A 72,089-nucleotide genomic window follows, 5' to 3' on the forward strand; every position below is an offset into this window, starting at 1 on the left:
TCCGTCACCCTCGGGTGCCTGTTTGGAACCGTCTGTCTCTTGCGGAAGAAAGCGCGTTTGTCAGCTTTACGATTAGGTGGCGCTTCAACCCCTTGCAAGGGAGCCGACAGGCAGCTGGGGGGCTGGAGCCACCCCGCTGGCCAGAGGGCGCCACCTGACAAATCATGCTCCGTTGGTGCCAGACACAAAATCAGCTTGAAAACAAGACGGAGCCTAGAGCAAGGCACCCATGGGAGCTGACTAGGACATCGCAATGAATTGATTTTGAGCAGCTGCAGCTGTGATTGGAGTATTTATAGCCACAGGACTCAGCTGGCTTCCAAAATCCGCTAGTAAGAGCCTCACTCTACCCGGCAAGTGAAACCAGCACAAAACGTTAGCTTGTGATTTGGCAGCAAGAGTCTGCCTGGCCGGGAGCTGGCGGAGGGGGCAAATCAGAGCAAGAGCATACTCCCCCCTGCAAGCTGAAGAGGCCTTCTCAGACCTGTCACTTTTGCAAGTCAACCTCCATTCCAGTCAGTGTCTTCTCCCCTAGCTCGTATTACCTGTGCTTTTTGGGTAAAACAAATCATTTCATCCCCCAAATTTTAAAACTAAGTAGACTGTAATGACAGTTCTAATAAGTCCCCCCCACACCCCCCCGGTGCCCACACACCGGTGTGCATCCTGGGAGGAGGTGTCTGAGGCTGTGGGTGGGCCGAGTCCATCTGACACGCGTAAGCAGCCACGCCGCGGACGCTGGGGCCCAGCTCGCTGGCAGCTTCCTCAGAGGCCGGAGCCACCCCAGGAGGGAGACAGGAGCTGACAGGGACGAGGGGGTGGGATACCGCCTCGGTTTTCTGGGCCATGCCTCATCAAGTGGAGGGGCCCTGCAGGTGGAAGAAGGGGCTTGGGGGCCAGGGGACAAGTGCCAAGCATGACAGAGTCCGGAGTACACAGGAAAAGCCAGTCCGTCTTTACTGTAGTGAGTGCAGGATACAAAGAGTTTACAACAACCTCTAGCATTTTCTTAACCATTTGATAAAAAGTTCACTATAGTATTTATTGTATCATGAAGAAAAAACAACACATTCAGGGAAAAATTGAGATTCACTTATTTTGTTTAAAAGGTTCATCTCAAGGATGGCAACAAAGTCCAGCTTGTGCCGCCAAACGGTTTTGCGTGATCAAACCGCGTACAGCTTCTTGTGTGAACTGTTGACTACAAACATTACCAAATACATAAATCTCTTTTAAAAAAGCCATTTTAAATATAGCAAAGCAGTGTCTTCTTGCACAGCAAAGTGAAGAAAGTTTCTACAGAGAAATAAAAGTTTTACATTTGTAAAATCTTGTTCACATTCTAATCATCTAAGCTGCTTATGATCCAATGCCAGGAGTTTTCTGGTTCCTTATTTACTATGTATTTCTTGTGCGCATGATGGTTAATACAGAAAATGTTAATGCTTCATCAGTTGTCCTTAGAGTTAAAGGAAATGCTAAACATATATTGTTCTTTAGAACAAACCCCTGATTTAGTCTCTAACACAATGGACAGAATTAGGGCTCAAAAGATGGAGTTTTGACCGGGACCATCTGTAGACACACCGACTCCCGCTGCAGCGTGACACCGGCGGAAGCACTGACGGGAGTGCGGCCGCTGGGCTGTGCACCTGAGCCAGGGTTTATACTCTGAGCTTTTTTTGTTTTTCTCTTTTAGTAATAAAATACTTCATCTGAAGGGATAAAGTTTCTGGCGATGGTGTCATACAAAACACTTAAGTCTAAAAGGGTAAGAAAAGTAGGTTGTAAAATGAACACCGTTAGTGTCTTCCCCACTGAGTCGGGTTCCACCAGGAGAGGTGTGTGTGTGCGTACGTGATGTCTGGGTGAGGCGTGTCTGTCAAGCTGACATGCTCCTAGTCACGCTGGGCATATGGGAAAAGGATTAACAGTCAAATATTCAGTTCCTGAAAATGGAATACATTGTTACTTGGTCAGTGTAATTGAAATACAAACTCCGAGCCTTGTGTAGTATTTTAGAAAACAGTAGTTGTACTGATTATAAACCTGCATAGAAAGAAAGACTATTGAGATACAGTCAGAAAAGCCATCTCATAAGGCACACAAGAAAATAGACAGTAAATGTGAATGTGGTAACTCCTATCCAATGCACAGCAGAAGAAGTTCATGAACATGCATAAATAACAAAGAATCACTCAACACTTTCAAAGCTATAAATGGTTTACGAAGTGGTAAGGATTATCTTCGAGATTCAGTGTCGGGAGACTGTCTTGTTTCAATTAGGTGAGACCTGAAGAAATGTGCCTGCAAGTAGTTCAGGGAAGTACATTTTAAAGAAAAGCAAATCCTTTCTGAATAAGCGCCAAATGTCTAGACTGAAAAGAGGAGAAAGCCTATCACCCTCTTTTTGTTTTTTTGGGGGGTGGGGGACCCTCTATCAGGATTTCCTACCCAAACTGTCATTAAAACAAAACTCCATTTTGCAGCTGTGAATGTCACAGGTAATCCTGTACCTAATACCCATGTGCCAGTCGGGAAATCTGGCTGATGATTTGTCACAAACAGCGTATGATAAAAATGTCAAAAGGAACGTCATTTGGGGGGAAAACAAATGTAAAAAATTATAGGTAGCTGCTCGATATTAGGTTTAAAATATAAAATAGCAGCAGGTTTTAAACCCTTATTTTCTCAGGAAAAGGAGTATTTAAAAATCTCTCCTCATAGATTTTTAGATATACGTGACTTTGAATTTTGTTCATGGCACAAGCCCAGGAGACGTAGGCCCTCGCTACCACCACGTGGTCATCCTTCCGGAAGAGTAAGGCCTTGTTCAGAATTTAGCTGAGGCGTGGCAACCCCCAGCAGGACGGCAAGAGTTGTGCCAGGGACTCGCATCACTTGAGTTTCTCTCCCCACACGGCTGCGTCGCTTCCACGCGGAGTGCGCGCTGCGCCAGAGGTTTGCTACCCAGCCGCATCGTGTTTTTAGAGGGGCAGGAAAAAGCAGCCCTTCTCCATGCTTCGTTTTCTCTAATCATTTACCACTTATAAAACCTTTGTGCTCATCTACTATTTTGCCATTTTCTCTAATATTAAATTAGGTCAGCTTTTTCTACTATACTTTTTTTCCTCACAAAAGGCAAGTTTTAGATAATGCCTTATAAAATCTTACAACACATTTTATATTTATGCAGGATGAACTTAACACCAATTTTTCTTGCCACTTTGCTATTTATGTACAGATATAAAATATATAATGATGCTCAACCCATACAGCACGAAGAGTACAATGTAACATCACACACTCACCACCAGTGAGGGGAGAAACCCCTGTATACAATCCTCTGGAAAACTGGGCTAATAATTAAAATCCAAAGTACAGTATATTTAACAAAATAGTAAATATTAAACAGTGAATACTCTACTTAATAAGGACCTCGCCTTTTCCTCCCAAATTGGCGGCAATCCACAAAAATATACTTTTTAATCTGGTGACCATACAATACATAGGTACTTACATCAAAGGTGATAATCTATTGAAGATGCTATATACACGTAAAGAGTTTGGCTCAACTTTTAATTTACATATAGAATAATAAGTGTTCATGGCTTTTTGTTTCCAAGGTTCTGCTTGCAAGATATTTTTTGTTTCCCCTCTTAAAATAAAACTAAAAAGTTAAAACAAGATAAAGCTATTCTCTTTAAAAAAAAGTTACAACATACAGCTTTGGCTTATATAAATAATTCATAGCAGAATGTGTTCAAAAGTAGTGAATATAATTTTATATATAGTCATCAATTCATAAGGGTGTTTTCTTTCATATAAAATATACATGAGCTAAAATCAGTTTAATTTTTAAGATATGAATGTAAAAAGAAACTTCTGACATATTCCAATTATAACTTAATATATTAATTTATTTTTTTAATGCTCTATATTTCTAGGCTAGTAGTTTCTGAATATCTCATGCGTGTTTTCTATTCTCTCTTTATTAGCTAAAGATCACTTCTTTGACCCGATACATTTTTGCACGTGCAAAACAGTTATGTGGGGTTTTTTGTGGGTTTTTTTTTTTGTTTTTATTGTTTTGTTTTTAGTATCAACAGCCCTTTCCCATGCACCCCTTTGCAATAGAGACCCATGCCAGGTTGGGTAATTAATATAAATGACTTTATGTACAGTATTGCTTTCTTGGTTCCTGCTCTTCTACTGCTCTGTTCTACAAAGCATTTTTCTTAAGTAACTACAGTCACCGCACAGTTAGGTAAAACAAGTAGGGGGCCCTCTAGATTCTGCAAGCTAATGTGGGAGAATTATATACGGGTACACGTTTCTCTGCAAAAACTGGTTATCTTATGAAACAAGTAGTCCGAGGAAGTGCCAGACTAGACTGCCTACAGGGTGCTTTGTTTGCCACGGGACGCACGTCTGCAGATCAACAAGGAGTTTGCAGGTAAGTGCCTGATTCTGTGTATGCAACACACACGCGCACACGCACACACACACACTCTCACACCCACATACATATATATGTAAAGGGATATATATGTATGTACATATAAATATGTTTAACTCATGTTCTTATTTACCAATTTAGATATGTAGGGCAGTTCACTGCAGTAACACAAATTACAGATACCGGCCTGGAAGCCTTAGGTCACCCATGCGTCCATCCTCATTCGCTTTACAGAAGGGCTTTCTCTGTCCTCGGTGGTCGGTGGTCGGCCAAGCACAATCGGAGAGTGGAAGTCACCCCTCGGATCCTCCCGGTCACTGCCATCATAGGAGCTGCTTGAGCTGCTCAGACTGTCCACAGGGGAGCGCCCCATTTCCTGCCGGGGCTGGGCCTGGGGCTGGGGGGGTTGTGACTGTTGCTGCTGCTGCTGCTGCGGTGGTGGTGGTTGCGGTGGTTGCTGCTGCTGCTGCTGGAAGCCTGATGGGGTCATTCGATCCCGGGGAGGTGAAATTGGTTCTGACTTAATGTTGATGTTCTGGTTGGTATTGATGGATAAATTCGAACCCTGAGATAACTGCCCTCCAGCACTGAAGGAAAAAGGGAGAGATGCTGAGTGGTTTGTGAATGCATCTGTGAAAGCCCACCTGGCGGCGAAAGCCCAGGGTCTGAAACTCTGGCACGATTCCCCTAGACTGCTTTCCTCCATTTCCTACCTGCTCGGCACAAAGCAAGGACGCTAGCACGGCGCAAACCTTTAGTGACCAGCTGTCCCTACAACCGTGTACTTCTGTGGCTGAAGGATCACAGCCTCGGTGTCTGAGGTTGTGCCTGCAGCAACACGGGAGGAGCAAGTTCACAGCCCCCGTTCTGCTTCCCCGACTTGGTTTCTTCTCTGGCTCGGCCCTGGGATAGGCACAACACCTCACCCATTCTCACAGCAACTCTCTTAAGAAGTCAGTCATAGCCCCCCACTTTCCAGATGAGGAGACCGCCTCTGAAAGGCTAATTTGCTGAGAACAGTGCACTAGGAAGGCTTTCCCCAGTCTGAGCTTCAAGCCACTGCCACCTGCTTTCACAGGGCTATTTTCAGTGTGTGTTTAGGATGCTCGGCACAGGCCCGAGGGGCAAAACCCATCTGTGTAGGCAGACGTTTCCCTGCCGTAACGTACAAGAAGACCAGTACAGCAGTAGGCACGGTGGCGTGACTTCGGAATGCAGGAGGGGAAAGTGCTGGGTGGACCGAGTGTGCTGAGTAGGGACAAGGCAGCCGCCTCTCATGGACCCCTCACAGGAGAGGGGGCTCATGTGCTGACCCTCTTCTGGGAGGCTCTCCTCCACCTGAGCGCCACTGTTAAAGCCCTCTCCACTGACATTCCCACGCTCAGTGCGTAAGTTCTTTGGTGGAGCCTTAGTGAGCGACACGTGAGTGGGGTCAGCACATGAACCCCAACCACTTCTCTAAGATTCAGGAGGAAAGTAAAAGCTCATTCTCCTGTTCCCTTTGTTGCTAGTCACCACAGTAAAAAAGGAGGTAAAGGTGAGCCTAAATGCTTAGGCATGAGGAGGTACAGACGAGTGACATCTGTGTCGTGGTACCTGCCAGGCACTACTGAGCCTCTACCTCGGTGTGTCAGACAGAGAAGACTTGCTCCCTGACGCTACTGAAGAAATGCCTACTTTGCTCAGTCTCCAAGCTACTATCTAGAGGTATGTAGAGAAAAGCTTTTCTACGAACACTTGTGCCTCATGAAAAGATCACTACAAGATAATACACATGACAATCCACAGAGCAAAAAACTTAGTTCTAACAGAGCGCACAGGCTGGCACTCGAGAGCCAGGGGAAATTTTTACTCACACCAGAGAGCTGAGGGCTGCTTGTCCTAAATGGTGCTGCTGCCAGGCTGACACTGGCCCCAGAGACAGCATTCCTGGGGAGTTGAAGCCCTGTAGGGCTGACAGGTCTGCACTAGTCAGTGAGTAATCTGAAAAGAAAAGAGAAATACTGTTCATGTGTAATGAACACAAAAACCAGTTTTCAAAAAGTAGCTTCAACAATTCCTAGGCTGAGGTAGGCTAGACAGTTCTTTACATAAAATAACATACTAACGGGTCTAGAAACCACAAAAATTTTTCTTTTGGGGTGTTTATAGGACCTAGCTATTTTAATTGTCTGGGTTTACTTTAATAAATTTAAATTTTATACTGAATTATTCGTTTATTTCACAAAAATTTTAAAATACTTTCCCTAGACTCGTAAATACAAATATCTAATAAGGCCATCACTGAAGACTGTGCCTATACAATTGTTATTTTAAATAAAATGCCCAGTACTACCCTCCTGAACAAAGAGAAGCACTTCAACTCACCCAGACTGAGCCCAGATCCACAGTTTTTAATATTCTTGAATTACAGGGAGCTCTAAAGACACAGCACACCCCTTCTCATGGGGTGCCATGCTGAGTGATGGACTGGAAATACCTCATCATACAATGAAGTAACTGCATTTGTTCAACTGTGACAGATCTTTGGTTGCACCCAAAATAATTTCAAGTTCATAAAAAACTATTAGAAAGGTGTACTATACATCACAGATTTCATTTTATGTGAATGCTTTAGTAACAATCACTCTGACCAAGACTTAGGACTTTAATTATGATCCACACACAGTTATTCCAGTTCATCATTAACACTTTTCCATTTAGTTCTAAAAAAGAGATGGCAAAACCCTTCTACTTTTAACTATTTTTCATGTCTCAAGAGAGGTGTTTAAAGAAGCTGGTATTCCTGGTGAATTATTTTTTCGAAAGGAACTGGGTTGAAAAGCACAGCTGGTGCTTAGGATCCTATACTTTCCTCATTCTACATGCTCTAAGGTCACCCGTTTTATCCACCCGCCCGTGACAGAAGTGGAGGCAAGAGTTCCACACCCAGTGATGCCTCCTCAGTGCCCCCACCCACCCACAATCCTCTTTCTACCTCTAGGTCCTTCCAACTACCTAACTGCTGTTCCCTTGGACGTCCAATGTTTGACATGACCCAACTGGACTCCTTTTCCTCCAAACCTGATCCTCTTTAAACGCTCCCTAGATAAGTAAACACACCGACACTTACCTCGTTACTCATAACAGAAACCTGTGGGTGTTGGACTTGCTGCTGCTTATTCCCACCACCAGCCCTCCAGTCTCACCAATGTTATCTACTGTCAAGCCTGCCCAAGTCTTACCATCTCTACTCCGGTCCAAACCATCTACATTCATTACATGGCCCACTACGGTAACCTCTTCAGTGGCGTCCTCGTATTCACCCATGCCTTATACACAGTGCAGTCAGTGAGCTGAGAACAACTACACAGTTCCTGACTCTCTCGCCCTAAAACCTTTTTATGGCTTCTCCACAGTGGTCCCAAGATAATGTCCAAAATGCCCAACATAGCTTATAAATCTCTATTTACCTCTCTAGTTTCAATTCTAACCCTCCCTCCCACCTCCAACACTGCCAGCCAGCCACGCTCCTGCTGTTTCCTCACCTTTAAACTCCGCTCTCTGGCACACTCTCCCTATTCTGCCTGGCTGAAAAATAAATGCTCCCTCCTTCAGCTATAAGCTTAAAAGTAGCCTTTAACAAATTCTCCCCAGAGTTGTCTGGTGTCTTTCTCCCCTGACAGACTTTAAGTTCCATTGTTAACCATGTATTATTCATGTGTTTCCAGTGCCAGGCACAGCACCTACACACAGTAGGTGTTCATAATAAATATCAGTTACAAGGATGCATGAGTGAGTTTGTGAAACTTGGAGTGATCTTACTGATGGGCATGAGGAAGTGTCTGTAGGATTCCTTCATACAGAGGTATTTTACTTTTTGAAAAATATTGCTCCTTTATCATGTCCAGTGATTATTGTGTTCAACTGTAAATACATGCAGAAAGGTAAGTTATATAGCAAAGGACATGTTTAAAAAAAAAAATCGATAAATGCATTAAAGATAATATGGTGAAACAGAATATGTATTCTAAGAAAGAGATTAAAGACTAAAGAAATAATGAAACTAAAAGCTAAGTAATTGATGGTTAGAAGAGCATCTGACACCATTTTTGTGTTGTGGTAATTCCTCTGGACTAAAAAAATGCAAAGCCAATGGCATTTTTTAAAAGGAGTGTGATGGAGTTGGTAAGTATACTGAAAAACCTGTCATGAAACGCCCAGTAAACTGTGACATGGACACCAAGTTCAAGTCCCATCTTCTCAGCCAACACTCCCCTGAACATTCCAGCGAATACAGTTCCCTCTTCCCGTACCTTCTCAAGTCTCAGAGCATAGACTGGAAACCTCAACGTGAAGGTGTCCTCGTCCTGCTGACCAGTTTGTCCCGCCTCCTTATCAGGAATAAATTGGGAGAAAAGCTCTGCCTCTGCACAGCGCCATTCACAGAGCAGAGACGGGCACGCTGAGACAATCAATGTCTGTGATGCATAATCCTCTGCGCTACTCCAGATTTGCAAGTAAGGGAATTGGATATTTTTTATATTGATTGTTGGAAAAAGGAGTGAGCATTTCCTAACAGAAAAAACAACTCAAAAGTTGTTCCTGTTTTAAAAGAACGACTTAGAATTACAACGACAATCAAATGTATCAAGGCTGTACACCCTCAGGGAGTGTCTGACAGCAGTTTGAAAACACCATCTAAAAGCTTTTGCCCTGGAGTCTAAAATTACATGATCTTTATTACATTCTCCTTATAAGAATCACGATTAAGTTCCCTGCATTGTGGTCTCTGCATAAATGGCAAGGTATAATTTAACTACTTCCCTGTTTTCCTCCTTTGAATCATCAGATATTTAGCTCAACTGTTGAGCGTGAGCTGCACGTGCTTTCTGTCACCCCTTGAATGGCAAAATTAAGGAACCCTGCGCGCCAGGATTCTCTACACAACCCACCTGGCTAAACAAACCCCTCCATCCCTGCTGCATATTTGAACTTTCCTAATATATCCCATGCCCCTTAGGGTATTTTAAGATGAAATATCCAAAGAAACACAGAGGAGTGAGAACAAGTGGGATGTGGTTTTGCCCCCTAAGCACAAATAATAGAAACCAAATGGGCAGTGGCAGGGAGAGAAAGCACATGACCAGCACAGCTAAACACGCGCTGCAGCCCACAGCATGAAGGGAAACACATCTTATTTCAAAAGCCTGCAAAAGAGTGAGATACTGTGTGACGAAAAGCTACATAGAAAATGCCACATCAACAGGTTACCATGCAGGCCCTAATTCTGGTAAGACCTAGTTGTTTCTTTGTTATGGGGAAAAAGTAAAAGGTCTTGATGGGGAATCAGCCCACCATCAGCCCACCATCCATCATTAAGGAAGTTTTTGTAAATATTTTTTTCACGGTTAGCTTTTTTTTTTTTTTTTTTTTTTTTGGTGGGACCCTCGCGGGCGGCCGGGGAACGAACCGGTGCTGCAGAGGCTGCGGGCAGCCTTGCAGCCCAGCGCTCAACCACTGCACCACCAGGGGAGGCCCACGGTTAGCATGTTTTTTAATGTATCTGAATCTAAAACACTGGAAATTATTTCAAATATGTATTTCAAAAGTCACAAAGGCACATGTAGATGACCAAAGAAAGAAAACCCGAGACAGGTGAGAGCAAACTTACCAGTGTTGTAGGCGGTCGGCATCGCCGAGTACACGAGTCCCTGCGGAGGCAAGCTTGGGGTTGTCACAGACACGACCGGGGTAGCTAGAGGTTGAGTGGCTTGAGAACTGCTTATCCTCTGGGTATTCTGTGAGAGAGCAGAAAAAAGAAAAACTTATCATGTGGGTATTTATGTCCAGACTTAATATTTTAAAAATAACAGTATTTCAAAAATAACATTAATTTAAAGGTGACATATTTCACAGTTTTAGGATGTGAATGTTATTTTCTGAAGCAGCCATCATGCGAAAACCTTAAAAATACTAATGGGAATAACTAAATAATTAACTTTACAGGACATATTATTCATTTCCCTTATCTTTTCCATACAGAGTTTATTGATGTCAGAGACACAGCCTTAAATAGAAACTTGCATTGTGAGCTTTAGCACTTGATGTGTTAGCATAAGTAAGGACTTGATGCCGGTACAAATAACAACAGGTTATCCTAAATAAAATTTGTGTAGGTTTTAAAAATCCAAGGATAGCAAAGGTGATTTGTATGTACTGTGTTTACAAGTACATGAGTATAGGAATCAAAATCACTTTTATTTACAGCATGTACATGTGAACATGGTTTAAGGCACTGGTACTGAAGCATCGCTTACCTTAGCTTTTCTGAACCTGCAGCTGATACTGGCTTTCCTCATTCACTCATATCTCTCTCTCTCTCTCTCTCTCTCTCTCTCTCTCTCTCTTTCTCTCTCTTTCTCACACACACACACACACACACACACACTTCTTTTAATTACAGCTTTTTTAAAGAACAGTTTTTGGTTCACAGAAAAGCTGATGGGAAGGTACAGAGATTTCCCATATATCCCCTACCCTTATCTGCACAGTATCATTACCAACGCTCCCACCAACCTATTTTTTGACAGCAGCTTCAGTCTCCTGACTTCTTAAAGGAGAGGCTCAGAGTAGAGAAGCTATTAAAGTATTTCTGAAGGTCTGTGAATGGGGCAATACACAGGATTATGGACTGACTGCACCTATACAGTATCCATTTCACACTGGGAATAGATTTTTAAAAAATCAACTTAATTCAGTTATAAGGATAGTCACTGACCTCTGTGTGTAGGCTTATGACAGATCAGTTTCCCACCATGCTGGCTCAAGGGAAAAACCTCAAAACCAAGGATCAAAGGAACAGAACTGACTCTCTGTTCCATGTGGTTAGTACATAAAATGGCCCAGATACAACTCCAGGGTTACCTTTTTCTAAAAGAAGTTATAGCCTGATAACTGGTGTTTGAGGGCCAAAGTCATATCAATGAAATAATTCAGTGCCCTTAAGATTACAGAGTCAGAATGTGGTTCAGTTTTCTCTATCAGCCTTTTCAGAGTAATAATCAGAAAAGCCTTTGGCTAGATCTAGGTATCTGAAAAGTGATCATTTAATGAGGATCCAGGTATCAACTTACTTTTTAGTTTGTATTTTCTAGCCAGTGTTAACAAGACCATGCAGTATATAGATGAACAGCTGGGGATTCTGTTCCAGATTTACCACTTCCTAAGATCTGGGAAAAATCATTAACATCTTCCCAATGTCTTTGTAAAGCAGGGAGGGTAGTATCTTCTGTGAGCCTCAAGTGAGGGTAACAGGTGGGGGATACTGTGAAACAAAGCAATTCCCAAAACTGAAAGAGTGTCTTTAAATTGTCCCAAGAAACCTTCTGGCCCAGTATTTCTACATAACTGGTGAAACTAAAAAGGGTCAATATATGTATTCTTCTCATTCATAGCTATAGCTGTCATGAAGTAAAGCTGCTCTAGAATTCTGAGGCTTCTAGAGAAACCTGTGGCCTAGCTCTCACCAGTAGAGCTTCAGCAGGCCCAGTGTTCTGTCTTTCCTCACTCTGGGTCAGAGTCATCCATGATTTTATTTTTGAGCTCAAACCAATCTGAACAACTTCCTAAATTCAAACATATTGTGTTTTGACTATATTCTGGTTCTGACACAAAGCTCTACATCTTAAATTCAGTTTTAGAGTCTGAATTAGCTTGAATTTTGACGAGTAAAAATGACTTTATAATTTTGGATATGTGTGTTTCTAATTACAAATACTTATTTTTATGAATTCCAGATTCTATAGTCTTCAAAGGTTTAGAAATTTATCTGAGATTTTGTAATCAAGGGTATAATTTAAGGAATATGGAAAGTCAAAAGTAATGACAACCAGAATTCATTTTAGTCACAGCATCAAGTTGATACTTTTAACGAAGTTTTGAGATAAAGACCTATTTCAATTTGTTAGAAAGTCAAGCACTAGGTGAAAGTATACAGTGTGGCCTAGTTTGGCCTGGGCTCTATCCGTGGTGAGCCCTCGTCTCCACGGCAGTCTCCTGGCATGACCTCAAAACGGGGTTTGGTGTTTTGCAGGGAGATGCCAAAAAGTGAATTCCGCACATTCAAGCTCCTCATCTCAATGGCGTGGAGTTCATAGGAGTAAGTGACTTTCAGAACCACTAGAGGGCAACATATTACTAGACAATTCACAAGGAAGTGTGTTCATGACATCTTATTAAAGGTAAACTGCAAGGTTTAACTTACAATGAATTATTTTATCTTGAATTATAAACCTACACTTGCTAATCATCACTATATCATTAAAGTATTTCCACAAACATATTCCAAATCTTCACAAAACATAATTCACCACCACACATAATCCATCCACTGACAGCTGCCTAGTATATTTTACTAAACTACATCCAAAACTGTGAGTGAGGGTGATCACAAAGTTACATGAAAGAACAACCTCTTTAAGAACACATCACAGACCCTTTTTGAAAAGAAAGCAAACTATGCAAATCACACCAACATGCACATGTAATAAAATATAATCAACAAATGCCTTTCCCACATGCATTCATGCAGTCTGAACCCGTCCATGCTAAAAACTAAACATTTTCAAGTTTTATTCCTTTAAGGTCGTTTGAATTAATATGATCACTTCTATGAGATTTGGGTGTTAGTTCCCAAAGAAGAAATCAACTGAAAGTCAAATTCATTTTCTAGAAATAAAACAACCAGAAATCTCTTGTTTTGGAAAAAAGGTTTTAGTTACTTTCAAGAACACAGTATCTTCTGAAAGCAAAAAAGTAAATCTGTGCTGTTGAATTACAGACATTCCTTTCAGTAAACAGGGAACCCCCTTGTGGTTCAGATCGTCTCATGCAGGATGAAATAACTCCAACTGTGAAAAAGGTGACCTCACCAAAAATGATGTAATCTTTTTGAAAGAAAGAGAAATAACACAAGACCGTGTGTTACAATCTGAGGAACTCTGGGGGGTGAAGTCATTTTCTAAAAATATGTTAATAATTTGGGGAGCTATATAAGGTATTTTGTATCTTTCCTAACAAAACAAAAAAAAAAAAAAAAAAAAAAAAAACCCCAAACCTTTAACAAGTGTCTTGTGATCAAGGACAGCTATTGTTTTCAAAGGCCCTATTCCAATATTCCTTGTAACAAATAAAATGAGTCAAGATAGACAATTATAAATGGAAAAACTAGACTCTGTAGTACCAGTAAATTGGTTCAGTTATTCAGAGTGTTGGGACAGAGTTTAATTACAAGGAAAAAAAAAATCGGTGTAACAAAAGGAACACTGGTTAAATAAAAGCATTTCAGAAAATTAGTACTTTCTATATCATTTTCAACTCCCTTCAAGCAGAAACCCACACTCACCAACTCCAATTCCTCTTCCTCCGACTGCACTCAGCACATAAGAGGGATAAGAGAGTTACCAAGACTGTTGGTACTTGAAAATAAAATATTTCTTTAGAAAAACACTGGCAGTTGTTTGGAACTCTAATGAGCTGATGACATATGCAACGAATACAAATATATGTATTACTGTCGCTGTAGCTGATGTCAAAAAGACTTTCAAAAGACCTTTTAACTTTTCTAGGACACTCCCTCCCCCAACCTGGTCTGCTCTTATGCTGATCTCCCCGACACACAGCTGTGCTACTGTGACAATTCTTACAAGGGAGAGGTTCCTAATCATGACGCCAGTTCATAATTGGAACCTTGAGAATACTAGCTCTGCACTTACCCTCTCATCCCTATCCATCTGCTCACGCATGTTCACTTATCTCCTATTAAGAGTCTGTATTCCTGGGTGGTCAGAAATTATTTTAAGTTTACCTATTTTCCACAGTAGCTAGCACAGTGTTATGAAACAAGAAAGCATTTGTTAAAAGTATACTAGGTCTTAACATGTTTATCATCTGCAAATGTAATTTTCATATGAACAAAATATATAATTTCATATATATGAAGAAAACGAGATTAGAGAAGATGAAACATTTTTTCTTAAACTAGAAAACATTAATGTTTAAAAATTAGTTTTTTTCTTATTTTGCTCAAATAAATCAAGCTGCTTTGTCAACATGGGATAGGTGCCTTTATAAGCATCACTCACTGATGCCTTAAGTCCCAATCTGAAAGCACGTTTATCTGCAAACAAATGGTATAAAACAGGAGGGAAGCTGGCTGTTTACTCAGAAAAAAATCCCTCAACCTACAACTGCACTTTTGAACGTGGGTAAAATGTTCAACTGCGTTGTTACAGGTATCTTTCCGTCTCTCCCACTGTAAGATAGATACACATCAAAATACTGTCAAACACAGTGTATGTTGTGTGTGGTAAGGGTGTGAATAGTTTACAGGGCACAGAGATGCTTCATCTCTTAAAAAAAAAGACCAGCGGTCATCTCAACAAACTGCTACATGCCTAAATGTAGTTTGTTCTTAAACATATTTCTGCATCTTAAATGAACTTTCAGTAGTTTTTATTTCTGAAAAGCAGAGGCAGGTATTCCACACATCCAGTCCCTGAAAGGGGAGCCAAATGACTGTTTTAACCTCCCTGCAGGGTGGCTGGGATGTGTGTTACACATGTATACATGTATTTGTAACTTTGTACTCTGAAACCATTTGAGAGCAGTTGCAAAAAGAGCACCCCCCACACACCTCATCAGCTTCCCCCATATGACCATCCTGAGGAGAAGGGAACCACTTGTCAAAACTAGTAAAAATCAAACAGCGGTAAGGAAAGCTATAGATCTAGCTTGGTTTTCACCAGGCTTTTCACTGATGTCCTTTTTCTGATCCAGCATCATTCCACATTCTCACGCATCTTTCGTCTCCCCTGTTCCTTCTGCTAAGTAATTCTCTTCAACATTTCTTACAGAGTAGGTCTGATGGCAATAAATTCCCATCATTTTTTTTTTTGTTGGAGAAAGTAATTTTTATTCCTCTTCCATTTTTGAAAGGTATTGTTGCTGTGTACAGAACTCAGATCGAGAGGTTTCTACCACCCCCACCCACTTCGGTACTTTCATGTTATTTCATTGGTTTGCAGCTTGCATAGTTTCTGAAGAGAATTTCTGTGTCCTTATCTATGTTCTCTCTCCCTTATCTGTCTGCCTTTAAGATTTTTCTCTGTCTTTTGCTTTTAGCATCTGCATCTGTGTGGTGGTGGCGGCGGCATTTACGCTAGTTTGGGACCAGTTATTATTTCTTCAAATATTTCTGCTCTGTTTTCTCTTTTTGGAATTCCAATTACAAATACATTAAACCATTTGATAAAGTCCCAGAGCTCCTGGAGGCTTTGCTCTGCTTTTTGTTTTGTTTTCATTCTTCTTTTTCTTTGTATTTCAGTTTGGGTAATTCCTACTGACTTATTGATTACACAGCTATCTTTCCTCCTGATAAGCCTTGAGTGCAGGGTTTGAGTCAATTTATTTAGGAACTGGGTTGGGGTTGAACTTCACTGTTGCTATGGTTACCTCAGTGCATCTGCTACTGGATTCAAATTCCTCTGACATTAGGAGAGTGGTTTGCTAAAGGCTTTTCATTTATTTTTTCCCAGTGACTAGTCATTCTCAGTTTTAAGCCTATTCCTTTGCATTTTGTTTTGGGCAGCGACCCTCTTGATCACCCTGCCTGGCTCCTGACATCATTCCTGCACCGCCACCAATAACTGAGATATTTTTCCTTTTCTATTTACTCACATATGATAGGATTCGCCAGTGCCCTAAGGTTCACACTGTTTTATTTCCTCATAAATTCAGGTGGATTTTTTTTTTCTTTTGGCTCCATAGATGAGAAATGGGACAAAGATCCCATATTTCTTTTTGCCCTACTGCAGTAGCTGCTCTTCCCCTCTTCCAGTTGTGTGCCACAGGGAACTTGAGAATATCCCGTCTTTTCTGTGAACACCCAGTGGAGTTCATGGAAAAAAAGCCTAGAAGAGCTCTCAAGATTCTCCCGTCACCTCCTCAGGGGTTTTACTGCCAATGCACAGTTGGCCTCAACAAGTCACCATTCACCAGAGCTAAACTCTTATTAACTAGTAAGTCAGTGCTCACATGTCCTCGCCCTGCAGTATCTGTCTCTCTCTAGAGTCTGGGCAAGTTGGCTGCCCTAAAATCTCGGCAGTAAAGTGAGTTCAGGGTAACTATGAACTTGCTGTTTGTCCAACTCTGTCATTCTAAGATTGGGAGCAACACAATTTCCAGCTTTTTGTATATCTGAATGAAAAATACTTATTTGTTTTTCGAAGTCAAGAATTGTGGTCCTGACTCTCTTTTGTACTGCCCTGGACAAGTAACTTCTCAGTTTCCTCAACACTACCTTGCCAAGATCACAGTCTACTGACACAATGCATATCAAGCTATTTGGGGATCTATAAAGCATTATATACAAATATAGAATTATATAAAGCCTGATAACATCACTTTCAATTAGCAATAAAATTAAGTGGCAAATTTAGCAGCTGCACAGTAGAAAGAGCACCTGGCATATAACTTAGCATGCTAATAGTAAAATAGTTGCTAAACTAAGAATGGCTTTAAACCTGCATCTATATTCTAATTTTTTTCCTACAACATGCTAAGAGGAATAAACATACTTTCCTTTTCTTCAAAAACAGACTTTAGGATTTAAAAGCAAATAGGTTGTAACTAAAGATAGTTTATAGTCAAGGAACCTGTCTTCTTTATAGAGTTAAAGAGGAAGATTACTAACTTTATATATTTAAATAGGAAGAAGAAATAAAAGAAAAATGATTTGGGGAATAACTCATTTAAGTAGTTATGCATTCATCCCTATTCAACAACTGTTCTCTTTGATATGCAGAATTTTTAAAAATAATTTAGTATTGAAGGTATGCAAAGTACAAAGAAAAAATAATTAAGTCAGATATAGTTTATCAATCTGGGGATGAGATCTTTAAGCAAAGATTCCAGTCTGGTAAAATCTAAATTAAGTATAATAATCTCTCAATAATTTTAAATAACTGTAAGCAGATTTGTTTCTTATTTTAACAAAATTTGGTTTTAGTGTATTAAAAAAAACTAGTCTCGTAAATGCCAATTAAAAATAGAAATATTCATTAAGAAAAGGTCTAGATTCTATGAGGTAGAAAAAATTCCAAAGGAAAAGATAGACTATGTACAAAACACCAGTTTTAGAGAACGAAGTTAAAGAAAAGTTCAATGTACCAGTGGCGGCATCATGCCCTTGCTTGAAGGGGGGATGACAACTCGAAGGTCTGGTTTTCTATTGTTCATTCCAAGATTGCCACCACCTGGAGGAGGGGGAGATTTTGTAGGCATAACTTTGCCTAAACTATTTGCACCTGTAGTTCCAATTAAATTTGGAGAAGCTCTTGAATTTACAAATCCATTTCCTGGAAAAAAGAAATATCATTCATTAACATGAAAAGAGTCATTAAATCACTTTAGCACAAATGTGAAGCAAGTTTTCCCTAGTCCAGTTGCAAATGTGCTTTATAACAAGACGAGTAGCCAACTGTGTACCTCTGGACTGTTTAAAAATAAGCAATCAAAGTCTGAAATACAGATAAAGCTTAAAACTAATGCCACTCTGTTTTCCAGTTTTACTGCTTGGACCTGCTGAGACACAATTAAAACACAAACATGCCGAAGGGTGGATCTCCACAGAGCCAGAACAACAGAAACGGAGGAAAGCGCCAGAGAAGACCGTTGTTCTTGCGGCAGCTACAGTGCTCCTACGTGGTTCTGGGCACTGACCTGGGTGTGACGGCAACTCCTTAATTCCAGCTTCTTCAGTACTCAGCTCTAAAGCCTCATTTTCAAATATTTCCTCCTTATGGCTCTACTTAAATCTGTTCCTTTTTTTCAGTTGCCACTAAGATCACCTTATTCTTGGTTTTTAACATCCCCTAACAGAAAGCTCTCTCTTAGCAGAAATAAGGAAATAGCAACATTGTGGCGTCCGTTCAGTAAACACAGAACTGTTGGGCAGGTGGACAGAGCCCACATCTTGAACAGTCATGCTGGTCCTCTTCCAGTGCAGCAGCCACCTCTTTTGGGTGGGGCGGACGCCACTGCAATCCCCCATCACTTGTTTGGTGACAGGCATTTGACTCAGATCCAAGCCAATGAGTGCACTGCATTCTCTCTCCCCACCTACAGATCCAAGAAAGGTCACTCACAAGCTAGGTAAAGAAGTTGCTACATGGGGGGTGGGGGGGGAGGGGGGGCTACCACATTCCTCCAAATATGATTGAGGAAGCATTTTATTCTCAAGTCATTAAAGCTGACAAAAAGAGAACTACAAATTAATGAAGTAATTGTAGTTTGTACTACTTCTGGATTTTTTTGTAGTTACATATAAGTTAATATATTTTTTTCCATTTAGGCCCAACTGAAGTGGTTTTCTGTTCAACAGTGAACAGAAATACCTACTGTTCACCAGTTTACAGTTCACAAATTAAAAAGAATTTAATAGACCATAAAGTGTTCATTTATAAAATAGATTACCCTTGCTATTTTAATTTCCATTTTAAAGGAATATTTAATTACTAAATCTAAGACAGTGTAATCACCCGTAAAAGTAAAAAAATACACCATGAGTGAATCAAAATTTTTAATAAATACCAACTGTATAATCGAAACATAAAAAACTAAGTTTACCAAGCGTGCTTTTGGCAGTAAGTGGAGACTTAAATGCCATAAATGCTGGTAATATTAATGTATTTTGAACAGTCCCTAGTATCTAAGTCTACTCTATTGCAGTACCCAGATGTTAATTTAAGAACATTGAATAAAATAATAAATTTGGGGCTTAAGAATTCTACTTTAGTCCAAAAGCTTAAGTACAAGGTCAAGAACAAAATATTAAGAATAAAGAACTAGAAGTTCCTAGAGTGCTAAATAGCCTCTTAGTTCATTTATCGGTAGCAACCACCATGTAATATCAGACAATATGAAACTACCTTTACAACTTGGAAATAAATTTAAACATCCATTATGTGTAAAGCACTATGTGGGGAGAGTAAAAGAAGGAAAGAAAAAAAAATCATGAAGACCAACAGGCTTGCAAGCAGCTTTTCCTCTAGTTAGCCAAAGCAGGTATACATCACAGATGAATGAACATTATACTTAATGTGCCAACATTATACTTAAGATATGGGTGAAAGCAAAACAGCTAAGCGTTAATAACCACACAAAATTTCTAAGTAAATAGAAAGTCAAGCACTGGATACAGGTACGTGAGCTTAATCAAGGAAGACTTTGTGGGATTAACTACTGAGCAGTTAATGACAGAAAGCAGGCATTATGCATAAATATAAGAAAAAATTGAAATGCTAGTGCATCAACAAACAAGGTGTGGGTAAGGAATGGTGGGATAGCTAAGCCCATCTGGGTATATAGACACATATGCAAGGACAAACCAAAATTTAGTATCTGGTGCGTGTTTAACACTGGACTAAATCTTCCCATAATCTCACTCTGAGACGACTATTCTAGGAAGATTTGCCCCACAGAACTGCAATCAGTCAATGATCGAAAACACATAATTCTGTGTTGCACATATTTTTCAATTTAAGAACATTTGTATTAGTTCATTAGATCATTTTAATTCTAACATTTTAATTTATTCTAAAATCATTTTAATCTTTTAAATTCTATATTTTAATTCTATGATTATAATAGAAATAAGATTATTTAAACCACTTTATGGAACTAGAGGGGATGATGCTAAGTGTAATGAGTTAGAAGGAGACAAATACTAGATGTCACTCGCACATGGAATATAAAGAAACAAAGCAAAGGGTCAAAAGTAAACCAAAACAAATCCTAAAAATCTGACTGCAGAACTGAGGCTGGGGGTGGGGTGGGGGTGGAGGGAGGTGGGAGAGGACCCAATGGACTATGGTGGAGGATTATTGGTGCTTGGGTGGTGAGATGGGTGTGCTGACATACATTTAAAGAGGTATAAACCTATACGCCTAAATAAAAAAGCCGCCAAAGTCTATGTGGTGTTGGCAGTTTATGAAATATTTTTAGAAACATTATATAATGAGCAGAGTTTAAATGATACTTGAATTCTAAAATTAAAAAACTTATGAAAGAGATGGTTAACTTAAGATATCTGAAGTACTTTAAAGTACCTGCAGATAACCTGGCAGAGAAAAATGGATGCATCAACGTATCTGCTTACAATATACTTAGAATTTGAAGGTACTGAGGTGGCTTATTTATATGAGAAACTGAAAAGTATTTTGCTGCTGTGATAGCCAGCACATTTCAAGAGGCAAAACAGAAGGGTGAGGTATGGCACTAAGGCACTGACCTGTATCAGCACTCGTCATTCCAAATGTCAGGATCCCAGATGATCAGTGCTTCCTGTCCCCTCCACCTATCTCTCACCCAATTCCATTAGCTTTCTCCAAAATTTACTAAGTGACCGTCTACTTTTAATTCAGTTACATGGTTTAATTTTGCTGTGGGAACTGGTATTCCAGTCAACCTTATGAGCTATTTTCTGCATTCTGCTTCTGTTATTTTAAAGGGGTATGTATTAAATCTAAGCTGAATCTCCTTTCCACACCCTAGGGAGCAATTTCTTGCATTCTGTTAAGCATCAAAAAGCAGTGCTGTTAAAAAAAAAACCAAAACCAACAATCTCCTCACTAGGCCTCCCTGTGGAGTAGAGCTCATCCACGAGTTGGGCAGAGGAACTGCTAAGCCAGTCATCTGGAGGACATAAAATGCTTATTAAGTAATTTTATTCAAAAATAGGAAGGTTTCATAGAAACTTCATATCGCACAGCAATGTGAGAATGTTAGATTAACATGAATAAGTACAGATTAACAACATTTCTCTTAATTATAATAGCATGGATGTATTCTTAATCTCTCTTAATGATTAGGTGATTCTAATTTACTTGACTGGCTCTCAAAACTGATGTGTAAAGCAATACTGCCTCTCACATAATTGTAAAGCCAAGATATAATTTACAGATGATCCAAAGATGTAATTTAGAAGAAGGCTTTATCAAGAACACACATTCTTGCTCCATGTGGAGTCTATGATGCTTTTCAGCTAGATATGGTACCACTGTAACCCATGAGAATCAAATTACAAAAGCAGAAGAGGATTTAAAAGCACGGTATTTCTTAGTGTGAAGCCAGGAGTCTTCAGTAGATAATGATTACAGGATGATGCAAGTGTTTGGAAACCTGCCAGGCTGAAACAAGATAATCTCATATGCACCATTTGTTATTTTGTGGCATGCAGTGAATTGCTACGTAATAGATGCCTTTTTACCTCCAGTTCATTTTTTGTGACAAAAATGGAGTATTGCTGAGATAGACTCTGAGGTAGATAGTTTCAATATATAACTTATCTTGCCACAGCCTGAATGAATAAACTCATCTCAATGTGCCTGTTGTTGAAATGTTTTCAGGCTTCATGGTAAATTATGCTGACACGAATGTGACAAAAATGCTCTTAATTAACTATTATTTCAATGCCTCCAGAAAATTAAAAGCTAACTTCACTTACAGTCCTACAGCTATAAGCAGGTCATTCAATTTTATCAGGTCATTCAATTTTATCAATCTAGCTTCACATTTCAAAATATCCTGTCAACTCAACAAATACATTCTAGTGGCTGGAAAATGCTCCATGTCCTCAGAACTGCTCTCTTAGGGCTACACTGTAGATGATGATGTCATTAATGTTTTACAATGAAAATCTATTTCAGAAGTTATACTGACATGGAAAAGATTTTGAAAATCTCCAAGGACTTTGAAAAATTCATGCAATAGGAATTTACTCACCCACTGGGCTGCTTCCAGCTCCATTTGGCACTGTGAGGTCTGAAGTGCTCAACATCCCACCTAACAATATTACAGAGAGAAAGAGAGAGGGCAAAGAATGAATACAACTTGATTCTTCTTATCTGAATGACTATGACTACCTCTGAGCAGAGGTAACCTTTCCTCCATTCCTAACACAAATATAAAATTTAGCCCATTCTGAATTTGGTATTAATGTGTAATTTGATGTGTGTGTGGTGCATACATGTGTGTATATGTGTGTAGGGCAAGATAAGTTTACACACACACACACACACACACACACGCTTCAAATTTCTGCTGAATTAATGAACAATTTCAGGCAGGAGGAGATGCAGAAATCACTCTAATTCTATCCAAGTAAATCTATTCTCTGTGTTATTAACATGAATAGCTCACATTCTATTTTAAATCTTTGTTCATGATAGTCTAATTAAAATTTCTGCCTGTCAAAGTATGGTTTTCCTATAACAAAAGGTTATCAATGTTCTCATTGCTCCGCTACGTGTGACACAATGCTAGAGGCACAATATTAAAAAAAAATCTTAAATGGAATCAATTATGTAGAAGCGAGCACAAGTAAGCAATAAAATTACAAATAGCAGAAGAAGAAACTCTTTTTGTTAGCGCTGGATTTTTCACCCTTTGGGATAAAAGAACCAAGAGAACACATACCACTACATACCTGAATTACCAGTACTCGGTGGTCTCTGCGGGGCTCCAGGGGATACGTTTCTATGCAATGTGGCTTGAGGCGGAGAGAGCATGCTTGAATCTGCTAATGTCGAGCTGGCTGCCAAAGACGGGGACACAAGTGAGCTCCCTGGGTTAGTGTAGGACAAAGCATTAGGGCTGGTCACAGGGACAGTGACAGACATTGAGAAGTTCTGAGGAGGCAAACCAGGCTGTAAATAAAGAACAAGGAAGAGAAAATGTTAGTTTCATTTTCTTTTGTATCAAACAAATTAACAAACCTTAATTTGACAAAGTTATTAGAAGTAGAGTGGGATCAGTTCTCACTAAATCAATTTGCACATTTACACTATTTTCTCTAGAATTACATTTAAGCATGAGTATGTTTAACACAAATATTTGAGTTTAACTTCTGTATATACTTATATACATGAATATAATAATAAATATTTAGAGATAAAAATTAGAGGTCATAGCTGATAGCATTATCAATTCAGACATTTTTTAAAAAATCCATTATCACCAAGTAAGCATAAATTAGCATTTCAATGCAAACCAGTTTAGTAATATTATATTTCTATTGGGAATTCCAAATATAACAAAAGAGGAAAAATGTGTACATATATATAAATCTCATACATCAAATGTGGGACATTATACATAAGCTCTGGTCTAATTTAACTGAATGACATTCTTAATGGGCAAAATTTTAAAAATTAACACACAAACATTCAAATGAGCAATGAAAATGCAAAGAAACAATTTAAACAACAAAACTACTAACAAGTTAAAAAAAGAATTTTTTGGTATCTTCTTTAAAATGCATTATGATTAAATTACAAATATTATAAATGCTACCTTCCTTCCCTCCCAAATATTACACACACACACCCTTGAAACAGTATTTGCTATTTTTCTTTCTCATTTCCTCCACAGATCATTTACAATGTATATGTTAACCACGATAGATGAAAGTCTTCTTTATAATTTAAAGTGAGAGAAAATTAACTTTCCTCTCCAAACATTTTAAAACAGTGATTTTCAAAGTCAGGTAGCACTGCTAACTCCAGTTGCAAGAATAAAAATACACAGCTCTTTATTTCAAGTAGAAAAATAATAAAAATCATTAACAGATCTAAAACAGTGAATGTGAGGGACTTTATTCTGCTTTTTTTTTTTTAAGAATAATGGTATTAAACACAAAAATATCTTCTTACATCTAATTTTCATAAATCTCTTCTAGTATAGGATTACTTAAAATAAATAATTAATGATGCATACTGTAGGGCATAGTTTTAAGATAATTAACTCTGACAATGAAATAAATATCAGCAATGGAACTGATTTGTTCCCAACTGAAGCCTACAATCAGATATAGTGAAGAAAATTAGATCCAGAATAGATGTCTTAACTCTTGTAAATAGAGCATCCAGTGAGCACTATTAAAGAGCATGAACTCAGAGGAGGGACTTTATAAGAAAAGGAATTTGGAGGCATTGTTGACAAGTGGTTTGTGATGGAGGAAAGACGAGAAAATCAAAAGGAGGCATCCCAAGACCAGAACCTGACTCACACCAGGAGGTGAAACTACATCACTTTGGACATTTACAAAGAACCAACAGTAAGCTACCATTACAGCATATGCACAGAATAATAATATAGAAACACCAAATTTTGTAATGATCCACTTCATATTTTACATTCTCAAGAGCTATTCAAGTACATATAATATTTGCTAAGTCAGGCATGGGAAAGGGGAGTCTTACATGAAGCTTGTATTTATTATGGAAATTCAGGTCTAGAAGGGAGCTTAAAAATTATGTAAGCCAGCTCACTCACTTTCTAGATGAGGAAACTGGCATCCAGGATGCCCAGGTTTAGTGCCCTAAAACATCAAAGCTTTAGGGAATGGTAAGTAGCTGAGCCTCGACTGGGACGTTTCCTCTCATTCTATGTTAGACATGTTAACATAAACTATTCCAAGATTTTAGCAATTCTATTTTCAAGTTCCGTAAAATAAAAAATTAATGAAATGTTCTATCCTTGCCCCTCATTTCTACTTGTTATAATCAGCCACTGTGGAAATAAACAAATGTGTGGTCAATCTCTTCATGCACAAGATAAAGCACAAACCATACGTTAGTACTCACTGCGATTTTATGATTCCGCATCATATTATCAAATTCCTCATTAATTTTTTTATATTTTTCTTCTGTATGTGGAGTTAGCACATAGGAAGTATCAGGGTCTGGGCTGTCGCACCCTCTGTGTTCCTTCTTGTTCAGAGCCTAAATAATGAAGTTAACAAAAAGGATCAACAAATAAAAAGAAGAGGTAAAGTGAAAGTACTTACAGGGCCTCGTTTGAAAATAAAATCACTATCTTCATTTAGTTTGCTGAATCTGTCCTCCGAGAGTGGACTGTGCTCAAAGTAATCGTCAGCATCAGGGCTCTCACAACCATTAAGGCCTTTCTTTCTTAAAGTCTGAAATACAATTGGAAAATTCACACACAAATGACACTAACTTGCCATGAGCTTTTTGTAAAATTTATTAAGAGAGCACAGACTGAATTATACAAGAGCCACTGAAATAGTTTCAACTGTTCACAAATGTAAGGTAACTCTTAGATATAAGCAAAATTAATTTCCTGTCATACATCAAGAGAATAGAACTATTTACTTGTTGGGCTCTTCCTTTCCAAGCTTTCTAGAGAATATTAAATTACTAAACGCTCTGAGTTACAAACCTAACTTGATTACATCCTGATCTGTTTCTGATAGTGCCAATGAGTGTGAGAACTGAGGCATAAATGTATCAAAATAATGCTCTAAAAAGCTATCATAGTATCTTTATAAAAATGAACACTTCCATAACTTCATCTACGGACATTCTTTTCTGCCTGAGACTTTACCCTATTCACCAGAATTAGCACAATATCCCAATAGTTTCATTCCTAATTAGTTCTTAAGTACCACCACCATTTTCCTGTGTAACTCTGAAGTAGAAAAATTTAAATATCTATTTATATTTGATAATGATGATTCTTTGCTATGTATATTATTGACTTTAAATATTTTTTAAAATTGTAATCAAAAGTCATTCAGCATATATTCCCCCCATGCACACACCCTTTGCTAGCTCTTTCTACAACAGTGCTTCTTCGTGGTGTGATTTACACTGAATTGACTTCCTAGAGAAATTTCTTGAGCATCATCAAAGTATTCCCTGAATGTAAAAATACGAAGTTTTCTGATTTTTAATTTTTTGACATAAAATCATTATGAAATGCCTGTCCAGTGTTTAAAGGAATAAATTTAAAACTATAGGCTTGAAGATCTATGGAATATTAACTTACCTATAGTCTCTTTTTTTTTTTTTTTTTTTAATCTTTATGGGTCTTTTAAGGTAGAATTACTGGGGTCAATACTTGAATAGTTTTGATGCTTGTTGATTTTCAGCCAACCCCAGTCATTTTAGGAAGTTAAAATTTTCCAAATAAGCCTGCCTAACAGTTTTTTAGGAAAAAACTTTGATTCACAGTCTAGTCCTAGATAAGGTCACTAGATTCATTGGTATAGATATGCTAGCTTCTGAAAGTGTTGGGGGAAAAGGATGTCCTAAAGCTAATTCCATACAGGCTTTGTGGACTCCACCCCCACCCCAGGCCAAAGCCAAAGACACTGGGAACTCTAAATCCCATCACCACCAAAGGGAAGGTGGCTGGGACCTGAGGGTGGGGTTAAGCAGCCAGGTGGGTATAAAGCCAGACACGTGGGCTTTGGAGGGGTCCCCCATTTTGGCTCTCCACCAGCTTGCAGTGTCCGGCCAGCTCGGAGAGTACTTTTTGGGTTTCCAGGTGGTCAGATCTGGTAGGACGCATTAAAGACTTTATTTCCCTATTTTCTCCCTGAGTTGTACATTTTCCTTATTTCCTTTTCCCTTGTAAATAAACCTTTTATTAACCTTTTGTGTATGCCTGTAGTGGAGTATTAATAAGTCCCTTGTAAGCGTGCGGGTGAGGACCCACAGCCAGGCAACCCGTTCAATATCGGGGCTGCCCTATTGTTAGGGGAAAATAATGTCCTGAGCTAATCCCATACAGGCTTTGTGGACCCCACCCCCACTCCAGACTAAAGCCATCAAGACATTGGAAAAAAAAATTCCATTACCACCAAAGGGAGGGTGGCTGGGACCTAAGGGTAGAGTTGGGCAGCCAGATTAAATATAAAAACAAAACACGTGGGCCTTGGAGGGCTCGCTATTGCTCGCCTCCTGGCTTCATGGCTCCTGGCTCCCGGCCAGCTCTCAGAGTGCCATTTTGGGATTCCTAATCGTCGAATCGGGTAGGAGTCATTTAAAACTTTGTCTCCCACTTTTTTCTCTGAGCTGTACATTTTTTCATTTCCCCTTCTCTTGTAAATAAACCTTTTATTAACCTTTTGCATGTGCCTGCAGTAGAGCATTGATAAGTCCTTTTAAGCGCGCGGGTGAGGACCCACAGTCAGGCACCCCGTTTTGTATGGGGTTGCTCTACAACACTATAACAAAAGTACTCAGCAAGCTCCAGGAACCTCACACACAATGACTGAAATCACAATCAAGACACAAGCACTAAACATGAACATAGAGAAAAAAAAAAATTAAATTTCCCCTCATTAGTCATCTGGCCTAAGTTCTATGGGTCTACCTAATCACATGGACTTTTAGTGTACTTAATCATAAAACGTCCTGTTGTTTAGAACAAAAGGGTGAAGACAAGCTTCCACTCTATCCAGTGTCAGCAATAGCAGGTTTGGCTTGCAAATCTACAAGCTGCTCTCAGCAGTGAGGATGTTAACTAACAATTAGAAAACTAGAACATAATGAACTCTTATAACCTACACACTGCCCGAAAAACAACATATGGTAGATGTCTAAGCAGAGATTTTATCACAAAGCTGTTGATTTAATTCTAGTATTTCTCTGGATATTTCCCTTGTTTTCATGTATATATATTGACTGGGTCACTCAAGTATTGTCTTCATGGTTATTATACTGAATGCTTAACTAAACTTTCTAGTACTAGCAATCACCAAGTACGTGTCTCTGAACATTTTTTAAATTACGGAAGGAAAAAATTAGGCATGTGTTCAGTAATTAAATGAAATTTTTTATTCTACAATCCTATAAGCAGGGGTAAGCCTACTTGTGTTCATATGGAAGAACAGTGCTGTGGTATCTCTAACTCTGCAAGCCTTCACCTCATGGGCTCCTGTCACTGAGGGAATTTAAGAGGCTGTATCAGCTCTGTATACAGATAACAAGCTAATGTACCTCTGCTGGATAGCCAATTTGTGTCTTCTTATCAGCAGAACATGAAAAGTTGTTTTGAGGACCCAACTACCATAAAAAGACTTTTTCTGTCTTCTTTATCATTACTAAACACAAGAACAAAAGTTTCTCCTCTGTCACTGGTACTAACAAGTGGAATGTTGTCATCTATTAACAAGGCTAGGTGAGGCATATAAGAAACAGCCACCTTCAGTTTTCTCATGGGCTTCAAGTTGGACACAATAAAAGCACTGGCTTAATGAAGAGAAAACTCTGAGAGGTTGTTATAGGACAGGGAGAGGGGCAGCCCAAACCCCGCAAACCTGCCTATTCTAAATGGGTTCTGCCATCCGCCGCATCAACACAAAACACATGAGACTTTAATGGGAAGGAACTTTAATAAAACTAGGAAACAATACAGGTAAGGCAAAGAGTCTAGTTTCTAAACGAAGCACCCAAAGTTACCCGTCCCCTCGTGAGTAAAACTCCATCCATATGGGATCGGCCCAGAACAAGGCCCCAAAGCCTGCCACAAGTCTAAAGCATCTTCCAGTGGGGACCCACAGAAAAGGGTCACAAACAACCGGACAAGCCCGGAAGGAAAAGAGCAAAATCAACATCAAGATAAAAGCTGCCATTGTCACCTCCCCACGGGTCTCACCCACATCTGTGTCACCCAGTCCACGACCAAAAGACAAGCGCAGTTTCTTCACGTGTCTCTAGGCTCCATGCGCCTCTTCCAGGTCTCCTAGCTCCATCCTGCTTCCTTCCTCAGTCTCTTCTGCAGCTTCTCCTCTTCCTGCTCAGCTCCACCCTCCCTTGGGTGGGGCAGGGAAACTCCCCCTTTCCTGGGGACCACCCTGTTACAAGGTCACCAACAAGAATCACTTTTTTGAGTGGAAAAAAAATTCATTATGAATACTAGCACCATGCCCTCCCAGTGGTTAATACTAATAATGCATTCTGAAGGAAAAAGAACTTCAAAAATACTTGTACATGTATGGGCAGTTTTTTAGTGTCGTAATGGCACTTAAGGGGAACTTAAGAGGAAAACTGCATTGTGCCAAAATATGTTCACATTTCATTGGTGTATACCATTTAAATTGATTATTCCTGTTGTTTTTCTTAAACAACAGCATTCTGAAATATATACTGTAAGTTGTTAAACAAATCTGTTATGAGATTGTTATTAATCGATTAAAGTTGACTTGATACATCCTTTTATATACCCTTCATATAAATGTTCTAACCTTGTTGAAAGATTTTAACTGACATTAAATATCTATAATTAATGCATCTACAATTTTCATTAATTGATTTATATAGATGGAAAATTTATTTTTGAAGAATCAGTTAACACGTTCAAAAAAAATCACTTTCTATCTGTCACAACAAAGTTAAATTCTACTGATTTTAATGACGTTTCTTTTTTGATTTTGGGCAAATTCAGTCAGGTATTTTCTTCATACTATCACTATGGCACAAAATGTAGGTTTTAAATAATGTCTTTGGCTAACATTTACCTTCAGTATTAGTTACGTAGAGGCAGATTGTGAAGGATTTCAAAACAGATCAAAAAATAATTGCTACAAGTGTCTTTAATGAAAAACCATGATTTGTTTAGGCACATCTTCCCACGTATCTGCTTCTATGATTTTTGTGCCTATTTTTGAGCTGTTTTACAACTCTATAGGGACCAAAGTTAATTTGTAGAAGAATGACAGCAATGCAAAGAATTAGTATTTGAATAAACTGTCTCTGATGGAGGCTCAAATGACTTCCTCACTGTGGAAGAGGTCAGTTTTTAGATTTTGCTTTCTTGATGGCCATATAAATTTGTCTCTTTATGTTCATTTTATATCTCAGTCATGATTTTATCTTTTTTGTCAATTATTTTTTAACACTTATGATTTACAGCAGATCTAAACTCAGGGAAAAGAGATACCTAGTAACTTTGTTAGTCATCCATTCAGTATTCATTTGCACAAGAGAAAAAGCACTGTGTTGTTACTTAAAATTTTTGAAAATAGCTCATTATCTGATTAGTGATCTGTATTGATTTATTATATCAAGGGAAATATGATCAGAAAAGGCTTATAAACTTTCAATACTCTTCTTTAAGAAATTAGAGTAGTCCTTGACGCCGACAATTCATAAATTTAATGTTATATTAACAGTACTAACCACAGAACTGTCTAAAAATGCAAAACCCACAATCTCCGAAGCAGGGTTCCTTACATTTGAAGTTACTGAGATCTAAAGTGTAGTTCAAACTTGTGGGGGAAGAGTGACATCCACAATACCTGGGTTGTAAATGCCCAAATTCAAGTTAAAAGATAAGGCTTTGCTTTTATTTTTGGTATTAAATGTTTTATCTAAATGAAGAGGAATTTAACACCTTCATCTATTGATTAGAGACCCCATCAGTTAATACTGTTACAGGGCAGGGAGAGGGGCAGCCCAAACCCCGCAAACCTGCCTATTTTATATAAGGTTCTGCCATCCGCCACATTAACACAAAACATGAGACTTTAATGGAAAGAAACTTTAATACAATTAGGAAACAATACAGGAAAGGCAAAGAATAGTTTCTAAATCAAGCACCCAAAGTTACCCATCCGTTCGTGGGTAAAACTCCATCCAAATGGGATTGGCCCAGAGCAAGGCCCCAAAGCCTGCCACAAGTCCAAAGCATCTTCCAGTGGGGACCCACAGAAAAGGGTCAGAAACAACCAGATAAGCCCGGAAGGAAAAGAGCAAAATCAAAATTATGATAAAAGCTGCCACTGTCACCTCCCCACGGGTCTCATCCTCATCTGTATCACCCAGTCCACGACCAAAAGACAAGCGCAGTTTCATCACGTGTCTCTAGGCTCCATGTGCCTCCTCCAGGTCTCCTTCTGGCTCCATCCTGCTTCCTTCCTCAGTCTCCTCTGCAGCTTCTTCTCTCCCTGCTCAACTCCACCCTCCCTTGGGTGGGGCTGGGAACCTGGAACCTCCCCCTTTCCTGGGGACCACCCCGTTACAATACTTTTAAGTTTAAAATTTTACTAAATTAAGGACCAGTAGTAAAAATCTGAGACAGAGTCAGGTGTCCATGCTAGACTCTCCATTCAGTCTCCATTCATGCTAGACTCTCCATTTTTGTTCTTTGATTAGGTTATATCACAATGCTGTAGAGATGGTAATCAGTTAGTCTTCAGAAAATTTATAGTAACCACAAATACCTCCTGTTTATAAAAAAGTTTCTGTGGAAAGTCACCACCACCCTTTGGATAGTATCCAGCTTATTTGCATTTGTAAATTCATTTTAGCACTCTGTAACTTTCAGTGTGTTGTATTTTTAGTTTGTTGAACTGGCTGTGATGTCTAACCAGTTCACTCATTAGCTAATAAATTAATCTTTGACATATGTTCATGTTATAGTTATATCTTCCTTCCAAATCTAATCTGAAACTTGGAAGATCTACTTTCCCAACAGTGTTACCCACTTACATTTGGATCTTTGGCTAACATCTCTACTTTAACTTAACTAAAATGAACTCATTATCTTATAAACCTCATTTTGGACTTACCTATTCTAGTCAACACAGCAAACAATCTTGCTGTTCACTCTTTGTTCTCTCCTTATATTCAAATGGAACACTAAAATTGGCAGGTTATTATATTCAGTGCAGGACTGAGCTGCCTTAGTCTGGACACATATCTTCTTTCACTTTCCCTTACCTCTCCCCTTAAATTTTTATAGATTCAGTTCTTCTTAATACCACTCTGTATTTATAAACCTTGTTATAAATCTTTGGTGGCTCATTATAACCTAAAGTGATAATCTCTAAATATTTTAGATTATCTACCCCATCTGTAAACATATTTCATGCACAGACACTAATGTATGTATTTTTATAAATTTCATGCATGTATGACTCAATCTTTTGGCATATTAATAAACATTTTTAGGGAAAAATTTCTATCACTTCTACCCAACCGATAATCTGTAGATCCTATATCCCTCCTTAGAAGTTGCAGTCATAGAGTAAAAAAATTAAAAATTTCTTAGCCTAGCTGAAGTCACCTATAGCCTACCTCCTATTCAGTTTTCTTTTCTATCATTCTTGAAGACTCTGGTCCAGCCGGAGTTGTCAAAATTGTCCTAAAAATTACAAAAACCCTTCACTGATGTCACTTCATTTGTTTTAAACCTTCACTATGACCTAGTTTTAACCCCATCTTTCCATGAAGCTTTCCTTCCCAGCATCCCCTCCAGTCCCTGCTTCCTATGCTAAAAATGTAATAAGCACACTTATACTAAAGGGCATTCGTGTAATATAGGATACCTTGTATTTATCTATGTTCCCTATTATTTCCTATATTCTCAACTAATCTATGAACTTTCAAATCAAAATCTGAACTCTAGGTTGCTTTACGTTCTTAGAATCTAGATGAACAGACTACTTACTATACATACATGAAATATATATTTATTAACACTTGCAAGATAAAAAAACCTACAAGAAAGATCAGAGTGTTATGACAAGCCACTTAAAGTCTTCTAAAACACAAAGTTTTGAATTTGTTGAAATACACTTAAATAATAAGGCAATCCTGGAGACATAGGTTTGTATGGGGTAGATCCACAGAAACTGTGCTATTTGACTGCTTTTGAACTACAAAAATATGTAACATATCACTTCAAGATTTTACATGTAAGTTTAACTTCCAGTGGCTCATATTCTGAAATCTGCTGAGAGATTCTCCAGTGGGCTTTTGCAAAGGCAAGAATAGAAGTGATAGTACAAGAAGCCGTCCTCTCTTACAATGAGTGCTTAGTTAGCTATATTCAATTAACAGACAAAGCTTCTGATTCTAGATCTTATTTTAAATCTAGCAGGTTGGAATATAAGCCTGGAAATCTTTTAAAAAAAAAAAAAAAAAAAAGGTCATGCAGTCATGTGTTTATTTTTTTTTTAGAGCCAGAGAAACTCCATGCCATCTAGAGGGCCAACCCAGATTTTGGAGAAAAAAAAAAAAAAGCTCTGAGATAAGGTCCTACAGATCAACAAATCTTTTCTCCTGCTGAGATAGGAAAGTATCATGGTTAAAAGCTTTTTATTAAAATTGGGAACTATGCTCTGATTATAAAAAGTTAGAAATGGTCTAGAACACCAACTATTGTTACATGAAGACCGTCAGTTCCATCTTCAGTGCCACCTTGCAAAAGAGCCTTGGTGACAGAGAAAAGCGACAATGCAGTCCTCAAGATGGATGACTCCCTCCCTGTGATACCAGGTCTTCAGGAAACCAGGTACTCCCTCCTGCACTGGATACTATCTGCCTATATATTTTTCCCCCAATAAATTAAACTTTACCTTGAGGTACTTTAAATCATTTTCTATTCCTTATAATCAAAACACTTTGATAAAGAAAATTGTCAATTACTCTTAAGGCTATAAATTAACAGTTTACTTATTTAAAGTCATATAAGTCCCAAAGCAAGTCCAGCTAGTATACCCACAACCTAGAATCTAGAACAAGATGACTAACGGTTATTCAGTGTTTTTAGCCAAAGAAAACTGATTCAAATAATGATACACCTAAAGAGATATTTAAAACCACATGCTCAAGCTGTTCTACTTACAAAGTATTAGCAACCTCATCTTTCAATTCTGAGTATATATTACTGTTTGCAAGGCCCTGTACATTTGTCTCTAATTTTTTAGCTCATGAAACTGGAGATAGAAAAAGAGTGGAAAGTAAGAAAAGAAATCTGAGGAGGCAAACAAGACTCTTTAGCCATATTTTTATAAGTAAACCCAGATTTTCTTTTATACATTAATTAAACATATTTCAAAACAGATTATAAATTAGACAGGGACAGCAAATTTTAAACGGATTTATTTTAGCTTCTATTCTCTTATAGTAATCAGCAAAAACAATGTATCTAAAATTTTACTTATTTTCCATGAAAATGGAAACTATATACACATGCATGTGTGTCTATATGCACATATACATATGTAAATGTATTACTATAATCTTTGGTGTTTACAGAATAAAGAAATCTAGATTTTAGGATTTTTCCACTGCAATATATAATAACTTTCAATCATATGACTCATAAGAACTGATGAAAAGTCCAGGGGACCAACATTTTCTGGAATCTTGAGTTATTGCTACTAAATTTTGGATTCAGGAATCTACACTGCCAGTCTATGCTGTTTACCAGAGCCCATACCTGACAAGACTGCTCTTAACTACTCCCTACACCAGAAATTTTAATATTTATATATATAATATATATTTTAATTTTAATATATGCTCAACTTTATGATAGCGGCCAAATTTCATTCCAAAACAACAGGAAAAACAACACTTAAAAGTGAAACTATGGAGGGCCTCCCCGGTGGCGCAGTGGTTGAGCGCTGGGTTGCGAAGCTGCCCGCGGCCTCTGTGGCGCCGGTTCGATCCCCAGCTGCTCCCCGGCCACAGGAGGAGGGTCCCACATGGCGCGCAGACCTCTCCTGCCACCCGCTGCTCCCCTCAGCAGTGTACTTCGGTCCTTCTGCCTGCTCTGCTCCCCGCTCTGGCTCTGGTGAATTCTCTCACCCTCCCGCGCTTCTGACTATACCCAGTGCATGTATAAAAAGCAAACAAACAAATAAATAAATAAAAACATGCCTCTATTAAAAAAAAAAAGTGAAACTATGGAATTAAAAAGTACTAAGAAGGTATCTAGGCATCAATTTTAAATGCAAGGAGAGCTAATCAATATACCAAAACCCAATTTCTCCAAAGATCTTATCTCATTTCTGTGAAACAAGTGAATAATAAATGCCTTATGAATACTGCCTAAATAAAGGATTAGTCAGACCTACCTCTATGTGCAAATAAGTTTTATACAATAAAGGAATAGATGTCTTAAGTTCCAAGAACAGAAATAGACTTGGAATTTAAATTTTAAATAAAAATTCTCTTTTCCCATTTTCAACTAATTGTTTCCAATTCTGAAAGACACTTGCTTTTCCTAGACACTTTGAAGACACTTTTTTTTTAAATTATGAAACAAAGCACATCAAAACTTATGTAAAAGTCAACAGTTATAAAGTGAATACCAGTAATTCTAGTCAGGTGAAAAAAAGACCAGAACCATATTTATCTCTCTTAATCACAACTTAATCTCCTTTCTGCTCTACAGGTAATAATTATCCTAACTCTATGACAACAAATGTTTGCATTTCCTTTATAGGTTTACCGCATATGTATCTGTGAACTTTTAATTTTTTAACATTATGTGAATGGAACATATACAATGTATTATTTTGTCTTGCCTCTTTCATTATGTTTGTGAGAGTCATCCATAAGTTTGCACAGCTCATTTTCATTGACTACTGTATTACATTTTATGAAGGGGAAAAAACATTAATAAATTCTGCTGGATATAGACAATGGAGTTGCTTCCATCTTTTGGCTATCATGAAAATGATATCATGCATCATTACACATTACTGCTTAATTGCACACATTTCTCTAGAGTAGGAGTGGAATTGTTAGTTTATAAAATATAATGATTTCCAGCTATACAGTGCCAAGCTGTTTTTTAAAGAAGTTGTATTGATGTACATTTCTACCTGCAATGAGATTCAACTTGAAGTCCTCTATCACTAATAAAATGAAGTACAATCATATCTGTTTGGATTATCTTTTGTCAATTGTCTGTTCAAGACTTTAAGTTGTTTGCTTTTTTTCTTATTGCTGTATAATTGTTCTTTCACATAGAGTCAACATAAGAACTTTGCAAACTGTAAGCACTGCAAAAATCTTCCATGCCACTACAAGTTTTTTAAATGGCTTTACTTTAGATAAAAATGAGTTTTTTTCCAACAAATACATCAATCTTTTTCCTTTACAGTTAACAATTTTTATGTCTGTATAAGAAAACCTCTTCTACCTCAAAACCATTCTCCTATATCATGTTCTAAAAAGCTTTCTAGTTTTCACTTTTACATTTTGGTTTAAAATTCTGGAGATTCTGTGTAAGATATGAGGTAGGTTCGCCTACATAATTTTCCCACATCTGATTGTCGAACACCAGTGCTTACGGATTTCTTTCCCCTTTGATATGTACTGCCATTTCAAAACTATCTATAGATACATGCATGGTTCTGTTTTTGAACTCTATTTCACTGATATTTTTGGTGTTGGGCATTTATGCTACTGCCACATTGCCTTCATTACTATAGCTTTAAAATTAATCTCAATATATTATAGCATAAACCCTTTTCCCTTGCTGCTATTCTTCAGTGTCTTGCTTTCCCCCCTTGGATTACCCTATTTATTTCAAAATCAATTGCTGGATTCTTTTTTCCTCCTAATTATATTTATTGAGGTAATGCTGGTTTATAACACTATTTGTTTTTGGGCATAGGTTCAAAGCTCTACTGAAGTATTTCTAAGAATTTTGATTGGCATTTCCTTGACTTTATACAAAGATATATACAATACTGAGAATTGCAGCTCATGATGAGATCTGTTAAGTCAACCCTGCATTCCTGGGAAAAATTCAACTTAATTCTGATATGCTATCTGATTTATCATTACTCAATTTACTGACTGTATTAGCACAAGCTGCATGCTTTAACAAACAAATCCACAAATCTCAAAGGCCTAGCAAACAAAAGTTTGTCTTATTCATACAAAGCATTTTGTATCTCAGAGAATCACATGTGAGATTATTCAGAGCCCACAGTCATTCATCTTGTGGCTCCATATATGAGACCTCCAAATTCCTAACTGGATTCTCTGTACCTGGCTGGCAAACGGGGGAAAGAGCATGAAGAGTATGAGGGCAGTATTGCACAGGTCAGGCTTGGAAGTTGCACGTACCACTTCTACTGACATTCCACTGGCCAACTCTGTCAGAGCATCAGTGCCACTCTGATAGTGGCTTGGTGTGTGCCCAAGCAGTAGAAAAGAACAGGTCAATGTGACAATAATGTCTCCCCCAAAAAAAGATGTGAACTCAAAAAAATGGACTAACATTCTGTTTAGGGTTTTACATCTATTTTCAGTGAGATTGACTTGACTCACCTTTTTAGAATTCTCCTCTTTGCTTTTGCTATCAAAGTTAAGTTAGCTTCATGTGAGAAAAGGAGAGTCCATCTTTCCCTGTTCTCTTGGAAAAGTGCAATGTTGGCATTATTTCTTTTTAAAAAACATACTAGGACTTGCTTATTAAGTTATCTATCTGGATTGAGGTTTTTTGTGGTCAACTTTATTATAAGACTATTCACATTTCCTGTATTTTCATGAATCTGTTTTGTTAAATTATATTTTCCTGGAAATTTGCTCACCGAGTTAAAAGTTCTGAGGCTCCTCAGAGTATATATGTTCCTGAGAATATATATATTCACAACAACACGTGTATTAAAAACAGCAGTTGAATAGAAAAGCGGTACTTTTGTGACCATCCACATAACTCCTACCTAACAGGAGAATATTAAACCTGTTCATTCTATTACAGCAAACAGCTATTAAGTGGCAGAACTAACTCTTCTGATTTTTAGCTTAGTGCTCCTCTCACTCTGTTGTGTTAATTCAGTTGATTCAATGGACTGCATCAATCAGTCAACAATAAAGGGAGAACTGCACAGAAGGCTATTTTCTGGCTACACTTCAGCCAGCTCATTTCTTGAGTTAGTAGTAGCAGGAATTATCGTCATGTCCTTCCACAGCTGCTCCACGATCTTATTATTATCTTTCTCTGTAATAACGCTCAGGCTATGATTTTGAATTTTAAGGTCTTACCAAGTTTTGATACATCTGGATTTGACTGCAAAGATTACAATGAATGGCAATGATACTACTACCCTCCTCCCCCCCAAAACCAAAGTTTGTGGCCCTTGTCTTCCAGGAGTTAGATAATGAGCAGCCCACTAGTCTCCCCTCATCAACAGGGAACACTGCTGGAGAGCTCCACCTATAGACGATGCTTAAACAGAACTGATTCACCTGGGTCATAGTTCTTCATTATCCATCTGTGTGTTTTTAAAATTGTACAAATGAATTTTTTTCTTTAATCTAACAAAATTTACTGACAGCACTCTGCTGGGTTTGATATGTATTGATAAAATAGACATGCATCTTTCTCCACATGATGTTTGTGGAGGTCATTTAATGTTCCCATTAAAAGCTACTTTTTTACTTTGGCAGTCTGACTTGGTTTTGGTCCCTTCTTCAAAAGCCTGAGGTGATTTATTTGTAAAGCTGATGCAATGATATTTTACCTTTATTCAAGAGAGATGTAGGGCCTCCCTGGTGGCGCAAGGGGTTAAGACGCAACCTATGAAGCTATCCGCAGCCACTGCAGCACGAGTACAATCCCTGGCCAGGGAGCTACACATATGGCGCAGCAGACCTCTCCTGACTTGCCCGCTGCTGCCCTCAGCAGTGTATTTCAGTCAATTTGCCTGTTCTATTCCCCACTCTGTCTCTGGTGAATCCTCTCACCCCCTACACCTCTGGCCTGCACCCCAGCTCTTGTATGCATAAATAAATAAATCTTTTTAAAAAAAAAATGTATTTTCTGGGTATAGAATTCCAGGTTGGATTCCAAGATCCTTCTTTCCAACACATTTAGGGTACCATTTCAGCGATTAAAAACTTCATTTGCTGCTGTTTAGGATCAGTCAGCAGTCATCTGAATGTAATCTAAGTTTTTCTCTGTCTTTTTTCCCTGCAGTTTCACTCTATCTATACAGAAGACATTTAAAAGAAAAAAAAGTTTTACTCTGTATGGGATTTGCCAGGTTTCTTAAATCCCATCAATCTAAGAAAATTTTGTCATTTTCTCTTCAAATATTGCCTCTGCTCCATTCACATTCTCTCTCTCTACTTCTGGAATGCCAATACAGGCTACAATTTCTAACCAATTCTCCTGTTTTACAGTCAGCCTCTTAGTGCTTTCTAACTCTCCATCTTTTTGTGCCGGTTTCTATCTAATTTCTTCTGTCATTTTAGGCTCTCTCGTCACCTATAGCAAATCTATTTCCAACATATTTACTAATAGTGAAGTTTTTTATTTTTTTTTAAGATTTATGTATTATTTACACAAGCACTGGGTACAGTCAGAAGCGTGGGAGGGTGAGAGAATTCACCAGAGCCAGAGCGGGGAGCAGAACAGGCAGAACGACGAAAGACACTGCTGAGGGGAGCAGCGGGTGGCAGGAGAGGTCTGCATGCCATGTGGGACCCTCACCGGCGGCCGAGGATCAAACCAGCGCTGCAGAGGCTGCAGGCAGCTTTGCAGCCCAGCACTCAACTGCCTTGCCAACAGGGGAGGCCCAAACAGTGAAGTTTTTCAAAATGTTGTATTTTTCATTTCTAGATGTATTCAGTTCTTTTCAAATCCGCTGTCACTTCTGTAATTTCCTATTTCTTGAATAATTTGAAAGTTTGCTTTTTATTAAAACATTGAATATGTTTTATTCGTAATAATTTCATTTATTCATAATAAATTCGTAATAATTTCACCTAAGTAAATTATTACCTAAGTAAAAATTATTATTACCTAATTAAAGTAACAGTATCTGAAATATGTAGGTATTGGTTTCTGCTATTTCTTGCTGCATTTTGTTTATTGTGCATTATTTTTATACTGGTTGTCTTTGTATAATGGGTGCTCATGGTTTTAAAAGGTTATCTAAAGAAGATTTTGAAACCTAAAATAAAGTGAATTTTTCCAAAAAGAACATATTCCCTTCTTCCAGGTACCTGGGGCATGTTTCTTGGGACTTCTTGTATTATGTGACTGTTACGTAACTTGTGATTCCACACAATGCCAGTACTTGTTTTACAAGTTCTCTTCTTACTGTTCTTATTCTCCTCTTCACCCCATTTGATAAGCATAAAAGAAGTCTCTTGCAATCCTTTGATAGTGGAACAAAGCAGTAGATTTCCCTCATCCTGGGATCCTGGTTTGATGTGGGGGTAATCAATTAGATCCAGAACCTAGAAATGTCTTTCCCAATGCCCACAAAGCTTAGTTTTTCAACTGCCTCATGCAGGTGTAGAAATGACTCAGGATAGCCAGAGCTTTCAATACTTCTTCACCTTTTCAGTTCTCTCCTTAACTGTTCTTTGATGCTACAAGTTTTTGTACATTTCATGTAGCGTTTTTAGTTATCTTCAGCTGAATAACTGCTCCAGATAACCTGGCTCAACATTACTAAAACTAAAATAAACCCAGCATTTCTATGGGAAAAATGAACCAAGCATTTTCTGATGAAAACTATTTTTGTTGATGTTTATGCTTTTCTTAAAGTTAAATGTAAGAGTTCCGTATTTTCCAGAGTTCCACCAGTAAGTTCCTCAAAAAGTTAAATACAGAACCACCATACAACCCAGCAAATTTCACTCCTAGTTAGATACCCACGGAAATTAAAACATGGCCACATAAAAACTTGTAGACAACTTCCATAGCAGCAATTTTTCAACAGTGAAAAGATGGAAACAATCTAACTGTTCATCAACTGCTGCATAAACAAAATGCAGTACACATACAAGGGAATGTTATTCAGCCATGGAATGAAGTACTAACACATGCTACAATATGGATGAACCTTGAAAACATTACACTAAATAAAAGAAGCCAGCCACAAAAGACCACATACTGTATAATTCCATTTATATGCTATACCCAGAATAGGCAAATATATAAATACAGCTGGTTAGTGGTTGCCAAGATATGAGGGAAAGGGGAGTTGACAGAGACTACTACTGGATATTAAGTTTTTTAGGTTTGATAAAAATGTTCTGGAATTAGTTGACTACATGAAAAAGAATATACTAAAAATACTGAATTATATAATTTGCAACAGTGAATTTTTGGGGTCGGCGACTTATAATAAAAATAAAGTTAACCTCAGATATTCTTCACTAGCATGTGAAATTGAACACATATTTCAATTATTCATTACTGATAATAATGATATTCAGAGAAATGATTTATAAAGATACCAAGTAACATGAAAGCACTTCTTGTAAGTAATTGGAAGCTATGGGAAAGTTTTGTATGATAATTAATTATCACAATGGAATTTAGACAAACTCAATCCTATATTCAGGTATATTATCAGAGGACAACTATGTGAAACAAAATCAACAGAATCTATGAAAGTAACTTTTCTCTATACTCCAAAAGAAACTATAAAGAAACTACAACTTCTCTAGTACTATATAATTTTCTTTTATATAGCAGCCCTTTATTCAGATGAACATAAGCTGATATTTCTTTAAAAAAAAAACAAAACCACTTTAGGATAAAACAATACAGTCTGCTCTGCTCTACAATAATGTATTTTGGAATACAAAGTAGCTCATATGCTAAATGTAAATAGGGAATGATATATATCAAAAAAGTCACTTTGGTTCACTGGTCACTTTTAATAAGCAAGCAGAGCTAGGAAAGTAGAGACAAAATTATTACCTTTAGCAGAAAAGGAGAAATTCCTCCTGACAGCAGGAGTATCTATAAGAAAATTTTAAATGAGGGCTTCAGAGGATACTCCCAGCCTTGTTGCATGTGGTATACTATTTCCCATGCCCACTTAATGGCGTTGCCCTGTTCCTTCCCCCGTCCCCAAGTTCATTGCTACACCAACACCGAAGTGTCCTAAGACCCTAATTCAAGTGTCACTGGTACTTCTAGTCAAGTAGCATCGCATATAGAGAGATTGATTAAAGTGAGGACTTAGGCTGTGTTGTAAAGACTACAATAGATTGACACATGCCTTTTCTTAGTTGATACATAGAAAATTTAAGAACTATTTGTTAAGAAAGGAAATGTTTAGAATGTTAATATGATCAAATATTATTTCGTAAGTAATCTTTGTAATAACTCTAATGTAGCAATTTTAATGAAAATATTTTACTTAAAATCACTATTATTTATCATACAAAAATCACTAAATGACCAAAATTACTGTGAAAGGGAGTTTATATGTTATAAAATGGCTTATACTTCATTTAGTTGATAACTAAAGGTCATGGCAACATATGACAAAACTAAAAATTAATGTACTGCGGAGAGCAGTTTTGCTATTTAAAATTAAAACAAAATACCTTTAAAAATATAATTTATCTGCCTCTCAGAAATAGGAAATGGGAATAAATACCCTTATTTTAAAAACCAGTTTCGGGCCTCCCCTGGTGGCGCAGCGGTTGAGCACTGGGTGGCAAGGCTGCCCGCAGCCTCTGCAGCACCAGTTCCTCCCCCGGCCGCCAGCGAGAGGGTCCCTCCCACCCAAAATAAATAAATAAATAAATAAATAAATAAATAAATAAATAAATAAATAAATAAATAAACAAACAAAGCAAAAAATCAACAAACCAGTTTCAATCAGGTCTTTCAATTGTTCACAACCAGGAAGTCTAAGCAATATGAAATAGTTTTCAAAATTTTTTCACCATACATTATTCTATAATTTGACTACCTGTCGGACACAGCTTTTCTTTCATGTGTCTTCAAAATCTTCAAAATGTGTGGGTCTCCCTGGTGGCACAAGGGGTTAAGACGCAACCTATGAAGCTGTCTGCTGCCTCTGCAGCACGAGTTGGATCCCTGCCAGGGAGTAACCCACATGGTGCAGCAGAACTCTCCTGTCTCGCCCACTGCTTCCCTTAAGCAGTGTATTTCGGTGTATTTGCCTTTTCTGCTCCCCACTCTGTCTCTGGTGAATCCTATCACCCCCTTCACCTCTGGCCTGTACCCCAGCTCTTGTATGCATAAATATTAAAAAAAAATCTTCAAAATGTATCTTCAAAATATCTCAAGTGGCCCCTCATTCTGGCCATGTTCTACTTAGGCAGAGCCAAAATCCTAGGAACTCTTATCAGTGGTCCCCCAGTATCTTTCATTTTAGATTAATGAAACCTATCTTTTCAAATCTAACCTGACAAAGTTATTCATGTCAATTAAATTCACTGCTGTCCCTGCACCTTCTCATTCATTCATTTGCACACCCAGCTACATTCCATTCACCCTCCCAACATCTACCTCTTTGACCTTCTCTCTCATTCCCTCCTCCTAACTTCAGAGATCTCAGTTTGGTTATCAGTCTGCTAGTTTGTAACTGTTTTGGCTTATCAGTTCACCTGCTTTGAGTCCTCATTTTACTCATTTATGTGAAAATGACCAATATTTGCTTTGCTTTTCTGACTCTTTTGCTACACATAATTTCTTTAAGCTCCTTCTAGTTTGCTCTAAACAGCAACATTTCATCTCTCCTTATAGTTGAACCATATTCCATTGTATGGATATAATCCTCCTTCAGCTATCACTTAGGTTGTTTCCAATTTTAGTTATTGTACAAAATAATGCTACAATAAAGTTGTGGAGCATATCATTTTTTCGGCTGATGGCTTCGTATTTTTCAGGTGGCTACCCCAAAATAGACTGCTAGATCATATGGTATATTCATGTTAAGATTATTAAGGTAGGTTCACACCACTTTCAAAAATGGCTGCACAAGTTTACATTTCCACCAACAATGGTGCAAGGTTCTTTTTTCTCCACATCCTCTCCAGCACTTGTTAATGATGTCTTTTTAATGTATGCTAACCTCTCAGGTGTAAGATGATGTATCACTGTCGTTCTGACTTGCAGTTCCCTTGTTAAAAGTGATGATGATTAGAATTTTTCCATATATCTGTTGGTCTTCTGTATATCTTCTTTGGTAAAGCCCCTTTTCATATCTGCTGTCCATTTTTTGATTGAGTTACTTGTGATGTTAAGTTGGTTGGTCCTTTGTATACCTGGCATACTAACCCATTATGGGTTGTGCGATATCTAAATATTTTTGCCCATTCAATACAATGCCCTTTTAATATTTTCTTTCGTAGTAAAGTTTTTTAACTTGAGGCAGTCTTAATTATTTTTGCTTTCATTTCCCTTACTTTAGAGATTCAGTTTCCAAAGACATACCTATCTCTGAAGTCAGGAAACATATTCCCAGTGCTTTCATCTATGTATTTTATTGTTGTAGGTCTTATATCAAAGGTTTTATTCCATTTTGAACTTATTTTTGTGCATGGAGTTAAAGCATGCCCAACTTCATTCTCTTACATGTGGCGTCCAATTTTACCAGCACGATTTGTTAAAAAGACTCTGGCTTTCTCTATTGTATGGCCATGGCTCCTTTGTCACAAATCAGGTATTGAGACATGTGTGGCTTTATTTCTGGGCTTTCAATTATGTTTCATTGATCTGTGTATCTAGTTTAAGGGTATAATGGTATTACACTGTTTTTATGGTATTCACAGTACCATGTTGTTTTAATTATTGTTATTTTATAGTCTAAAGTCAGTAACATCACGGCTCAAATTTCTAAAAATTTAACTATGAAAATGTGGAAAACAGCAATAATATTTTAATTATACTATAGGATAATCCTATGTGAAAACTGGTGGCATAAAAAAGCAAGATGAATTATAAAATTCCTGTACAAATACTAGTTGCTTTTCTAAGCTCTTATTTCCAGAACATAAATATTTCTGAGGTTTTTCAAGACAAATTCGGGAAATTACAACTCAAGTCCATAAATGATCACAAAATAATAAACCAGCTACATCAAAGTGAAATTTCTATTTTAAAAAAATGCATGACAGAACAGTATCTCTACTGAATTAGTAATAGGTAAATCCCAATATGAATAATCAAACTTTGGCTTATTCTCTAAGGCTCAAGCACTTAAAATGTTATTGCTAAGTCATTAACATTTTAAAAACATTTAAAAAGTTTACTGCTTATAAATAAAAAGAAAAACTACAAGAAAAATTTTTTGAGTAAAGAAACATAATCAATCTATTCATACGACTGGGTTGTCAGAAAAGTGATGATATATTTTTTCTGTGCTTTTTAAGCAAAAATGTGTCATGACTTTTCCGACAACCCAATATTTTTCATAGAACATTCTTTAATACCCTTAGGAAACACAAGCATCAAAGCACACACTGAAAGGTGTGAATCAACCCACTACACAAAAACCTAGAAAATTATAAGGTATGTTGACTTTTCCAAATTATAACAAGTCCATTCCCCCATATAGAATTGTTTATAGGTACAGTATTAATTGCAACTATAAAGTTTAAAATATAATTAAGATAAATCTATTTTTTTTAATAGAGGCATGTTTTATTTATTTATTTGTTTGTTTGTTCTGTCTACACATGCACTGGGTACAGTCAGAAGCGCGGGAGGGTGAGAGAATTCACCAGAGCCAGAGTGGGGAGCAGAGCAGGCAGAAGGACCGAAGTACACTGCTGAGGGGAGCAGCGGGCGGCAGGAAAGGTCTGCGCGCCATGTGGGACCCTCCTCCAGTGGCCGGGGAGCAGCCGGGGATCGAACCGGTGCTGCAGAGGCTGCGGGCAGCTTCGCAACCCAGCGCTCAACCGCTGCGCCACCGGGGAGGCCCAAGATAAATCTATTTTAATCTCTCTTTCTTTAGACTCCAGATCCCTAAATGAAGTCTGAGAACTGGCTCAGGAAAGTTAACTTCAAAATAAATAAATAAATACACACACAGACACACACACACACACACACAATCATTTAGACTATAAATCTCACTTTATAGGCATACAGAGAACATTGTTAATTATGGTTAGTACCAAACATCTCATCTTTCTAATGAGTTTCTAGTGCTAACAGCAGTGAAATATTTATATGCCAAATGACATGGGGTAGAAAACATCAAAATCTTGGGACTCTAAATGTCTTAAACTGATATTGAATTATATTCAACCAATGGACTTCTGTAGTAGGAAAATAAAGTAGCCAACATATCTAACATGCTGTTAGGAAAACAACAGAAATGTTACCACTGTAACCCTACTGCCCAGCACAATGCCTGGCACATAGCATGAAATAAATGAGTACAACAAATACTCAGTACTTTTACCCTTTTTCTTTAATCCCTTTCAAAAAAGGTAATGTAATTCTAATACAATTTATAGGCTGGGAACTGCAAGATAGCCATTAAAACCTAAACAGTATTATAGTAAGCTCTTTTAATAGGTACCCAAACTTTCAGGAGAAAGTTAAAGACCTTGGACTCCTCTTTGGGGTCCAGTTTCCTTTTAAGCTTAGCTAGGTTCCACTCTACACACTATACTATACTACAGCTATATTTAATTGATTTTCATTCCATAAAGTAACTGCTGTGACTTTTTTTTTTTAATGCGGAAACCTTTTTTCTACCCTTTTTCTTATCCAATCCAATTCTTTAAAGGACTCAGGTGACAGTGTCACCTCTAAAGGAAGTTTTCTCTGACCACTCTCCTAATTCTTGTTATGTTCTATCTCTCACTACTTAAAAATTTGACCAATATGCCAAGGAAAAGAAGAACAAGTTATCTGACTCTTAAAACTAAAACATTCAATTGCTGACATACAGGCACATAAAAAGGACATAGGGTATCCATCAATAATCACAAGAAATACATTACAAAATGTGCACTATATTACAAAGTAAAATTTTTAAACCTTTCCCCATAAATTCCTGTTTATGTATCAACAACATCAATCTCTGATGAAGGAAAATCTGACCTCAAGAAAATAAAAATCACACGTAGAGATGCAGAATCCCTTGTAACAAGCACATAAATGAAAAGCAGTAATTGCATGATAAATAATATTCAAATACATAGCAAAATAAAAAGAGTCAAACTGAAACTGAAAGGGCTACAGTGATTGCTGTGTGAGGTGATGGTGCAGGAGGTGGGAAAAGGAAGAGGGCCATGAGGATTGCGTGCCTCACCCTGTGGGTCACCATCCTGCTGCTTCAGGTTCTGTTAGGAATAAAAGAGCAGGGCAGGGGGCTGGCGGTGGAGGTAAGCTTTGTCTTGTCTTCAGATGCCTCATTATTTTTTCCCTTTCCCTGCTGCTCCACTGCAGCCCTGTAAAACATTAGGCAAGCCTCTTAAATACTCCCTGTCTGTTCCATTCCTCATCTGTAACATGGGCAGAAAAAACTAATTGGCTCAAAAAGGCTCTATGAGAACATTTATAATACTGTGAGAAAACCTAAGCATAATCACACCTCCAATTCTGTAAGGTCATCCCTAAAAGATCTCAGGAGACCAAAGTCATTTATAATTTTCTGCTCAGTTTTGGAACCGGAGTCCATCTCCCACACCTCCCATTAAACCCCCTACAACACCCGAAGGATTCAACTAGACAGGACTAAATTGAAAGTAGTCCATAGAAATGTATTCCTGACTTTTCAATCACACCAATATTACTATACAGTTTTGAATACTTTTTAGAGGGTTTAAAAATTTGTGTTGGCTCACTGCTAGAAACTATTTCAAAGAATATCCTTGGGAATAAAAAGTAAGTTGGATAACTACAGCCAAGAGATTTCATGTTACTTTGAATCTTTGGTGTCAAGAGAACTTGAGACAAGTTAGTTCAAGTGAATACAAGATTGCTGAGGTTTCATCTCAAAAGTTTCTGATTAATAGATATGGAGTAGAGTCCAATACTTGCATTACTAGCAAATTCTCTGGGTGAGGCTGATGCTGCTCATTTTAGATAATGTCTTCCTTATATTATCACTTTACCAGCTGTTCTTATTTAATAATTGACAGATTTGTCTTATACTGATTCTCTATCTTCTTTAAGATATTATTCCCAAATTCCTTTGTAATTTGAAAGCAGGAATTATTGTTAAAAAAATGACTTTCAGGCCTCCCCTGGTGGCAACAGGCGGTTGAGCACAGCACTGTGAAGCTGTCCGCAACCTCCACAGTGTGGGTTTGAACCCGGCCGGCCGGCAAGATACCCACATGGCACTGCCGACCTCTCCTGTCTTGCCCGATGGTCCCCTCCTTAGCAGTGTATTTCATTCAGCCTGCCTGTTCTGTTCCCCACTCTGTCTCTGGCGAATCCTCTCACCCTCCCGCACATATGGCCTGTACCCTATTCTTGTATAAATTTCCTCAACTTACTGTCAAATGGGGACAGTAAGAAGGGTTCAATAAGACAATATAAATTAAAGGTTGTAGAGGAATAGCAGATCATATTAAGTATTTAAATATTATTAGTCTTATTTCAATTATCTACACAAATTTTCTAATTGGTATTGAGGAAAGACTTACTTGTGTTTGCTACATCTTATACATTACTGGCATGTACATAAAACTTTATTTTTTTATTGCTGAAATATTTCCGGTCCAAAGGATTCAGTGAGTTCAAGAGCAAAAGTGTGTGTGGGGGAGGAGGAGGAGTAGAAGGTGAGCCGGCAGAGTGTGAAGAAGGTAGGGGAGGGGTTAACCCAAATTCTAATTCCAGTCTTGTTAGTAAATTGCTACCCTGCTCTACGCAATCACTGAATACAAGTTTCAATTTCTATTTCTGAAAATGCTTATTTCGAATAGGAAGATCAAATAGGGTAATGTAAGTGGAATTTTTCTTAAGTACTGTAGTATTCCTATAGTGAAGAAAACACTTCCGTATGGGACTCTGTCCCAAGACAGCAACAAGAGAGTGAATGGCCAAGGCCCCTGTATTTACATCCTTATATGACAGTATAGCGATTAGAATGGCCACACAAGCTATTTATTTCCCAGTGCCACCAAATCATGGCTATTTTAAAAGTATTTTGAGGCGCATTTAATGCTTCAAATATTTTACTGCAAAGTAAGGGGGAAAAAATGTGGATACAAAAGTAATCTCAGTTGTTTATTGTGTAGCGGCAACTAAAACCCTCACTTCATGCCTTCAGTGTCATTTTCATTTTGATGCAAAGCTCTTCTATTGGGTCTAGGACAAGTTTTTATGTAGCACTTGATGTGTATGAACAATGACAAGCCCCTGGATTGGTGATTTCCATCTCTAGTTTCTAATACTGTGGGTTACACCTACTGTTCTTATAAAATTGCATAACATAGTTAATTTTTTAAATCTTAATTTACTGAAAGAAAATTATGGTGTTGTAAATTTTCTAGGTACATTTCAATTAAATTACCACTCTCTATAGGACCAAACAAATCTGCCACCTATTCTTTTCACCAATGATGAATATCATAAAAAGATAAAGAATGTCTTTGATGACATTCTTTGCAACATGTCTCCTTATAAAATATAGGAAATAAAGTAATAAAACTCATTTTTGTAAGGAATATACTTCTGAAAAGCAGAATATAAAGATTTTCAAATAAGACATCATTTTAAGCACAGCAGTGATATTCTCCATTTCAAAGAAACCCAATTATGATAAGCCTTTATAAAGTTTACCCTGAAAATCTCCTAATTGTTAAATGTGTGAATTTCCATTTTCATATACTTAGCTTTCTCATACAGACGGCATATGCATTCTAAAAGACACTGCAAATCTTATCTCAAATACCTAAATACAATTTAAAATATGTACATGCTGTTGATATTTTAAAAGCTACATAGAAATAATTCCTCACATTTTTATCAACAATCAAATGTTAAAAACTATTTAAAATTTTAACAATTTAAAATATTTAAATTGTTTTAAAACACAGGTAATTGATTTAAAATATAGGTAATATGAAACAAGGAAGAGTAAAGGTAAAATACTATTCTACAGATAGGTATCCTATAACAATAGTTAAATAAAATTAAAAGGTAGAGAAATGTGTGTACCAAGTTATCGTCTGTTTGTGATCACAGTGTTTAATCACCAACTACTTTTATTCTATTTATTCAGTGCTCCCAAAAAAAGGCTAAATCTAATTCCACAGGCATAACACACGTGAACCCTCATGCCACGGACTAAGCAGGTGTGGTTACCACCACAAGACTATTAAAAAGCACACCCATTCATCCTACTTTCCTTCATAGAAGAGCTTATGTGTAGGATACATAAGAAGAGAAATACATCTACAGAAGACTTCATTTTAATATACTCAAGATTCTGTCTTAAGAGGCCTTATGAAAGTTGTTTACAAATTTTTCAGTTAATTTTAATATTGGTCATACGCATAAAGAAACTCCAAAATAGATCACTTATAGCTATTTACGCCTCATGTATTACTAATGAATTCAGCCAGATGAGACGGCAAAAGAGTCCATCACATCAATTTGTCTTAAGTTTATAGATACAAAATTTTCAGTTGATAAAATTTGTATTATCTCCATGATTTACAAAAACGAATATTCTTGGGGCTTGAAATCACTAACATTATTTTTGCTGAGTCCATGGCACACAAGAGTGCCTCAAATATTATTGTCAAACGAACAAATGACATTAAAAAGTCTGCTTCCAATTACAACTGTTTGGGGGGAAAACTGTGAAAAAGGGAAAAATACTTGCAATGGTATTCTAAAAATATCCATAAAGGAAATATTTATAAAGTACTTAGAAATCTTTTGGCCCAAAAGGAGTTCTATATAAGTGCTTGTCATTAGTGTTATCATGTAAATCTACTTTGGTTCACAACAATCTTTGTAGCTGCATTAGTATAACTCAGTAAGTCATTAAGTCACTGGTAAAAAGAATTCAAATATGTAAGCATCAATAGTAAGGATGTAATTACCATCACCTATTTTATATGTGGGGGAAAAAACATATCTTACAAATGAATCAACATTTTCCTTCAATGATGGTTAACCCAGTAAGACTTTAACACACAAGAAAGGTGAATTAAATCTTAAGAGTTATCCTACATCCTCCATTAAAACAAAATAATCCCTTATAGTTCAGTATGTCTTTTATCCAGTGTATTTATATAATTCAGAACTTTGTAAAGAACTACTGTGAGTCATTTCCACATATAGCTAATAAATTTAATGAAAAAGAAAACATCAAAATCCTAAGTGATAACAGAGCTATGAAAATTTCCCTTCTTATTGAAGCAGATTTTAATATAGGAGAATGCTAAAAAAATGTTTGGGATTTACTCTTACACTTTGGTTGCTGACCACAAAAGAGTTCGTGAAGACTGAGGTAGTTTGAAAATTCTGTGAGTATTAAAACAGACTATAGTTTTCATTCTCTAAGGAAGAATGCTTTGGGCTATGTGAAGTACCCTCAACTTCCAGGGACTAAAAACAACTGCTGCGATGAAAGAGCAGAGTAGTTAGGGTTAAGGAGGTGGCCATCTTCTATCATGAAACTAGCGAGAATACCTACTTGTTGACAGTATTAATGTCAGCTACATTTCTCTGCCTCACTTAAGGCAGTGGAATTGTGAAAAAACATACATATTTTTAAAATAACATGTCATTTTTAAATACGCTAGGAACATTCTCTATTTCAAGGAAATCCAATTGTGAAATCTCTTCTAAAGGTTAACTGAATGACGATCCCCTAATTTACTGAAGTATGATTAAAAACTTTATTAAGATGAATATAAAACTAAAGTTTACTAGTTTGTGTTGCATGTAAGTGGTAAAATAAACCATAAATGCTAAATAATATAAAAAAAGTGATATAAACATAACTGGGTAAAAGGGTTTGGCTAACCATGTAAGCATGTAATTCAACTGGAATGAAAAAAAAACCCCACAAAATCAAAACCTTCCAGTACATTTCAGGGAGGTTCACAACAGTGAGCCCTTTAATTAAAACTGCAGGCAAATTAAGTAACAGGGATGAGCGATGGCTGCAATTACGCTATCCTTTTACTTCACATTTCAAATAATGGATGAATTGCTAAAAGATAAATAGATTTTTTTAAAACAAATAGCAAAAATTTTATAATAACAATCTAAATCAATTACTGTCCAAAAAGGAATGTGTAGTTCTCTTTAAGGCAAAGAAACATGGGGGAAATTGTAAATGAATTTTCAGAACTGTAACAATCCGTGGAGATAAATAAATTCGTTTTCTACACAATAAAGTCAAAGCACCTTTCTCTAGATTTTAATCTCAAATATATGAATAAAATTTACATTGGACTTCATTTCTTCTGTTAAAATTAGCTATGCATCATGTCACGTGGTTTCAGTACTTTCACCAAGGAAATCCTAATACACTGAAACATTTTCTAATATTAGAAAACTAAGCCAAAGTATGTTTCTTTTTAAGTAAGTAAATCTTAGCGTTACCCTACATCCTCCATCAAAACAAAATAATCCCTTATATTCAGTATGTCTGAAAAATCCCTGTTTTACATTAAAATAAACACTAAATATTAAAAAAAGACAAATATGAAACTAATTAAAATGTTACTAGATATATATGCTGAAATCTTTGTAAGATTTTGCAATGAGAAAATTAATAGGGAAAGTATACTTATTTTCCTTTGTGAACTATTTTTATTTTTGCATAGAATAACTGGGGTGTAGGCCAGAGGTGCGGGGTGGTGAGAGGATTCACCAGAGACAGAGTGGGGAGCAGAACAGGCAGAGTTACTGAAATACACTGCTGAGGGGAGCAGTGGGTGAGACAGGAGAGGTCTGCTGCACCACATGTGGGTCAGCTCCGTGGCCAGGGATTGAGCAAAGGCCATAGTGGCGATAATGCTGAGACTTAATCCCTAGGCCCTGGTTTTCCTTTTTGAAGATTTTGTTTTAAAACACTATTTCTACATAGATGAATCTGCTCTAAATATTTCCTTATCCTTATTTTTAACTTAATTAGGTTGAGAGAACTACAAGAGATAGTGAAAGGCAGCAGATTGAAAAAAGAGAAAACATATCCTCCCCTCACTACAAAAGCACTATTAACACAACATAAATACTATTTACATCATTTCCTTCCATTTCTTTAATGTTCCGAGGTGTAGGTAGTCAGTGACATAGTGAAATGATTAACTCATTAAAACTAACTTCTGTCCAAAATGACAGTTTCTTACCATCTTAATTTTAAAAACTCATACAAGTAATAGATGAAATGTTAGATTTTACTGGTACACAGGGTACAACAGTCCAGTTGGTTTTTCTGAATGAAAAGAATGTTTATAACATAAGTGGGTGGACATCATATAGTGATAACTAGATCCTTCTAAGAAATAATTTACAGAAAAGACATATCTATAACTAATTTCTGCTTTGTATGTAAAATGCAATCTGCAGGTTAAATTGCTAAATGGAAGATTTAATTCTTGCTTGTAATTCCAGCATTACTAGATATGCGCGTTACCTCAACAATATCCGAGTTGGTTCTGCTTTCGTGAGGTTCATTATATTCTGTATACTTGAGAAGGACTTTGTCCATATCAGTGCTGGCGTACTGGAACAGTTTGTTAGAGCTGTTGAAAATGATGAGTGCTATTTCACAGTCACAGAGCACACTAAGTTCATAGGCTTTCTTCATCAAGCCAAACTTTCTCTTTGTAAAGGTGACCTAGACAACCAAAAAAAAGGTGTATTTTTATTAAAAGCATTAGTAGTACCTGAATAGAGGCTACCTGAAGATTAACTCCTTTTTTAATATTGGGGCCGGGTTTCAACAACAGAAATAATCCCCGGTCCCACGCTCCACGTGAGCATCTTCTTTCCTCTCCTTGCTGGAGGCCTACATTTACCTCACATCTCTACCAGCTCTGAGAACAGAATCTTTAGGCAGTATTCCCTTATCCTTGACTGCACCCCACTGCATAAGATGAAGAACCAAAGCAGGAGACAGCTGATCAGTGTTATCATTCATCTTAAAGTTACCATTGGAAACCGCAAGTCCCACTCCCAAGTAACTCATCGTCATTCAAACTTTAATCCTTAAACAACTAACCATATCCATAAATCTAACTCACATTTGTCCTCCCTCCAAAGCCCTTCTATTGCATTCACTGAAATTCAGTCTATGATCAACAAATTCCCCAACATCCTCAAATTCTTCTCTCAATATTTCTTTCTCTAAATGAAACTCTCAATTAGAGACCAACTCTTGTTTGTTTTCAAGTATCACCACCCCTATACTCAAGGCCCTGAAGCCATCTCCTTTTTTTTGCTTCCTATTTTCTCTTCCAAATTATTTTTCTTTCCATTCCCTTCAAAAGCCCCAGATATTTTGAAGATTATACCATGAATTACACGACCCAATGATCCCCTTTGTGATGGACACCAAATGGCTCTGGTCACTCTCCTTCATGGACTGATAAATGTATTCTCTTTCTAGCCCTACTCTTATCTCTGCTGACTTCAGCACCTGCAAAACAAACAAACAAACAAACAAAAAAAACTGCCTATACCTTGGCCAGTTCTTTTATGTCCCACCCTTCAAATGATCAGCTTCCATCAGACATCAATCACCCATTCCTGCTGTTACACCTTTAACTCTGCAATCAACTATAGTCATATCACCTCCAAATCTCAATTCATGCATTCCACTTTGTCTCCTCTTCAGCTCTATTTTGTATTACCTCTCCAGAAATTCTTCAACTTTTTAAGCAAGTCCTCCAATCCACATGACTCACCACTTCATTACTATCTATTCTCAAGTCCTTTCTCCCCTCTTTAAATTCCATGATCTACTACTCTCTTACAAACATATTAAGACCTTTACCCTTTCATCATCAACAAGTTTGTCCAGGGCCTGATCCCCTATATATACACTCAATCATCCCTGTCATCTTTATGCAAGTAGTTTATAATTCCTAGGAACAGGAACTAACACACACACGCAGTTTCTAACCTAGTCTAATTCTCTTGCCCCAGTTTTCATATTCACACCACTGTAACTCACACCACACCACTATAACCAACAACAACATTATTTTTCAAGAGCATATGGATTACTTAACCAAAATGACAAAAAGCTGGGTCCTAACATGTTTCAACATTTCACATGACACAATCAAAATCAAGCTAAAAATCATTAACTAAAAATCATTAACTTTAATAACAAAAATCTCCAATTTCTTAGAAATCAAGCAACAGATTCCAGCAAATCATGGGTTAAAGAAGAAATTTCAGTATAAATTTGAAAATATTTTCAATAGGAAAATGACAAAATACTAAAACTTGTGAGACACAGTTAAATCAATGTGTCTCACATTCACGTTTTCCCTTATAGGGAAAAAATTAGTGCTATATAAATTTGTCAGGGGAAAAGAGGAAAGCTGTGTCAATGATTTAAGCTTCCATCTGAAGATATGTAAAAGAACCACTGTCCAAAAGCTATCCAGGAAGATAGTATCAAGAAAAAAACAGAATTAATGCAATTTAAAACAACTATACAATAAAGACTAAAGTTCCTTCTTTGAAAGGGTTAATAAAACTCTCAGCAGGACCAATCAACTAGGAAAAAAAAACCCACAAGGAAACACATATACTACACAAACTTCTCTAGAGAACATATCCCAACTTAATTTATAAGTGAAATACACCTTGTCATAACCTAACAATGATATAAGAAAAAAAAAATTCCAGACGAGGGCATCCCTGGTGGCGCAGGGTTTGTTTAAGTCTCAGAGCTATCAAGCCATCACCAGCCACTGCAGCATGTATTCAACCCCTGGCCAGGGAGCTGACCCCCATGGTGCAGCAGACCTCTCCTGCCTCACCCAATGCTCTCCTCAGCAATGTATTTCAGCAGATCCACCTGTTTTGCTCCCCATTCTGTCTCTCACACACCCCCATACCTCGGGCTTGTAACCTACTTTTTTTTAATATTTTATTTTATAAAATTCTTACATCATTTTTCATCTTTGCACAATGTATGCATTTTCATTTTGGTTATACTCCCCATACAATTGCACCCCCCCCTTATTTTGACTCTAGTCCTTCCTCTCCCTGACCCTCCCCTCCGCCCCGTAGTGTGTCTCTGGTTTATAGTTGCTTGTTGATTTTGATTTTTACTTTGTATTAATTAGTCTTTTTCCTGGTCTCTTATATTTAGGTTTTCTAAATTCCTGCTATGAGTGAGACCATCCAGTATTTTTCTTTTTCTTTCTGGCTTATTTCGCTGAGCATGATCCCTTCTAGCTCCATCCATGTTGCTGCAAACTGCATTACACCCCACTTCTTGTATGCATAAATAAAAATAAATCTTTAAAAAAAATTCCAGACCAATCTCACAAATAATTTATGCAATAATATAATATAATAAAATAAAATAAGAATTTTTAAAAGAAAATAATCTATCACTGTTCAAAAGACTTTCTTCAATCCAGTTTACCAGCAGGTCTAATTATTCCTACTAACATATCTACCAGCTGCTCAGTTAAGTTTTGTCTCCAATTAAATCAGTATTACCAGGTGCACAACTACTCAAATTCTGCAGATCTTCAGTATTGTTTTTGGAATTTTTCCTGATATGCAACCTACCCAGAGTAGTATTTTTTTCTATATATGGGTTTAAGCTGTAATTCATTTATAATAATGTATATAATTATTTTTCCTTCTTCTCTCTAAACCAACAAGTTGACTTTCTCAAAGGGCTAGAGAGTAAAGATTTTATTTAGACCTATTGGTCATACAGTTTCTGTGGCAACTAATCAACTATACTGTTGTAATGTAAAAGCAGCTATAGACTATCCATTAAAAAATTAGCATGGACTACTCTAATAAAGCTTTATTTGAAAAAACAGGCAGTCAGCCCTAAAACCATAGTTTGCCAATCCTGTTCTATATTCTTCCAATTTCTGGTGTCCACATGTCAGTAGTATTATAATAATCCTAAATTTATAGAGGTTCACTGGCATTGGCACTGAATATAAGTTCACCGCATTTTATTAATTACAGCTGAGTATTATACATAAATGTTTTATAAATATTTATAATAAAGAGTTGCAAAAAAAAAATCAGTGTTTACTGCTTAAGCAAAAAATTTAACCCACTAGAATACATTTACTAACAAGTGCAGTTATATATTACCTAAATTATGAAAGAGGTAATAACTTAAAACAATGATCAATATACAGAAAACCAGCAAATATAATCAAATGTATAAAAGATAAATCTATATAATGAATAGTAGTGACAGTACTGCAATGATTTTACTTTCCATCTTTTGCCTATATTTTCTATAATTAACATTTGTGAAGTCTGTAATGATGGGGAAAAGGAATTCGTGAAAAGATACAGGAAAAAATGCCAAAAGTTTGTGATTGTTAATATTTTTTCACAGTTTTGGAAATAAAAAATTTAGACTTGAAATTAAGAAAGACTTAGCCATTCTATACTATGTTCCTCTTAAAAAATTTACATTAAATAGGTACATTAAAAATTTTGTTTACCTGTCGGTTCCTTTCATCCATTATGCGTGTGATTTGTATTTTCTTCCGCCCCATTTTCAGTTACCTTTCCTTCCTTATATTCCAAAAATTTGATTCAGAAATTAATTTTCTTCAATACCCTAATGCATCGTACACAGTTTTGAGTATTTCGGCTTTTAGTCCAAGGGTTACAGCTGAAAATATTCTGTAAGATGTAAAAGAAAACACAAATTAGAAAATTTTAAATTCCATAAATCTGCAAAGCATGATAGTATTATACAAGTTTCAGACCTATGCTGCACACAGCATAATTGACATTTCTGGTTATAGAAAATTAACAAGTTGAAGCTTTTCAATTTTACCTCTAAAACACCTCATGATAATTTTCATGCCTCTAGTTCTGGCAATTATAACCTTTGAGTTTTTCTGAATTCATACAATAACAGTAAGAACAAGAGCCAATACTGAGATTTTTCTATGTGCCAGGCACTTTTTGAAGTACCTGATATGAACTAATTCACTCCTAATTGTAATCTTAAAGTTGTTTATGATTATCATTTCCATTTTATTAATAGGGGTACCTTACCGAGCACAGAGATATTAAAAGATGGGTCCAAGGTCAGTAAGAGAGGGGAAGAACTTAGGATATGAACTCAGGGAGTCTGGCGCCAGAACCTCTTCTCTTAAACATAATGGAATTGCCTTAAAAACTTCTGATGGTTTCTATATCAAATGATGACGTATCCAATATGCTTTTGCAAACTCTTCTTGCAAAGGGTCTTAATCACCGGCAAAATTACTATTCACTGATATCATAATGGAATTGCCTTAAAAACTTCTGATGGTTTCTATATCAAATGATGACGTATCCAATATGCTTTTGCAAACTCTTCTTGCAAAGGGTCTTAATCACCGGCAAAATTACTATTCACTGATATCCAACAAGACAAAATATACTTTCATAATAATATGCACTTAAATGAAGTACTATTTCTTTAAACATTTAAGAAACTCTTTATGAGTCAAGAGTCAGTTCAAATGTCATCACCATGATGAAACAAAGACCAATTGACCTAATATAAACTAAAGTAACCTATCTATGAATGTGTATACAAATCCCAAGTCCATTTTCCTCTGAGACTGAATCCATCAAGAACAAAATTTTTTATTCCATTTATCTCTACAACAGAATGACTGGTAATGAAATGATATAATCTGATATAATCTGAATGGTTATGTCAAAAGCCTAAAACTTTAAAACTTACATAATAACATGTATGGGTAGACAGAAGAAAAGTAACAATTTCTCGGGAATTTTGCTGAATTACTTTTAGTATTGTGCATGTATATCTATAAAACTTCAATTGTACTGTGCAAATCCTGTGTTACTGCTCAAATCTGGCTTTTTGCTCAAAACCAAGGAGGCTTTCATTTCTTACCATGACCAGCATGTATTTCTTTCCTCATTCACACAAACATTAATTGATCATCTACTAGCAAAATCTATAACCTACTAATTTATTACCTGCCTGCAATAAGTGTACTTTCAAACACTGACCTAGACACATGAGTGTTCAAGAAAAAAAAATGATTTCTGATCTCAGAGTTCAGTCTATAGGAGAAAAAAGAACATTAAGCAAACCATCATAAAAATAAGCTTGTACAATTCAAAATTTTAAATTTCATTTATCTGATTTAAATTCATGAGTCAGGGAAGGCTTCCCTGGGTCTAAGAGCATATATACTAAGCAGAGAGAAAAACACACAAAAGTCCCATGACAAGAGGGAGCAGGGAACAAGAGCGGAACTGAAAGATGACTAGTCACTGGTGGGAACCCATCAAGCAAGCAGCTTTGTTGTAGAATATTTTCGTTTTCTTAACAGATTACATTGTAAACAGTGTAAGTCAGCTTCCTCCAAATCATGTTCCCTAACAGATCACATTGCATCTAATTCCCATTATGACAATTTGCACTGTAGTAAACCACAAAAATATTCATATATTTTACAACAGAGATATTATACCTGTAAAATAAATGCACTATAGTATTTTGTGTAATATTAAAAATTCTGAATTCCAACACACAACATCTGAGCGTTTTGTTTCTGACAGTGAAGTAGGTTGCTTCAAGACAACCTTCCGCTGAGAAGTAAAAAAGAAAGAAAAAAGTAATCTGTTTAAAATCACCAGGCAACTTTAAAGACAGTGACAATTTATACTGAGAAAGAACAGGTGAGAGTAGACATCATGATTAATATCTAGAAGAAATAGGTGAGAGTAGATGTCAAACTCATTTCCCCCCTTAAGTTATTCGGAGATACTAAATACACTGGCCGAGAAACTGAGAAATTGAGCAGTTTTCAAGAATTGTATTAAGGTAATGTGAACTGACTAGCGGCATTAGTTTAGCTAATGCTAGTAAGATCTTTATTTTAGCAAAAGTAAATATAAGCACAAAGATATCACCAAAGTTCAAATTATCTTATTTTTCATACAAAATATACAAAAACAAAAACAAAAAACACAGTCAAGACCTGACTGAAAAACCAAGATTTTATAATGTCAATAGAAATAAGACACACAGTAGATTCAGGTAATAGTATTGACAAAAAAAGGACTCTTAAATAAGGTCATTTAATGTGTTCAAAGTATTAAAAACCAAAATAAAGAATTTCAGCAGACAATAAAAAGTATGGAATACATGAAACCAAAAGATACAATTTTGAAAAGAGAAATTAAGAAATCAATAAAGGAGTTTACTAATAGGTTAGATACAATTGAAGAATCAATAAACCAGAAGAAAAAAAAAATCTACATCGAAGTCCCAAAATACACAAGAATGGGAAATTCAGAAGAGTGTGAAAAAAAATTATATAAATGGAGAAAAGATCTCAAATACTGCAACTGGAGTTGCAGGACTGAAGGGGATAAGATATTGAGAAGAAAAAATTTGAAGACAAAAACTTTTAAAAACTGATAAAAGACATCAAGTCACATTCAAGATCTACAAACACCCAAGCAAAACAAATACAGAGAAAGCCATACTTTGGGCACATCAAAGGGGGTAAAGATCCAAGATCCATTTATAATAATAACTCTCCAAAAAAATGAATGGGACCTATGTAAATATTATAAAAGCTGTATATGACAAACCTACAGCCAGTATCACACTCAACAGTGAAAAGCTGAGAGCAGGAACAAGACAGGGATGTCCACTATCAACACTATTATTCAACACAGTTTTGGAAGCCCTAGCTGAAGCAAATAGACAAGAAAAAGATGTAAAAGGAATCCCAATGCAAAAAGAAGTGAAACTGTCACTATTCGCAGATGACAGCCTAATGTATACTTAGAGAAACCAAAGGATTCTACCAAAAAACCTGCTAGAAATAATAAACTAATAAAGTAGCAGGATACAGTCAATACACAAAAACCAGCGCATTCCTATATGTAATCAATGTATAAGAAAGAAAAACATATAGTTCCATTTGTAGTTGCACCCAAAAGAATGAAATACCTGGAAATAAACTGTAAAACTCTGTTAAAGGAAACAGAACACCAAAAAATGCAAAGATACCCCATGTGCATGGATTGGAAGAATTAGCATCATTAAAAATGGCCAAATTACCCAAAGCGATTTACAGATTTAATGCATTATCTATCAACTACCAACAACTTTTAAAGAAATAGAGCAACTGTCAAATTTATATGGAGCCACACAAGGCCTTGAAAAGCTAAAACAATTTTCAAAGAAGAAAAATGGAGGAAGCACACTTCCTGACTTCAAACAATATTAGACAGCAACAGTAATCAAAACAGTGTGGTACTGGAACGAAAACAGAAACTCAGACCAATGGAACAGAAGTGAAAGCCCAGAAACAAGTCATTATCAACATGGACAGTTACTCTTTGACAAAGGAGTTACAGACATACAATGGAGAAATGATAGCATTTTCAGTATATACTCTGGGAAACACGGATAGCCACAGCCCCCAAATTAAGGAAGTATTAATTTCATACACACAAAAATTAATTCAAAATGGATTAAGATTTGGACATAAGAACTGAGACCATAAGGTACTTGAAAGAAAATATAGGGGACACACTACAGGACATCCACCACAAAGATATATTTGGGACTCAATCCCAACAGCAAGGAAAACAAAAGCAAAAATAAACAAGTGGGACTATATCAAACCTAAAAGCTTTTGTACCTCAAAAGAAATCGGGCCTCCCCTGGGCACAGCAGTTGAGCACTGGGCTGCGAAGCTGCCAGCAGCCTCTGCAGCACAGGTTCGATCCCCAGTCACCGATCCCCAGCCACCGGTGAGGGTCCCAAATGGCACGCAGAACTCTCCTGCTGCCCGCTGCTCCCCTCAGCTGTGTAATTCATCAGTCTGCCTGTTCTGTTCCCCACTCTGGCTCTGGTGAATTCTCTCACCCTCCCGAGCTTCTGACTGTACCCAGTGCTTGCATAAATAAATAAATAAATAAATATTAAAAAAAATCATCACATACACACAAAAAGGCAACCTACAGAATGGGAAAAAACACTTGCATTCCATACATTTGAACTATTTACACAATCCAACAAAGAAGCAAATGAAACAAAGAAATGCCTAAGAAACACCAACAGACACTCCTCTAAAGAAGACACTCAGATGGCCTACAGACATAAGAAGTGCTCAACATAATTGATAAGAGAAATGAAAATTGAAACTACAATGAGATATCACCTCACCCCTGTGAGAATGGCCCCTATAAAAAAATGTAATTAATTAATATTGGGGAGCAGGTAGTGAAAAAGGAACTTTTATCCACTGCTGGTGGTACAAGCCCTGTGGAATACGAGATAGAATATTTCTCAAGAAAATAAAAATGGAAATTCTGTATGACACAGCAATACCAGCAATTAGGTATTTATCCAAATAACACAAAAGCTATTAATACAATAAGATTTATCTACACCTATGTACATAGCAGCACCAGTCACAATTGCCAAGTTATGGAACCAACCCACAGTGCCCCCCAACAAATTAGTGGTTAGAGAAACTGGAGCATATATTCAGTGGAATATTACACAGCTATAAAGATGAAACAATGCACCTGGGACAATATGGATGGACCTCCAAGTGATTATGCTAAGTGAAATCAGTCAAAAAGTGAAAGATTTGGGATGGCTTCACTCATCTGTAGAATATAAACACCCCCCCAAAATTATACACAAACACTAATAGGAATAAAAATATGAACTCGACCAAAAAAAAAGAAGACGACACTGATTACCAGAGGGAACAGATGAAAGGTTGAAGGGGGTGGGAGAGGGAGGTATATGTGGTATGGGCATGGGTGGTTTGGTAGAGGGAAAATTAAGTAAATAGACATATGAGACCTCAAAAAAAAGAAAGAGTGGGGGACAGTACAAAAGATGTGAAAGAGGTCTCCTTGGTGACACACAAACACAAATTCCTGTCCACTGTCCAGCCATCAGAGTTATTTCCTAGATATATATGACTTTAGGTAAATTTCTTTTACCCCTAACTTTCCAATTTGTTAAAATGAGAATAAATTTCATACAGGGTTTTATGAGTATTCATTGTGATAAAGTACCCTGCACAAACCAGGTGTTTAAAAAATTATACTCTCTATTATTGTTGCATTTATTCTAGCTCCGGGTACCCATTTGTTAATCATACAATTAATGAGGGTAACAAAAGCTTGCCTGCCACCAAGGAAATACCGGAAAGAAAATTTTATTATTTTTTTTTTATTTTTTTTTTTTTATTAGAGGCATGCTTTATTTATTTATTTTATTTGTTTGTTTGTTTTGTTTATACATGCACTGGGTACAGTCAGAAGCGTGGGAGGGTGAGAGAATTCACCAGAGCCAGAGCGGGGAGCAGAGCAGGCAGAAGGACCGAAGTACACTGCTGAGGGGAGCAGCGGGCGGCAGGAGAGGTCTGCGCGCCATGTGGGACCCTCCTCCGGTGGCCTGGGAGCAGCCGGGGATCGAACCGACGCTGCAGAGGCTGCGCGCAGCTTCGTAACCCAGCGCTCAACCGCTGCGCCACCGGGGAGGCCCCGGAAAGAAAATTTTAGATAAACAATCCATTTCTAATGAGAGTTAAGAGTTAGTTATTTGGAGGAAAACAATCGTCCTCTTTCATGAAAGGAAGAATCATCTCCAATTTTACCTACAAGAGCATTTTTTCTTTTTAACAAGTCTTAATTTCAAGCCACCGACATCATAATAAATGAATTATATTTATCAACAGAATTCTTTATTATCTGAGGAACTTTTGACTACAAAGAGAATCACTCCTTATTCTCCAATGTTCATTTTCTTTACTGGGTGTATATATATAGCATTTTTAAATAAACATTATTAGATACTTAGAAGATAATTCTTATTCCTTTAGTGTTAATGAGGAAAATAAAATATGAAACAGTAAATAACCTAGTATCTCTAGAAGCAATCTGGAGTAAAGAAATCTGTAACTAATCATTGGTCTTTTCCTCCCACAGGAAGAACACAATATAGATAAATCACAAGGAACTATGCTAGTAAAGACATTTACAATGAAACGGTAGAACATGAAAATGAAAGAAAAGACAGAAGAAGCCCCCAAGCTAACTACCCCTGCAACCACCCTTCCACTGAATTTCTTGTTATAAATGACAGTAAAATTTTATTGTTTGAGTTAGCCTCTCTGTTACTTGCAGCACAAAGCAATCCTTCATATACACATAGTTTAAGAGCTGATAATAATCTGTTCCCCAAAGAACAAGTAAGTTCTAAATCATTTTAAAATGTTTCGGGGAGGTCATTTTCATATCAAATCAAAAATATTCTTTCCCTGATCTATTAATTGATTTTGTAATATTTATTCCAGTCATAAAAGACATACAAACGGTCCAGCTAAAGTGTTCATAAAACCAAAATCTTCTATAGTCAAAATAATCAGATGATAAAGAAGGCTAGGAAAATCAAAAGAGTGTCACAAATAACAACCATACAACAAATCACATTTATAGCCTTAAAAATTAGTTTCCTTTGCAGTTCTAAATAAAGCTATGTCTGATATACTACAGGCAGGTAATCAGTGCAACGTGGTCCTTACAAGAAATAATATGTGACCTGGGCACTCAAAATCTGCTAACTAGCAGCAGTGCTAGGTAAGTCAGAAGTACACACGTCGAAATCACATGCAAAAGAAAAGGCATTCATGACTGTAACAAAGCTAATGTAGGAGACAATGCAACAGTAAAGTTCTTGATTTAACTACTCATTGCTTTCTGAAAATTCCAAAGTACCTTAATGACTGCTTTAAAATTTTCTCACATTCTGCCAACTAGTCAAAATTCAGTATCTGTTTCTGCCAGCACAGTGAGACTGGTTTTTTCCTTCACCATAGTAAAAAGCTCTGTGGCCACAGCTCTCAATGGTGTAACCATCAACCAAAAGCAACCTGGACAGCATTTATTTTACAGGCATTCAATACCCAAAAGACATTCCACACCATCAACTGAGAGCATAAAAACGAAGACAGAAGATAGGTGATTTATTTTTTTAAAGACTATGCTTTAGACTTTCTGCAAAGGAGTTACTGAAAAAGAACAATTATTTCCTATTACTTTAACCAAAGCCAGATCCTGAAAAAGAAGCTAACTGTATACTAAATTTAATTGCCTCTTGCTAGTTTTTAGTAAGCACTAACAAATACTGGTATAAAATAAAAATCTTGAACTCTGGTGCTAAGAGAAGTCAATATTAAAGATTAAAGATTCATTTCGCTATATCACCTCATTGCCTTAATTTTCATTTCTCCTCTCAAAACTAAGAAACAAAACTACTGAGAAACTGAGAAGAAAATGAAATGACTGAATTGAGTAAGATTAAAATGCAACCCTATGCTACTAACAATTATCTACTGACCGTAAAAAGTTAGTCAAGATGTCACTATTACAACACCAAAACTATGTTGGGACTCCTAATACACTTTCAGAGCACATTTTCTTTGCCGTATGTCATTTACCACAACTGTAATTATTAATTACTTGTACAACTAAATGTTTAATTTCTTTTTTCCCCTTACCAAGCTGCAAGTTCAGTGAGAAAAAGGATCAAATCTGTTGCATTTGCCCCTATTAACTCCAGCAGCTACCTAAGGGTCTAGACCAGAATAGATGCTCAACAGTTGCTTAGTTAGTGAATGAAAGCACGTCAAAGATTTCAGGGGGTGAGGGAAGGGAGATAGGTAAACAGGGTGATGGGGGACAAGTGTATGGTTATGGACAGAATTAGACTTTTGGTGGTGAATTTAATGTAGTATAAACACATGATGATTTTCAATGATGCACACCTGAACCTTAGTGTTATAATGTAATACTACAGCTAGCTAGCTGTCTAGATAATCTATCTAAAAGAAAAATGTTAGGCCCCAGGCCATGAAAACTAAGAGACAACCCTTGGAAGGCTGTCAGCAGTTCTTCATTGAATTGCAAAAGGGTAGATAATTAACACTTATCTACATGTGCCAGTAGCTCTATTATAAACATTAAAATATGTTTGTCTCATTTATTAGTCACAATATGTTTAGTGATTAGCATTTACTCCACTTCCTAGATGAAGCAACTAGAAGCACAAATGGCTAGTACTCACACAAAATGACACAAGGAGGTAGAGCCGAAGATTTGGCTCTAATGCCATGTCTTTCTACAACAGTGTAGCCTGATAGCTGAAGAAAGACTATTAGTCAAAAATATCAAGGGAAAGGCCTCCCCGGTGGTGCAGCGGGTTGAGCGCAGCGCTGTGAAGCTGTCAGCAGCTGCTGCAGCACCAGTTTGATTCCCAGCCCACCAGAGAGCAACCCACATGGTGCAGCAGACCGTCTTCTCCTGTCTTGCCCGCTGCTCCCCTCAGCAGTGTATTTTGTCAGTCTGCCTGTCTGTTTCCCGCTCTGTCTCTGGTGAATCCTCTCACCCTCCCATGCCTCTGGTCTGTACCCCAGCTCTTGAATAAATAAATATTTTTAAAAAGTATCAAGGGGACATTTTTTGGATGGGAGTAACTCAAACTCCAAAATCTTTAAGGGGCCATCTATTTCCAATTTCATGATACATGCTACTTTGCAGTAACAGAGTATTACGATAACTTCTACCAAGTTATGCACAGTTGAACAAGAGAAACTAGAGATTTAAAAAAGACCACAACATTGCACTATGTCCTCTGCTACCTCCAATATCCTAACATTACAAAAGGCTATCAAAAAAAAGACAGGGGAAATTACCAGTTCAGAGCAGTTCTAACCTCCTAAAAGGGTCCCATCTCCCAATCCCTCCTATTTTCACAGCAATAACAACTTTCCCTGCCCACCAATAATATCTGCAAAGGAACTTGAACTGCTACTTATTTTCCACTACTATCCCTGCTTCAAGGTAACCTAAAAGTAAGGGGGGAAGGAGGAGGGAGGAGGAAGAGGGGGAAGAGGGGAGAGGGAGAAGGAAAAGAGGGGAGAGGGAGGAGGCGGAAGGGGGAGGGGAGGGAGAGAGAGAGAGAGACACCTCCCAAATCTAAATTCTTAAAGGCATCACAACTTCTGGATTATCAACAGTGCTGGGGAAGGGGGGGGGGATTCTAGACTGTTGTTCCCTTAGCTGTTTACTATTTATTTTTAATAAATGGATCTATAAAATTGATTGATAAAAGGCAGCGACTCTCAATTTAAATGGATATTAAATTCAACTGAGGAGCTAAAACAATTTGTATGCATGAATTTACCCTTGTCTCACAATAAAAGTATCAAATCATAATTGCAATTAATGTGCAAGCAAGAGTAATTTTTCAAATTTGCACCAATTATGATGATGCATATCCCTAGTTTGGAGCAAGTGTTTTATCATAACACCAAACTCCCTATTCAAACAGCAACTGGCTATGTGTGAGCGTGAAGTGACAAAATCACATGAGTCAAGTCCTAATTGTATTAAAATCTACACCCTGCATTTGATAGCTACATTTATAATCATTTCCAGAAAGAAATATTTTCTCTCCCATTTCCTTGAATTTCATGGTTATGTTTTTCTTTTACTCACATTTGATAAAGAAAGGCACAAGAAGAATTTTATATCCTTCAAATTTCTGTATGAGGTATGAAATCATTTATAAACACACCAGGAAGCAGGAAAACATATATCTGGTTACATGAAACAGATAGCTTGATCTCTATTACTTGGGTATAATTATTAAATAAGAGCTCTCACTTTCAAATACAACTTGGTTTGCCAATAAGTCAAAATCTTAAGTAGGGCACTGCTTGTTTTTTAATTCAGTTCTAATTCATATATCATAGAACTGATCTTTTAAAAAAGTATATAATTCAGTTGTTTCTTTTCGTTATTCAAAGTTGTGCAACCATCCTCACGGTCTAATTCTGGAACATAGTTATCATCCCAAAAAGAAACCCAATGTCCATCAGCGATCTTCTCCATTCTTCCCTCTCTTCAACTCCTGGCAATTAGTGATCTACCCAATGTCTCTATGGATTTGCCTATCCAGGACATTCTATTTAAATGGAATCATACCATATGCAGTCTTTTGTGTCTGGCTTCTTTCACTCAGCAAGATGTTTTCAAGTTTCATCCGCACTAAGTACTATCAGCACTTCATTCCTTCTTTGGTTGAATGATACTGTATTTTTTTGTCTAGTCCATGTTTTAACTCTGTAACAGTTGATTCAGAGACACCATCTGCAAATATATTCTTTGATTCAGCAGGTTACTTTTTTAACTTTCTTGATAGTGTGCCTGGAAGCATAAAGGCCTGTAATTTTGATGAAGTTCAATATATCTATTTCTTATTTGGCCGCTTGTCCTAGTGGTGTCATGTCTAAGAAACCTTTCCCTAATTCAAGGTCATAAAGAGTTAAGTTTGTATAGTTTTAGCTCTTATATTTAACTTTGATCCACTTTAAGTCACTTTTGTACAGAGTGTGAAATAAAGAACGAATTTCTTTTTTACATTTCGATGTCTAGGTGTTCTGGCACCATTTGGCAAAGATTACTTTTCCCCAGTTAATGTTTCTGACATCCATATCAAAAGTCAAGTGACCATAAACATATGGGTTAATTTCTGGACTCTAAATTCTACTCCATATCCATAGGGCTGTATTTATCCTAAGTTAGTACTGCAATCTGGAGTAGTGAGCTTTGTAGTAAGTTTCTGAGATCAGAAGTGGGAGTCATCCAACTTTATTATTTTTAAAGGTTATTTTGGTTAATTCTTGGTATCTTGAATTTCCATATGAATTTTAGAATTTTAGAAGTCTGTCAATGTATGTAAAAATATCAGCTAGGATTTTAAGATGAATTGCACTGAATCTGTGTGGGAAAATTACAATCTTAACAATATTAAGAATCCCAATCCATAGACACAGTATGCCTGCATTTAAGTCTTCTTTAAGTTCTTTTAACAATGCTTTATAGTTTTCAAAAGTACAGGAGTTGCACTTCTTTGTTAAATTTATTCCTAAGTATGTTAGTCTCTGATGTTACTAGAAATGAAACTATTTTCTTAATTTCATTTATGGGTTTTGCTGTTAGCACCCTATATTATCTCTTGATTCAGAAACCTGCAATGATATTTTTAAAAAGGGTAATTAGAAAAGTTTACTGTGAGCAAGTAAGTATAAATACCCTGGGTCATTTAATTATCTACTAGAAGAGGGGGGAACCAATCTGAACAAAAACCAGTGGCTATCCACTTAGCTAAATGATCACCTTGAAAAAGCAGAATCAAGAAACCTCAGATAATTATAATCCCAATTCAGTCTCAAAAATGCAACTACATTTCTCTCTCTCTTTCTCTCTCTCTCTCTCTCTCTCTCTCTCTCTCTCTCTCTCTCTCACACACACACACACACACACACACGTTTCCCTTATAAAATACATAAACAAAACCACTCAGTCAAACTTGAGGGAAACTATCTTACTGTGATTTGTAATTCAGACAGAAGGTCTTTGCCCTTGCAGAATTATCTTTCAGTTACTTTTAATATAGAAACATTTTTCTTTGTCTCCTCTAAAATAGAATATTTTCATTACAGTTTACAAACAATTAAATCTAGGCAGAAAATCAAATTCTAAATTAATTTAAGGCTATCATTAAACTACTGTTTTGGAAAATGACTGAAGCATTCCATTTTAGCCAGAATTGTGCATGCTGTATCTAATTACACTTTTTAAATGTTATTTGTATGAACACAGTGGTGGCTACTAGTATTTCAACATGGAAAACAAACTATTTTTTATATAAATCTCTTATACTTATGATCATTATTTGAAAATGTAGTTTTGCTGTGTATAACTTTCATAAAGGGAGACCATCCGCTACAAACATTCACATTTTAATTTTATAAAGTTCTGACATACAATATAAAGTTGTAATATTTTAGGTAAAATTCAAAAACACATCTCACTTAAGAAATAAGATCAATAAAGGAACAGAACAGATAGCATTGAGAAAATAATCCCTTACTAACTGTAACTAGAAAAGGGACTGCTTAAAGAATTCTCCAGTATCATAACAGATATTCTACCCTGCAAAGCAAATCAAATGCTATAAATCTATCAAAAGAATGGCAAGAAATCATTATAACTCAAGGTCATGAGGAACACTGGTGAAGGCCAAACCCATATGGGAGACAACAGAGGATGACTGGGGACTGAAATCCAGTTTGTTCTCTCCTCTTTAAGTCCTGAGCCTAGCAGAAGATATCATCCACCTAGCAAGGGTCTACCTGTGGCCAGCTATGACTCTTTTAAAGAACTACTTGTTAGAAGAGTTAGGACAACTGAAATACTGAATATTGCTGCCTTTGCCTGAAATCATAACCCTACGGTATCAATTCTTACAATGTGTTGACAATGTGTAAAATTATCAATATAGCAAAACATAAGTAGGTTGGGGAAAAAGAGAAGTCATCTAAAAATCTAAACAGTGGCTTAAGAAATGGTCTCATTCTAGACTCAACAACAACAAAGAAAACAATCCAGTCCAAAAATGGGCAGAAGAGCTAAAAAGAAACTTCTCTGAAGAGGAAATGCAAATGGCCAACAGGCATATGAAAAAATGTTCAACATTGCTTGTCATCAGGGAAATGCAAATCAAAACTACCATGAGATACCATCTTACACCAGTGAGAATGGCACATATTAAAAAAACTAGCAACAACAAATGTTGGCGAGGGTGTGGAGAAAAAGGAACTCTTCTGCACTGTTGGTGGGAGTGCAAACTGGTCCAACCACTATGGAGAGCTGTGTGGAGATTTCTGGACCTACTAAACATAGAGCGTCCATATGATCCAGCAATTCCACTCCTAGGTATTTACCCGAAGGACACAGAAACATCCATTCCAAAGAACACCTGCACCCCTATGTTTATAGCAGCACTGTTTACAATAGCTAAGCTATGGAAGCAACCCAAATGCCCCGAAATAGATGACTGGATCAAGAAGATGTGGTACATATATACCATGGAATATTACTCAGCATTCAAAAAAGATAAACACATGCAATTTGCAGCAACATGGATGGCGCTGGAAGGGATCATGCTCAGCGAAATAAGCCAGAGAGAAAAAGAAAAATACCGGATGGTCTCACTCATAGCAGGAATCTAGAAAACTTAAATAAGGGACCAGAAAAATGAATAACTATAAGAAAGTGAAAATCAAAATCAACAAAAAACTATGAACCAGAGACACTTTTTGGGGGGTGGGGGCGGGAGGGGAGGGATTGGGTTCAGAATGGGGGGGTTGCAATTGTATGGGGGAATATAAAAATAAAATTTATTATTAAAAAATGAAAAATGATGTAAAAAACATAAAATTAAAAAAATTTAAAAAGAACATAAAGCCAAAAAAAAAAAAAAAAAAAGAAATGGTCTCATACTATGTAATCTAAATTTCTCTGACTAGTAACAGGTTATATATATTTATATTGCTTGAGCCTATGTTTTTGGGGTGAGATGTTTAAAAACTGAACGGTCAAAAATAAGAGGCTTAAGGGTTAAAATGTTAAGAGACTTCCTATTTGACTCTATTTCTATTAGAAAAATATATAGTTTATTTTATACAACATAAAACAGAGTGCTAACAATTACGTATTGGTCACAAATACTTATACTAAAGCATCTTAAACTAAAGCTGCAGAAATTAAATTTGATGGAAACTAAAAGTAATTTTTTGAATGTCAATGTCACGCATTTCATTTAATTGTATTGAGAGCTCAAAGTTTCTGTAAATCATGCTTACTTAAAGCAAGACAGATCATTATCTTAAAATTATACAAATATTAATCAAGGTAAATAATCCAAACTACTGATTAAAGACTTAACTTCAAATTTTTTATCAAAAGGGCCAATCTATAAAAATATTTTTTTCAAGATATACCAACAAATTAGCCAAATCAGAATTCACTTCCTTACTAGCTCAATCAGTTCTACAAAGCAGAGCAAGAACATAACTCAAACTCTCAACAGAAAATTATGAAGATATAACCACAAGGTACCTAGAGTCTGTTACAGATCCACACAATTAAAATTACCATGAGAGGGGGCCTCCCCGGTGGCGCAGCAGTTGAGCGCTGGGTTGCAAGGCTGGCT

At 36.9% G+C, this 72,089-nt stretch overlaps 1 protein-coding gene across 14 annotated transcripts; it reads right to left on the reverse strand.

Moving 5' to 3' along the window:
* Positions 1-4,655: 4,655 nt before the first annotated feature.
* MEF2A (myocyte enhancer factor 2A) lies at positions 4,656-57,700 on the reverse strand (the record flags this gene model as incomplete). 14 transcript variants are annotated; one of them, XM_084253730.1, is made up of 10 exons in its annotated part: positions 57,451-57,700; positions 53,415-53,618; positions 25,144-25,281; positions 22,986-23,205; positions 22,283-22,342; positions 17,669-17,856; positions 13,845-13,868; positions 10,113-10,239; positions 6,316-6,442; positions 4,656-5,046 (listed from the first exon to the last, which is right to left on the reverse strand). In XM_084253730.1, the coding sequence occupies exons 1-10, from the start codon at positions 57,502-57,504 to the stop codon at positions 4,656-4,658; spliced, it is 1,533 nt and encodes a 510-aa protein (XP_084109856.1). In that variant the 5' UTR covers positions 57,505-57,700. The 14 variants fall into 14 exon arrangements, with proteins under 14 accessions (XP_084109856.1, XP_084109855.1, XP_084109857.1 ...); XM_084253729.1 differs by having other exon boundaries at positions 25,132-25,281; XM_084253731.1 differs by lacking the exon at positions 25,144-25,281 and adding an exon at positions 25,347-25,478.
* Between the last annotated feature and the right edge of the window lie 14,389 nt (positions 57,701-72,089).

Source organism: Talpa europaea (genome assembly GCF_964194135.1).
Source record: "Talpa europaea genome assembly, chromosome: 14".
In the NCBI taxonomy this organism is placed as follows: domain Eukaryota; kingdom Metazoa; phylum Chordata; class Mammalia; order Eulipotyphla; family Talpidae; genus Talpa; species Talpa europaea.